Source organism: Coptis chinensis, chromosome 4, assembly GCF_015680905.1.
Source record: "Coptis chinensis isolate HL-2020 chromosome 4, ASM1568090v1, whole genome shotgun sequence".
NCBI classification, from domain to species: Eukaryota; Viridiplantae; Streptophyta; class Magnoliopsida; order Ranunculales; family Ranunculaceae; genus Coptis; species Coptis chinensis.
In genome coordinates this window covers 5,625,471-5,697,559 of record NC_141459.1, presented here as the reverse complement: position 1 = coordinate 5,697,559, position 72,089 = coordinate 5,625,471, and the positions used below count along the sequence as shown (strand labels likewise).

At 36.4% G+C, this 72,089-nt stretch overlaps 4 protein-coding genes, 1 non-coding gene and 1 pseudogene across 7 annotated transcripts; 3 read left to right on the top strand and 3 right to left on the bottom strand.

Annotated features, from left to right (window-relative positions):
• The first annotated feature begins 20,922 nt into the window (after window positions 1–20,922).
• LOC147501435 (protein DA1-related 1-like) lies at window positions 20,923–28,661 on the top strand. 2 transcript variants are annotated; one of them, XM_086606493.1, is made up of 13 exons: window positions 21,229–21,352; window positions 21,648–21,665; window positions 22,635–22,786; window positions 23,105–23,195; window positions 24,062–24,260; window positions 25,264–25,384; window positions 25,520–25,603; window positions 27,015–27,134; window positions 27,256–27,468; window positions 27,562–27,624; window positions 27,734–27,849; window positions 27,963–28,021; window positions 28,122–28,661. In XM_086606493.1, the coding sequence occupies exons 3-13, from the start codon at window positions 22,676–22,678 to the stop codon at window positions 28,439–28,441; spliced, it is 1,497 nt and encodes a 498-aa protein (XP_086462619.1). In that variant the 5' UTR covers window positions 21,229–21,352; window positions 21,648–21,665; window positions 22,635–22,675; the 3' UTR covers window positions 28,442–28,661. The 2 variants fall into 2 exon arrangements, with proteins under 2 accessions (XP_086462618.1, XP_086462619.1); XM_086606492.1 differs by having other exon boundaries at window positions 20,923–21,665.
• Window positions 28,662–28,846: 185 nt separating this feature from the next.
• On the top strand, window positions 28,847–31,042 carry LOC147501434 (Tetratricopeptide repeat (TPR)-like superfamily protein). Its single transcript, XM_086606490.1, has one exon. The coding sequence runs from the start codon at window positions 28,989–28,991 to the stop codon at window positions 30,936–30,938; it is 1,950 nt and encodes a 649-aa protein (XP_086462616.1). The 5' UTR covers window positions 28,847–28,988; the 3' UTR covers window positions 30,939–31,042.
• Window positions 31,043–31,139: 97 nt separating this feature from the next.
• On the bottom strand, window positions 31,140–33,442 carry LOC147501433 (lysM domain receptor-like kinase 4). Its single transcript, XM_086606491.1, has one exon. It carries the CDS (start codon window positions 33,350–33,352, stop codon window positions 31,427–31,429), a length of 1,926 nt encoding a protein of 641 aa, XP_086462617.1. The 5' UTR covers window positions 33,353–33,442; the 3' UTR covers window positions 31,140–31,426.
• A 616-nt stretch (window positions 33,443–34,058) lies between these two features.
• On the bottom strand, window positions 34,059–34,139 carry TRNAL-CAG (transfer RNA leucine (anticodon CAG)). The gene has a single exon. It is a non-coding gene; the product is annotated as a tRNA-Leu (tRNA).
• A 98-nt stretch (window positions 34,140–34,237) lies between these two features.
• Window positions 34,238–61,323, top strand: LOC147501431 (uncharacterized; annotated as a pseudogene). Its single transcript, XR_015221382.1, has 8 exons — window positions 34,238–37,054; window positions 37,820–37,904; window positions 37,983–38,072; window positions 39,432–39,670; window positions 43,668–43,787; window positions 58,512–58,570; window positions 60,956–61,024; window positions 61,151–61,323. The product of XR_015221382.1 is annotated as an uncharacterized LOC147501431 (transcript).
• Window positions 60,701–64,559, bottom strand: LOC147501430 (protein DETOXIFICATION 33-like). Its single transcript, XM_086606489.1, has 8 exons — window positions 64,104–64,559; window positions 62,300–62,841; window positions 62,118–62,204; window positions 61,974–62,030; window positions 61,533–61,771; window positions 61,329–61,447; window positions 61,138–61,224; window positions 60,701–61,016 (listed from the first exon to the last, which is right to left on the bottom strand). Exons 1-8 carry the CDS (start codon window positions 64,338–64,340, stop codon window positions 60,936–60,938), a joined length of 1,449 nt encoding a protein of 482 aa, XP_086462615.1. The 5' UTR covers window positions 64,341–64,559; the 3' UTR covers window positions 60,701–60,935.
• Between the last annotated feature and the right edge of the window lie 7,530 nt (window positions 64,560–72,089).

Here is a 72,089-nt window from a genome sequence, read left to right as displayed (position 1 = left end):
ACGTTCTGAATGACAAAACGTTCTCTGAAGCTTAGAGCTACATAGTTCACAGGCTACTTAGCCTTAACACTTCTCGCCAGATGGAGACCTATACTTCGATGGTCAAACAAGCGAAGAACGCTCTCCAAGGCAAAGCATTCAAACGAACTTAAACACTCTCCGTAGCTGAAATGTTCTCAATGACTAAAATGCTCACCTGAGCTAAGGGCAACATAGCTTATACATCTCTCACTGTGTTCAAAACCTACATTACTAGGATTAACGTAGTAATGAATGCTCTCTGAGAGCAACATGCATGCTTAAGCTAAAACTCTCAAATGAGCTCACACGCTTCATATGTCTGCCTAGACAACGGGATATATATTTCTAGGCTAAATTCCTACGAAAATATGTGCAACAAGCATTCAGCCAAAAGTATGAACATACTTCAAAGTACGCATGCATTTCATAAGTGCAAATTCGAACTGCTTGAACACACTCAGGAAACCAGTTCTTTAACAACTACCGAACTGCCACTCAGGTGGAAGCCAATTCGTCCAGATCTCAAAAATAAAGCAATAGATAAGTTGAACTGCCCAGGTTTCCCCAGGGTATCAGCTCTTAATGTATCTGGGCCAAGCCCCCACCATTTCAAAAAGCAAACTCCCCAGGCAAGCCCAGGAAACCAGTTCTATTGTTTTACAACCATGCATTAAAAATTCTAGAATTAGAGAGAACATAGAAACAAACCTCACCAAAGAAGAAGAAATGCAGTAGCAGTGATCACGCATCAGGAGTAACATGTTTACCGTCATCAGGCATGAGAGTTCGATCAGCATGGACAGTACTGGTAGACGGTGCATTACTAGCATATCCAATTACACCTGCATCTTGAGCCCCACGTTCACGCTCTTCTTTCAGTTCAAAGTACATCTCCTCCAGCAACGCGTAATCTTCGCACACTTGGTCATATGCCTATTGAGCCTGCTGAGCAACCGACTTGCATTGCTTGGCATGCTCAGTTACTGCACCCAATTTTTCATGCAAGTCGATCATCAAATTGATCATCAACGATCTCTCAGTGACAGCGTCGTGATGCTTTTTCCTCAAAGCTTTCAGTTCCTTCCTCTCAGCATCTTGAGCGAGTTGCAAATTTAGCAGGTCCGCCTTTATCTTTCCCACATCATTTTCCACATTTCCTATAACTCAGGCCGCATGCTTCAACTTATGATACCCAGTCAGAAACTACAACAAAAACATACATGTTATTCTCGCCAATAAAAGAAAAAGGGACCAGAGAATAGTAAAAGCTTACCAAACAGCAAACCATGTCCATGGTCTCCATAGTCTTATCTAAATTTTGGTCTTCTAGAATCTCCTTGTTACCATCCAAGACAATACCTTCCAGAAGACAGTTAGTTATGGGTGCTGACCCGAGACTGCAGTCAGATTGTTTAACTGCTCACCTCTTCCCCGTCTTTCCAACATAGACGAATAGTTTTCCTAGGTCGCCGTCCTGCCACCCCCAGTAAATCAGCCCCAGAGCTTTCCCTAGCAACAACTTTTCCTTTCCCAGCCACAGCATGGATGCGAGCGCCCAGGTTGACCCCACGCCTAGAGCTCGGCCCCTGGATCACCACAGCTCCAGGTCGCTTGCACGAACCAGAATCAGAGCGACCCACACTTTTAGAACGCTTCTTGGCCTTCGTGTCAGAAGCAACCGCTTTCCGTTTACCCACATCATGCGAACGCCGTGGCAAGAATTCAATCTCTTCCAAGACGAGCGGAGAAGTCCCCCTCACCCCTCCCATTGGAGGGACCAAATATTCAAAGTCATCATCATTTGCACGGGACATTCTGCAAACACAACGTTCAACAAAAGAGCCATACAAAGCCTACATATCACCAAAGCAGAACAATGAACATAGGGTGGAAACGAACCTGAAGCGTTAAAGAACTTTGGAAAGAACTTCGACAGTACTTTGGCAAGAGCGTTAACAGCACTTGACCAAGACCTTTCGCAAAAAACTTAAGGAAAATGATGAACCAGTAACCCTAAAGACTCACACAAAAGGTATTTAAGGCAAACCGTTCCACTTCCCAAGACATACCATAAATATACTAAAACCCTAATCGATGTGCCGAAAGAACCGCCATTTTTAAAAATTCCATAAAATAGCGAGGTTCCCTTTCTGGCTCCCAAACAGTTCACATCCTCACATGTGCCACACACGTGCTAAGGTCCTCTCTAACCAGAACGCTCCCTCTAGCTCACAGGCTACATAACCTTAGCTCCCCCCACTACTTGATCCTTACAACGATTAGAACTGACTAAGCAAGAACGCTACCTAAGAGCATGACACTCAATTAGGCTCAAATGATTCAGTGCCTTGACGCACCTGACCATTTGGATTCTACAATGCTAGGCAAGTGTAACAACATCAACAAACACATTCAAGACATCAAGAAAAAGCATGCATTTCATAAAGGCAAAGAAACAAACTGCCTGAATAGACTCAGGAAACCAGTTCGTTTGCTAGCCGAATCGCTGGGATGTCCCAGAAAACCAACTCGGCTAGAAAGCATTCATCACACAACGAACTACCCAGAACAATCCGGGAACCAGTTCGTTCAATCTTGTTCAAAACACATCATAGGAGCGAATTGCCCATGTTTCCCCAAGTTATCAGTTCTAATGTATCAGGCCCACAACCAATCAAAGAAATGTAAATTTTTACAAAGAAATGATTAACTCATCAACTTGAAGCGGGTCAAGTGAAGGGCCAGAGGCGACCTGGAGTGAGGTCAAGACAAGAGGGACTTCAGAGGTTGTTCCTACCACAATCTCCCCAAGCAAATCACCAACAGGAACAATAACAGTAGGTACCGTAGCAAGAGCGGCATTAGCATCCACGAGGGGAGCGACCTTCTTCTAGCTCGCAACCACACGAGCATACTCCTCCTTGAGCTGTTCATGCTCTACCCCCAGCTGCTCATGCATTTCCTCTAGCTCCTCTATTTCGGTGAAATTTTGCTTGTATGCCTCCTTAGCCTCCATTGCCACCTTCTTGCACTTATCAGCAAAGTCATTCACTGTAGTTAACTGCCTTTCCAGCCCGGTCGCTCGGTTCTCTGTGACCGTTCTCTCCAAGGAAAGGTTAACGACTTGGGCCTTGAGGTCATTCAACTCGGCATGTTCAGCTTCCTATACCGCTCGAACACCGACGAGCTCGTCCCTCAGCTTCTCCAGTTTGTTTTTCTCCATTTTAGCAAACTGAACAACAGCAGTCTTTATCTTCTAATACCCAGCTATAATCTGCAGCAAAATAAACACGGTAAGAAGCACGAACAAAGCTCATACAAACAAAGCGTCAACTTCAGGTCGCGGTTAAGCACTTACCAAGCAGTGAGCCCAGTCCAATGATTGCAGGTTCTCAGCCAGATCCTTCGAGTCTAGATCCTGCCAATCACCGTCCAGTGTAATCCCTTCCAACAAGCACGACGCTACAGATGTGGACTTATAACTACAGTCCGACCTCGTCACAGTCACCTCCCGGCCAGTGTGCTCGTTTACATAAACAAGGTTATGTCAAGTTCATCACCACTAGTACTAAGATGAACTTTCCCACCCTTCGCAATAGGATCCTTCTCCCTCACCTTCTCAGCAGCAGTACTAGCATCTCCGTGATCCAAAACGCTAAAGTCTATCTTAGACCGGGACGACTGAGCTGTCTTCCCACCACTTTGTTCCCCACTAGCAGCACCAGAATTGCCACCAAGGATGACCTCAGCCACTCTAGCGACCTTCGCAGCCCTAGAAACAAGCTTGTCAGCCTTCCTCTTCAGGGAACTCTTTCGCTCACGAGGAACGAAAGAGATGCCTCAGCATCAACGGGGAAGCTCTCCTGTCCTTTCCCCCTTCCACCAGCAGAAGACCTATCCACCTCAGGTTGCTTACCACTTCCACTAGCACCTCCACCAGGTCGCCCAGACCCACCACCATTCCTCTTCATCTGCTCTCTACTCACTATCCCACTATCTTCACGATTCATACTTTGATCACTGGAAAGCCTCACAACGTCTTCACCCCTGGACCTCTTCTTCTGTTCCCTCCTCTTCGCCATGATCCCATGACCGACTCTTTCAACAAAGTAGTTGGCCACCTCAGGCAGCTTCTCTCGCCTCTCAGCACAAATCAGACAAGCAAACCTCTCTATCACACTACGCCCTTTCTTTCTGGCAATAACGATCTCTGCACATAAGAAAGTCAAAGGTTAGTTCGTTATAACACAAATTCATCAACATACAAAACAAAGGCATGGCTAAACCATACAACCTAGCACGTACCAGTGAAATTACACACCCTAGTCTCCACACTAAACCCAGGGGTGCAAAAATTCCCAACTATCAGAAACGACCTCTTCTCCCAAGGCTCGTTACTAACTCCATCCAGAACGCTAGACTTTCCAGTCAAAGTCTGTAAGCTGAAGTTGTTAGCACTAGATCATTTCAAAACAAAGTGCTCAGTAATATCCACAACACCAATGCTGTATTCTCCACTCTCATTCAAAAGATCGAACACCCTAAGCAAACGCCACGTGTTCCCAACGAACTGACAGGGCGCTTTCTCACAAAAATTTAAAAACTCACATGTCAACCGAGAAAATGTTAACCTCAACCCCGCTCTCAGTTGCCCCTCACAGATAACCACACCATGATCATGAGAGACAAACGCGCTACTAAAAACGTCAGCGTCCTCATCCAGCTTGTGAATCTCCAGATCGTTACAAAGAATACCGTAAACACGCCTCAAATCACCAAAACTTTTCAGAGCTCGCTTATCTACTACCCTATGAGGCAACCGACTAGAGGATGATGCACCAGAACTGCTCGCCACCGCGACCACAGTTTTAGAACCAACATCCTCTATCTCTTCACTCACCTCAACCTCCCTAACCTCCTCAGAACGGGTATCATCAGAATCAGACATTATTCTTCCTCTCTTCAAAATCACAACTAACTACTAAACCAAAACCAAAACCAGGTACTAAACAAAAGTAAAGCAAACAGAAGGAAAGTGCAAGAAACAAAAATGGTGGAAACTAACCTTAGCTCTCGTTCTCAAAGGTAGCAAATGAGGACTCTTCACCTCTCTAAGCGTATATCACAAGCCACCCACCGGTTCATTTTTACAAAAAAAAACACAATCATTTTATTTAAACCTAGCGTGCCACGTGTTTCTGCAAAACGAGGCGTCTCAGCTTCAATCTTTCAAATCATGCGTACGACGTGCCACACACGCGCAAACTCCATACTCTTAACAGATCGGTAACATGCATGAACTTAATGACCTACTAAGATGGGGCTGTGTGAGGGAGTAATATTCACATCCAATGAATATCAAACACGTGTCCAACACAGACGTGAATGCAGATCGACCCTCAATCCTAGTCCTCGCAGCTCGCTTCATAGCGACTCAACTGTGGCAATCGATCTGACTAAACAGTAGTCAGCCGACCTGAAGTTTTCGTCACCGAGCTCGCTCCATAGTGACTCACTACACACGAATGACCTCAATCGAACAACGATCTCCAAGATTCTCGCTCACACCAACGGACAGTAACGTAAGTTTTAAATACCATCATTAAGACCGGAGCTTCAGGCACGCTTCACCATAAATGTCCTTAACTCATCATCATGGCGCGCGAGTGACCTGAAGACTGATCTGACATGATGCGCGAGAGCCGGAGGCGCGAACCCCTTGCCTATATAAAAAGGATGAGGAACTACGTCTGACCTGATTCAAGTCCCCCCCTCCCTCCCCCTTGTAGTGCCCTGATTTTCTAGACAATTGAATATTCAGATAAAAGAGCTCAATCCAAATATTCAACCATCTAATAAACCAAGATGTGAGCGGTTTTGACTCACATGAGTCTAACTAGAACTAAACTATAAAATACCCCTTTAAACATCGCGTTCTAAAAAAAATTCGGCAGAGTTTCCTCTGTAATTCTAACATTTAATAAATTTAAAACTTATACTAACCTAAAAATCAAATAATATACTTCTATTTAATATATTAAAATCTCAGCCGTAAACCCAACTACTAAAATATGTATTGATTCGTGGCACTAGCTACTTAACCATATTGACAAATGCCAGTTAAATCAAGTAGTTGTAGCGCCCCGAAACCGATCTGTTACCCAAGATCACTGAACGCTAATTATCGTCATAACTTCTAATTAATTACTGCATTCTAATATGCCTTCATAATTAGAGACAAATAAAGAAATACCTAAATTATTACAAAACAACTTAACAAAATCGATTGAACCTAATGTGCTTCCTTGTAAGCTTTCTAGATGATCGCCTTAGCCATAATGCTCAGAGTGCGCGTTAGATTTTTCTTTAAAAATCTTGTATACCTGTTGCCTTGTCTTACGAAGCACCTATTCATCCCTGTGAAAAAACTCCAATACTACCCGTTAGATACGTAGTCAATATATAAGAATCAACTTGAAATAAAAATTTAATACCAAAGATAAGGCTTACTTACCTTTCATTTCAGTTGCACCGTGAATCTTACCATTTTCTTGTGAAATACTTGTAAATGTATCAATTATCGGCATTTTATAGAACACGTTAGCCAGCAATGTTAATCAATATTACCAATAGATTTAAATCATGCTCAACACGTACGAATATAATTAAACCAGAATTTATCAATAATAAAATAGGTTAAACACTTGACTTCCTTGTACAAGGGGTAGGGTTTTCTTATGGAAGCGGCTGAGCCGGGTAGCTGCCAACGTACCCTTTTAAGGGATCAAGCCAATCGTAGTTCTCCTATTGGGGTGTAAGGTTCTATGGGAATTGATTAAGCCATTTCGATGAGGAAGGCGGTATAGGTTCCTCACTCTTGTTCTAATCATGTAACGTCCACTAACCAATTCTCAACCTTGAATCAGTATTCTACATGGTATGTCCCTTCACTTTTACTCATTCGAGGTTTTCCCCGAATCTCAAGCAAATGAACAACCACACAAAATACACACACACACACACACACACACACACACACACACACACACACACACATAACTCCACCTAGACAAAAGAAGTGTTTAGCGTATGTAGGTGAAACCTATGATAATTGCATGGCATTAAAATACATATGTCAACACTATCATAACGAACAATTTTAATTACGCGGGAAATAAAACCCTAATTTAATAGAAATATGTAGGAATATATTAAAGCCTATTGTGGAATGGCAGCCTGACAATGGCCAGCAGTGACTTAACATGGTTTGTAGCGACCTTGCCTGTAACAAAATTAAGAACTAACAGACCCTTAGCCATAAAACCGAAGTACATAATAGATGAAATTTCATTCATATATGAGATTAGTGCATTATTTTTTTTTTCTCAAAATTCATACTAACAGTAGAGCCAAAGAATATAATAAGTACCTGAATAAGCATATTAATTAAAAGACCGAATATAAGTAAATGACAAGAAATTAATAAGGGAAGGAAAGTGACGGCCTTATCTTTCCTTTTCACTGTTCATTTATGTCCAAGCTTAGCTAAATCTCAAAACATCAATCACCAAATTTCCTTGCAGCTAGATCGCATAGAATTTTGGCTAAAACAGCAAAAAAGAAAGAAAGCTCGTTCTTTTTCAACCATCTTTGATTCAAGTGATGGCATCCTCTTCAATTTTTTATTCTCACCAATCCCCCGATCTTAGAATGAAAGATGTTGTCTCAAGGAATCACCACTTCGAAGCTTGAATTCCGTATAACTCATTCCACTGAGAAATTGGTTCAATACCAGCATCATCAAACAAATTTTAATGCAAATACAACTTTTTAAGCTGTGTAGGAACATCGATCCGAGTATCAAATGTTGATAATCCATTAGATGTTAAATCCAACTCAATTAAACTGATGGAATCTCAATTCCTTCTAGATCATGTAACTGATAGCTTGCGAATTGATTCTTCCACTTCCATTTTTTCGGTTTTGTTTGCCATTTCTTGAGCTAATTAATTGAAAACCCCAACAATTAATTGAAAATTTGATGGGATTGGAAACCCTAGAGAGAGTTGAGATCAAGAGAAACCCCCAGAGAGAGAATAGTGCTACCCCTTTTTCTTTTCTCTCCCCTTTCTCTAATATCTCCCACCGACCCGAAGCCCAAAAGTAAGCCCAAAACAGTTCTAAGCCCACATAATTTACACTAGTAATATAAATAAAGGCCCAAAATTAAATACAATAGGCCCAACATAAAATTAACCCAATGAAAAACCACCCATATCAATTAATCAAGCCCGCCAACTGATAAATGTTAAACCTCGCCATATAGTACGTAATTACCTAGGGTGGCACTGAACTAATACGTAAAACTACCGGTTTACCCGTAGGAAAATTTTGGGTCATTACACCCCCCTGAGAGAGAACTTGATATGTAGGCAGTTTGTCCACACGAACTCAGTCAATACCATATTTATACATCATCTCCCTCACTTTCTTGAATCTATAAGGTAAAACCAAATACAACATTTACACTACGCGCCTCACTTTAATAAGGCGCGCGCCACGCCTCGCCCTTTGTGCCGAAGGCACAGAGAGAGTGTTGCGCCTTAATGCCTTGACTACACTAGGTAGGACACATGTGGTGGTATGGATAGATGTATGGTTAAGATGAGAAATACATCCTCACAGGTTGTATGTGTGTAGTAGCTCTCGGTGTTTGGTTGTTTGAGCTGGCATAAGACGTAATGATAGTAAAAACACTGTAATAATGGTAAACGACTATAATGATTTGGGTATTATGGCGGGTGGAAGCCTAATGCTAATGATAACAATGATAAGGGAAGTAGATAATGATATCATGAGATGAAGTCGAGTGATGAGGCATTGATGTTGATCTGATCTTGACGAGTGAGTGAGTGGTACGGTCATGCTTTTGGAGTCGAGTCTGTGGAGTCATTGTGTGGGCTGCATGCACATCACGTGCTTGATATATAGGATGTCCCTTACAAAGAGGGTCTCAAAGGTTGAAGCATTATGCAAGTCATCATGCTTAGGTTCATTGCACCACTTAGTCTCCGTCCAGTTTCACCATTTCTTAATTGGTTGTGAAATGAGGGTCCTTTGGCAGTCTGCACCCATCTGAAAAAACAAATTAAATCTTTTCAAGAGTCGTTATAACCTAACAATCAAAATATCTGTGACATATATAGTACGTTAGTGTTGGAGGGATTGTTTTTTTGGTCCACTTTGATATTTTGAATTTTCTGTTATTGCAACCGCACCACCTATCGCGTAAGAAAGTACCAATACAATTTAAAAGTAAAAACAAATATATAAATATAGGGTGGGTTTGATTTCACAAGGGGAGAATTGTCAACATAAAACACAATTTTTTTTATAGAGAACTTACTTTAGAATTTATGAAAGCTCTTGAGGGTGGGAAAGTATATAGGCTGTGTTTGTTTACTGGTAAATGGGGGTGGCAAAACCATATTTTCTCACTAGATGCACCATTTGCCAGTGTTTGGCTGCATTTAAGGGTAGTGGCAAACACTATTTATATTTTGCCGGCAAATAAAATTTTCCCACTAGAAGTGGGAAAATAGAATCCCCTAAACTCTTTTGCCAATGGAAATTTGCCACCCATCTATCTCTTGAGTTCTTCTCTCCTCTCTCTCATTTCAGAAGATGCCTCCCTCTCCCCACTCCCTCGAGCTCACCAGGTACGCCTCTCTACCCCGTCTCCCCCACTTTCTTGAGCTCTTGCTCTCTTCATTCTCCTTTAACTCTCTCTCTCTCTCACACACACACAGTGTCAATTTCATATTTTTTCTCTCTCTCTCGCGCAAATCGCAAATTCATGCTATTTCATTTGATTTAGTATATGAAGTATTAATCATGAAATTAGTTGGTATCATCAATTTTTCTTTTTCTATTAAAAATAAATTGATTTCATGAGTCCATGAGGAAGAGAAACACAATTTTGGGTTGTTAATTTAGCTATTCATGTTGACTGAATTTGAGGTTGTTAATTTAGTTATTCATGTTTACTTAAGATAATGATTTGGTGTTTGATTGATAATGTGATTAGTTGCAAGTAATTATGGATGATGTTTTACTATCAAGTGGTCTTGTTTTTACTTTTGGAATTTTATCGTTAAGTGGTGGTGTCTTGCTGGTAGTGTGGTGGTGGTGTTGTGTGGTAGGAGGTAGTCTTTGGCGGTGGTGTATCTTTGCACGCCATTATGCTGAAAATGAAGTTAGTATGAGGTTCCATGGAGAGAGTGTTGGTAGTGTGGTTTAACTTTTTTTTTTTTTTTAATTTGTTTTATGTGCTGGAAAGAGTGTTGGTAGTGTGGTTCAGCTTTATTTGTAGTTGAACATGTATATGGCATATGAGATGTATACCTTATGACTTGGTAAGTTGTTAAGTTTTAACGCTGCCTGCTGATCACTGGGAAGATACACGGTTAATATTCCCTGGGCAGCTCAATTTGGCTGGGCTTACTTTTTAGATTTGAGTTGTGCTCTTTAAAAGACCTTTTTGTGTTCCATTGTTTATCAGAACTAGTTTTAATTTTTGGATATTGCATGCTATATATATGGTTTGCTTGTGTTTGTTTATATCTGATTTTGTGACATGGTTGTTTGATAAGAAAGATATGACTTCAACCCTTAGTTGTCTTAGTTTTCGTAGTACGTGTTATTGATGTTTTCCAACAATAAATCTATAAAAAGGTTGACATGTTTTTTTTTTTTTTGTTTATGCCAATTATTGTTGGTTAATTAGAATACTATACGGAGATGGAGGTTGATTCTATAATTAGAATGTTGCTTGTTAAGTTGTTTTAATAAACACGTAGTGGATCTTTAGCTCAAATGGTAGAGCACTTGAGAGTTGGAGCGTATCTTCATGTATCTCAAGGTGATGGTGGTTCAAACCCACCAAGATCCTTAATTCTACTTATCATTTGAGATATTTAACTATTTGTCGATGTATTTTAGAAAGGGGGATACAAACTGCTTGTGGACTTTGTGAATGATGGTGGGTGTGTGTGTGTGTGTGGTGTGTTGGCTGGCAGTAGGTGTGTGATGTGTGCTGGCAGGTGGTGGATGATATGTGTGGTGTGTTGTGACGCCCCGAGACCCAACACACATCCCGAGGACGAGGAGTGAATCTCGAGGCTGACACCCATCCCAATTCTACCGAAATTTCGGCAGAGTTTCCTTTGTTTAATCGACATTCGTAAACCCTAAAACCTGTCATAAACCTGGACATTTCATAATACCCTTCCAACAACCATATATATACAAAATCTTCACCCTATACACAACTATGATGCCCATATACATATCCAAAATGTTTAAGATTAACTACACTCCAATACATCGGGTATTACATCCAAAATGAGCTAGCTCTCAATATATACAACAAAAGAATGAACTAGACTATCTCTATACAACCCAAAATATGAACTTGACTCTATCCTCGTCAAGCATAAGGGAATCCTCCCAAATCCCCATAACCATCATCGCTAGGGTTAGGAAAAGCCTCCTCTCAAGAATCGCTCGTCTGAAATGTTAAGTAGGATGAGCAAACAACTATGCCCAGTAGAAACGCACATAACCAATAAATAGTCTACTTATATAAATCATTTAAAACATGCAGGGTTTCCATAAAAGTATTCAAATATCGTGACTATATACATACATCACTAACTAGCAGAAATCATTTCGACATGCTTCGTTAATATTCAAAGTATAGTTTTCACAATCATCATACAACTATTGTGGCCGCTGCATCCTATTAGAATGGTGAGGGTACGAATGGTACTCAGCCCTAGTCACAGGCAAATCTCGGTTCAGTACTTTCCAGTGTGAATCATGCACCGTTGTTTTCCTGATTTTACCGGTAGGGAGCTGAAATGCCGTTGTTGTGTTCATACACACAAAATCCCCAAAGCTTTTAGGGCTCAGGTGGGCCCTGTGACCACGACCCCCATACGGGATGTCACCTAACTTACGGTGGTCAACCGTTCGACGATCAAGACCGCCAGATCCTCGGGATCGACACATCCAGGAGTGGACTAAACTCTCACTCCTCGCGTCTAAACCTCATCGAGGTAGCATGTAACCTCACACAAGCTAATCACCATACAGCGTGACACGTACAACCATGGTTATCTAGAAAAGTAGAAAATGAATTCCCGGACTACATCCTGTGATGCATCCCTTTAAAGGTGGCCCACCACCTCGAAAGGTATACCCTACGGTTGAATCTAGAGCTTAACCGCCGCCTCGAATCGCGACAACAGTTCCTTATTTATAGGAATTCACCAATTCTTTTCCAAATCCCCTTGTGATAAGCATAGTAATATATATATATACTTGTATTACCGGTTATTTCAAAATACTATAATTACATATTTAGTTTTCATTTTAAACTGTTGATTCTGTAGGTGTGAGTTCCTGGATTTCCCACCATCAAATAAAAGCAACCTATGACTCCCAAACGGGCCAGTCATAGTAAATAACAACCGATGATTCCCAAACGGCGAATCATCGTAAATAACAACAACCATTCCAGGAACAATCCAGAATCTCACACCTAGTTACAAACAACCGGGTAATCCTTACCCGCATTATAAAATCCATCTCTCTGTCTCCTTACTGAGACAAGAGACGAGAACCCTTCCCAAAACCAGTTTTGCTCTTTTAACAAGAAAATAAATCCCCGCTACCCCGATTTCACAAAACCCTTTCACACGAAAGCTATCCATGTATATAGTTTATATCGAGGAATACAATGCAAAACATGGATATCACATATACATGCATGGTTTATACGCAAACTATTTTTCTCAATTTAAAACAATCAAATCATGCATGACAATAAACATGCTATATATTGGTATGTAAGTTCCTACCTTAGCAAGCTCCGTTCTCCTCAAGCCCACTTAACCGAATCGAGTCCACTTAACCGAATCCACTCGAATTCACTCCTATAACATCATATGTATACGTCGGTCGTTAGAGTTTATCAAACTAACGAGGAAATTCTTATCTACGAAAGTCGAGAAGGATCTCGACGTTAAGAATTTGGTTTTGTAGATAGCATCAAAACCAAATTTTTTCTCAACGTTAATAATACTAACGTTGAATATTACTAAGTTAATAATAATGCTAACGTTGAATATTGTAGATAGCGTAGTAATTCTTTCTCGACGTTAATAATACTAAGTGGGTGTTCTTTCTCACTCACTCGGTACTCAACGTGATCTTAAACAAGTGTAAATCTAATATAAACTTCTCAAATGGAGCGGATAATTAATGATTCTTACCTAGCCGAAGAATAACTCCGTAGAGCTATCCTGCTCCACCAAATTTCGCTCACTCTAGCTTCTCCAAACTGGTAATCACCGAAATCCAACAACCCCAATTCAATTAATTACAATCAATACCTCCCCAATTCAATTAATTATATCAATACACCCCCCAATTCACTTAGTTTTCATCAATATATCCAAGTCCATAGAAATTTAAATATAATTATCTAATTGAGACGAAATCACACTCACCTTTCTCTGCGATCCGACGAAATTCCAATGATTTTTGCATCTCCACACTTGAATTCACGGTTTCTATGTATTGGGTGCGAGAAATTTGGGTTTGGGTCAATTGAATTTGGGCGAATTGGGTTTCTCTCTCCTAGGGTTTAAGAAATAGCGAAATTGGGAAAGAAGGAGAAATTGGGTGCGATACTTTGGTTTCGCGATTTTGTTTTGTTTGGGCCGATTTATTAAGGCCCAAGCCCAATATGTCCCAATTAGGCTTAAAGTCCTAATTCACTCCTAACCACTAACTTATTTGACGCCGCGTCGTAATTATTTTTCCGGCCCATCCCGCTAAATTTAATATCCTATATTCTATCTCACCGTAGGCTATAACAATAACCCACTCATGCGTGTAAGCTGTTAACTCGTACCCGCTTCGAACGCGGAAAGCCGTTAACCGGCATTTTGTCAAATTTTCGCATATGGTTCGCTTACTTAACGTGACTTATGAGTCGGAGTTAAGTCTCATTAAGTTACGTACGTTTGAAATATAAACCCGACCGACCAATTACATAAATGACCCTAGGTTAAATATGAAATTTACAAAAATACCCTTAGCGAGAATTTGAGTCTTTACATGTGTGTTGGCTGGTAGTGTTAGTGTGTACACTCGTGGTATGTAAGTGTGTGCTGCCTGGTGGTGGTAGTGTGGACTGGTGGTGGTAGTGTGGACTGCTGCTGTTGGTAGTCTGGTATGGTAGTGTGGACTGGTGTTGGCCGTGCTGCAGGTTGTACTGCTACTACTGGTTCTAGTTGTTGCTATTGCTGCTGTTGCTGTGCTGTGTGAGTGTGTATGTGTGCTGCGTAAGTGGTGTGATTGTGTGGTGTGTGCTGATTTAGTGTGTGCATATTGTCTAAATCCATATTATTTGGCCTTCAAACGTAATTGAATTGAGGATCATGGTTTATTTTTATTATTGTTTTTGTCTCGATCCTTCAGGATTTACTACAAATGCACAAGTGCGGGATGCTCTGTGAGGGGAAACACAACCATGAGGTGCCTGCAGCTAGGAGCAGTAGTCACATGAACTCAGTTGGTGGTAGTGTACCTCCACCCAACTCAAATACTCAAGCCTCCCTGACGCTTCAGAGAAGCACCAATATCCGAAAGCCTAAAACACAAATCTAAGATTTGGTACCTCATTTTGAGAGGAAACTTGACTTCAGCAATGAGTTCTTCAGACCTAGTAATCTTGGGGGATTTGGTAGTGATATGAAGTTTGGCTCCTCTGTCTGCTATGGCATGAAGCTTCCACCATGCCTTCTAGTTCTTTTGGATTGAATACCACCCACAATGGAATGTATCAAGCGGCTCCAATTGGTCAGGTTGTTTCAGACTTCCAAATGTCAATTCCAATGAATGCCCTCTTGTTACTAGAAACATTGCATTTAGTGCCTTCGATTGTGGTAATCTTGGAAAGGCTATTGATCTACCCCAATCTTTTATCAGGGTGGTTATCTGTTATAATTACTTGTTTGCATCTCAAGTTGAGTCCAAAGAGATGAGGATGCTTTTGAGTGCCTAATAAGATTAATACATGCCTGCCCATTGCGTTAGATTTTTTGGTTATTCATGTTTGTGATTGTACAAAGCAACTTTATCAACCAAACTCGCATGCAATGCGTTAAAGCGTACGTAATTACTCTTTGTTTTTTGGTTCGGCTAAAATGACTATTGGAAAACTTATATTCATACTAGTATGCAATATTATTTTGTATTTTGTATTTTATTTTTTGCTTTTGTTATACTTTATTGATTTTGAAAAAAAAAATATATATATCTCCAAAAAGTTGAAATATCATTTGCCATTGGAGAAAAACCATGTAAACAAACACTGACAAAACTGGCAAATCTCATATTTTCTCACTAGAAATTTTTGAAAACAAACACTGGCAAATTGAAAATTTCCCACTATAAATTTGCCTGACAAATCTCTAGTGGGAAAACAGTGGCAAATCTCATATTTTTCCACAAGAGGTTTGCCACTAAACAAACACAGCCATAGTTCCCATGCTGGCCTCCTATCACTACAAGAAAAATGACTTTTGGCCACAGGTACAAGTTAGCTTTAGCCATGGTCTATGGCTGTGGCAGAGTATCTACGGTCTTTAGCCGTGGCTAAAGCTTTTAGCAGCTATGGCCAATTACGTATGTGGTTTTGAGTTTAGGTGAGTTTTTGGCCACGGTCCTGTTTCTTTTTTTTTGAATCGTTGATGTAAATCTGTGTTTTTTTATCCGTTGATCTCTTGAAAAATAAAGGAGCACGAAATAAAATGAAATGTATCGTTGCGAAATATTCATCAAAACATCATTAGGGTAAAGCTTCTCGCTCGGTTTTCTTCCCATCTCTCTCTCTCTCTCTCAATCACAGATATGGGCGGCAAGGAGTGGGTATAAGGTCGTCTCTCTTCTGTCTCCCCCATTTCTTCTTCAGGTTGAGCTCTTTATGTTATCGCCCCATTTATTTTCCTGGAAGTCATCTTCTTTCTCTAAATCATCTCGTTTTTCAGCAGCGAAAACGACGTCTTCAATTGAAGGTTTGACCAAGTTCTTGATTTTGCTTGGTTTAGTATTTGTATTGGATCAATTTGTTATATATCTAATTCAATTTTACTATTAGCTCACTTGTATCAGGACCTATCCCAGCCTTTTTGAAGTATCTTCGATGTAGACTTTCAGCTGGAGAAGGTAGTTGACTTTGATATCTCATATTCAACTTTGGGCTATTGATCGGTTCCTTGAAAATTTGAAGCCTCTAGATGTCTGGAATTCCTATTTAGTTAACTGTTGTGATTAATTTGAGTATTTGACAAGGTTTCAATTGTGAGTTCCATGATCGCTTGTTCCTCTTTTAAAATTCTTGCTTTTAGTTTTGTATGAATTGATATAGTTTTTTTTTTTTTTTTTTTTTTTTTTTTTTTTTTTTTTTATGTATGTAGAGTTTGGAGCTACCAAGACTCTCAAAAAAGAAGAGACCATATCCAAAGTGCAACAAGATTGTCTATCTCTACCAAGGTCCGTATGCCGGGTATACATTCTTATATTCCTCATTCTGGTATTGAGTTCTCTAGTGGGTACTGGTGTATTCCTAGCAGTCAGATGGATTTGTGCAAGCAACAAACTGTCAGAATTATCATTATATATTTTCTTAGTGGATGATTTTCAAAAGCACTTGCAACATACTTTATTTTATGAACACAATAGTCAAAAGCTGTGATCACTCAACCAATTCAGAATGTTACTTGGTTTTGTTCTGTGGAGTCATTGAATGTTGTGTTTAATTGCTTAGGCATGTCATTGCATTTGCATGTGCAAATTCATTTTTTTCTTCTTCTATCTGTACTTAATAAATGGCAGGGGATTTTGACCCTTCTCTTGACCCCAGAAAGAGCCCTTTAACAGTACTTAGTTGAGAGCTTAATACACTTGATTGATTAAATAGTTAAATTGTCTAAACAAATATTACTTTTATGATCTTAGGAACTGTCTTTAAGTGGGTTAAGTTTGAGCAATCGGTCCCCACCAAGTATGGGAATCGGATGACATTTTGAAGGTTGATCTTTCTAGAAATTCAATTCAAGAGCTGCCAAAGGAACTTGTCTCCCCGTGCTTCTCTCCGTAACTAAAGGCACCGATTCCAAAGATTAGCAATGTAAATAGGATATAATAGGGTATACATAATCTGTAGTTTTGGAAACTGTCTGATTCATATTTCCTAATAAAATTTATTAGGGAATAGCCAAAAGGGACATCATCTGATCATTTTGAGGATTAACCACAATGTATATTAGTATGATCCTGGTGAGAGTATCATGAAAAATAAAAATATTCTTTCCCCCTCTAACCAAATCCAATTTGGCCACACTGGAAAATACTCCACGCTTGTACTGTAGTTTCTACTATGGTATTTTCCAAAAAAGAAAAATATATTTATCTATTTTTCACTTTTTTGTTGTAGGATATTTATTTTGACAACACCGTACTTTGATTATCTATGTTATAATTTCACCTTCACTGATCCAGTATAAAAGAAAGAAGAAAAGAAAAACTCCATACGTAGTTACCTTAGAGAAAGTTATGGACTGTCAAGAGCAAAGTAGTTCCATTATGAATACCTTCCATATCTTGAAAACAGAGCTACTCCGAAAGGACAAGTAGTAAACACATTTACCTAAGGATTTTACAGATATGATAACATTCCTTATTTCCCCATGTTTTGATGTTTTCAGATATCTTTATCACTATATTTTTTGTAAGGTGGCTTCACCGATCAACAGCTACCCACTTTATCCCATCCCGCTGAAGATCGAGCCATACATGTATCCAAAACAATGCTACTGTGAAGGAAAACCTAGTCAATAGATTCTCTAGAGGATTTCCAGATAGGCTTATTATTAGCTCACACCTAATACTTTGACTACAATTTTATTGCTAATCAATTTGATGTTTATAAATCTCCGAAAATGGTTGGTTGATATGCAAACTGTTTAGAAGTTGCCCATGCATTGGAAATCACTGCATTTAGCAGCCTACTTCTTCTATGGTGTCAAATATGAATGTTATGCCAAGCTAACTTGGCTTGGCGAAGCTCTGTGCCAATGAAGAGTTTTCAAAAATTGATTGAAAAATATGTTTGCAAAATTTATGTCTTTGGTTTCATCTCAGTGTTTGTCAAAACTTGCAGGCTTTGATATTGTCCGGGAATAAGATAAAAGAATGGCCAGGTTCAGTTTTATGTTCACTTCCCAATCTTGTGCTTAAAGCTTAACAATAACTCTCTCAAACAGGTAAAACCAAATCTTATTATTGATTTGTTAGTTGGATGATTTTCTAGTGACTATTTTAGTACTTTCTCTACTTATACTTTTCTTAGATGGAGCAGTTTCTTAGAAGCAATGAAGTTGGAGTCAATGACTAATTACGATGCAACGTTTGGCTGGGATTAATTTGTACAACAATTTACAACACGTAATGGTTAGTGCTTTCTCTTTTAATTGATATTTGCTATATCACACATTTTTCTGTGCGATTGGTCTATCGTTTTAGTTCTAATGGTTGGTTTTATATGGCTGTAGCTAAGTCTTCAAAGCCTACTCTCTAAGGTTGGATACATGATGATGAGGTACAACCAAGCCAACTTATGTATGCAGACTTTGATCCGACATAGTTTAGGCGTTGTTTAGATGGCTAGGAATGCAGTCTTCCGAGTTTAGGCATTATAAATGGTGATGTTTTCATTTTTTTTTTTGGGATTTTTAATAGTTTTTAAATTTCTTAAAGAGTAGTTAGTAGTATATTATCTTCTTTTATGTAAGTTTGGATTCCTAATTGAACCTTTGATGTAAAAATATTTATATTAAGTACTGTTTATGAAATTTTAAATTGTGGAGAATTATGATTCTGTGAGGTTTTTATTGAAATGGTAGATCTTTGTATGATATGCAGGTGTGATATAAAGGTGTTGGAACAATTTTTTTAAAAACAATTGAAAGCATTTGCCACGGCCTTCAACCGTGGCCAAACAATACATCCAGTACACTTAATGCAAACCCCCACGGTTCATATCAGCATTAGCCACGGTTTCTAGCTGTGGCAAAAGAGTCATTTGCCACGGCCCTTGGAACGGTTTAGAACTGTGGGCAAAAAATAAGCTTTGACCACGGCTAAAAATCGTGGCAAAAGATTAGCCACAGGCGCATTGGCCACGGTCGTGCAACAGTTAATGACCGTGGCAAAAGGTCTTTCGCCACTGTTAATAGGCTGTGGCTAATACTCAGTATTCTTGTAGTGTATTTAATTTCATTAGATCTAAAGAGTTGGTTATCCGAGGGAGTTTTTCCCAGTGAAATCCATTTCGTTGAAATTTGGACATTCTTAATGAAAGTCTTGTCAGTGGCCAAATTGCAACAAGAAGCATTAGGACAACATATGAGCAATGCAGATGTAGCAACACTACAGAAACATCAACTATAGAATCTATAGTAGTTTAGTGTTGAAGTTTGCATTGGGGTGGTGCTGGTCTCTGTGAGGGACTAATATACACAACCAACGTATATTATACACGTGTCCAACACAACTCGTCACTATATCAAGACCTGCCAGGTCGCTCATACCATGACCGCAACCATGTCACTTATACCAAGACCACGACTAAGTCTTGTAACGCTCAAAGGTGGAAAGACAGACATTACAACAATTATGTAACAACAACCATGCACTTTATTGCATATACATTAAAGCTCATTCAAGACTACATTAAGTGGATGAACTATAAAATCAAGAGGAGACATGATATTCTTTGGGGGGGGGGGGGAGGGAGGGGAGAATTCTATGCTTCTTTCTACTATCCATCTTTCCCCTAGGCTCTCCAGAAAAGATAACACCAAATTATTCATCCAAAATTGTGAACTATTTCTGACTTGATTCTGGCTCCCCCCGAGAGAGCTAGATACGTAGGCAGTTCGTCCGGAATGAACTCAGTCAAATCCATATCAAACCTCCTTCTTCCCCAATTATATGATAATTGTAAGGTTTGACCAAATTTTACCTTTACAGTCCCTTTTCCCAAGTATACCGAAGTTGCCCCAGATTTACAAATTATTCCTCAGGAATGATATACCTAGAGATGGCAGGGACAAGTATCATGTCATGGATTGATAGCCATTGAATTTCGTAATTTAATCTGTTCAAAACAAGTGTGAGTACGTCGCTAGTGAGTAGTGACCGTACCTTCTCCGTTGAAAATAACCACCTCACCATTGGGGCCTAGTGGTGGTTAAGAGCAATATGGATTCTAGTGAGACCTATGGCTGCCATGCATGGGGCCAACATGTCTACAACCTTTACATGTTATCAACAAAAAAAAAAATGGCTATGCCAAATGGGACCTTTAGAAAACAAGTTAACGGAAATTGATTTATAATGAAAACCAATAATACACTTAATTGACTTATTATGGTTCTGTAAACTTTGAAATCCCATAAAAACAATTTTTCACTACGGTAGGTCTACTCCTTCCAAAGCAACATGCATGTGTAGAAGAGCTTTTCTTATGTCGGCTTTGAGTTGAGAATTGAAACTTGAGTTCCTCTTTTACGCCCTTGCACGCGGCAAGCCAAAAAATTTATTGGATAAATATTTGCAAAATTCTGAGAGGACAAAATGTCTATCCAATAGAAGTATAGATTCCATTGTGGGTCTTTTAAGGTTGAAGGATGTGTTTCTACTTTCTTCTATGGTAATATTCTCTTGTACCAATAAATAACGGAAATTAACTAGATTTTGTTTAACACTAACAAGGAATCAATATCTAGGGGTGCACGAGTATATATAACTCAGTAATTACTAGTATGCTTTCTGGCAATTTGTCAAAACTAACTCTCTTTTCCGACCCTGTAACTGAATACTATTGATTCACCATCAAAATACACACAATTGATTAGTAACTGATTACTATCTACCTCAACATGAATCATTAATAACCAATAATGGACTTACCATATAATTGTTGTCTTCCTAAATAATTTGGACTTAATTTTCTAGTAAGTAGTAAGCCGTTAGGAATCCTACCCAAATAAAAAAAACATAAAATAAAATAAAAGCAAACTTTTCTATTCCAAAAAATCAAAGGAAGTCAGAAGAGTTCGTACATAGAAGAAGATTACTAACAATCAAACTCTCATTTTCTTCTCTTTAATTAATTAACAAACACAGAAACAAGGTTAACTCTCTCTGGGCTTTTATTTATGGTGTAAAAAGGCTTAAAAAAAATTTGATTCCTTTTTCTTTTATAATCCTTTTGGATTACTAAGAAAAAAAAGAAATAATCTTTATCCCTTTTTAAGTATTGTGTATTCTTCCTTTTGACTTGGAAACGTAAAATTCAAGTTGTCTTGTTTAAAACTAGTTATTTTTAGTACCTTTGCATGTTTCTTCACAAATTGGGATCTGGGTGTGTTTAGGATCAAGGAATAATCTCTTTTTTTGATGGTTGGTGTTTCTCTTCATCTTTGCAGATTCTCAACATGGTACAGGTGAGTTTACAGAATATGTTTTACTTTCTTTCTGCTTTTTTATTTAAGTTTAGTCGTGTGTTGAGCTGGAAGAATCTTCCTTTTTGATGATTTAGATATAGCAATATTATGATGTCTATGTTCTTTTGGGATTTTAGTTGGTTTGAACATCTTGGGAAAATTCTCTATGTCTGGTGGGTTTTTCAGTTTCTTCTTCCCCTTTTTTTTTGCTTTATTCATTGATGCTTGTTTGTTTAGTATGGTATATGAAGGTGATGTTAATATCATCATATATGAGACATGCTACATCTATTCCATGTTTTGTGTATTCCTTTCATGTGGTGAGTTTGATGAATTTAATTCCATCGCCTTAGATTTATTATGCGGTGTGTTTCATTGAGCTGGAGTGGAGAAATCCTCTGGCAATTTTCCACTTTGTTGTATTGTAATTGTACTGTTTGAAAAATTACATTCATCTGCATTTACTGTTACATAGTTTTTTCTTATTTTTTCACTGCCTGACTATTGCATATGGATATCAATGTACCTATCTCATAATCTCAATAGAAAACAGGTGCTCTTGAATCATTTCTTTTTTTTTACGATTTGGGTGGAATGGGTTGTTATTATATTTCCATCTTTGCTATAGCTATTCGAAAACACCATCCCCTTATGTTGCCTGCTGTTTCATCCATCATTATATACGTTGTAACTTGTAAAAGATGAGGCTTGAAATGTCAGCTTCCGAGCAATGGTGACTACTCTTTTGCTAGGAGCCATTGTGAATTTTGTGACTTCTAGTTGAGTTCAGTGACCAAAAATCTGGTGAATGGTTAAGAATAATTGTCATAATTGTTTTTAGAACTCTATTATGATCCATGTTTGCTTTTGAGAATAAAGATTGTTGTTCTCTGGAATATCAACTTCCTCGAGTAGGCTTTACTATTCGATTTATTGTAATCGTGCTAACGTGGTTGAGCTTTTGTATAGGTAAATTTTTTCCAGACGATGAGCAGATAACATCTCGATTTATGGGTTGGCTGAACAAAATTTTTAAAGGTTCCAGCCATAAAATTTCTGAAGGACAATATCATGGGAAGCTTGGAGATGAGAGGATTTGGAATGAACCGGAGAGCACAGTGGTAATTTCTGTTACTCAGTCTTGTTTGATTCTTTTCTTGCTTGACACATATAATTGTTAAGTCCCTGTTTTCTCACAATTCGATGGGAAGATGGATATGGTTTACATTATAAAGCTAGTTGACGTAGAAGGGATATTTTCAAGTTCATATATTGAACTTCTATTATTGCATCTTTGTGTTGTGTCTTCTGCATTGTCTCGTGCAGTTCCGCTACAGATCCATTTGAATGGTGAAGTGTGACTTATACTTATTGTAATTTGACATTTCTTGTTCTTGATTTCTAAACTTCTTTTTAAATGGTGGGAAATCTCAATTCAGGATACATGGACTGAGTATGACAATGAAGATATAGATCGTGCCATTGCAGAATCCCTCGCAGAACAGGAGGCAAAAGGGAAAAATGTTATTGGTGAGTATTTTGTAAAGTCTGCTTGTGATTTTGGATGATCTTGGACTCTGTGTTACTGTCTGTATGCTGTCCGTACGTTTACTGGATGCGCTTTAAATAAACTTGTTGTTTCATAAGCTATCACTTGAAATAACTTCTGAAAGTCCGAAACATAACATATTTGGTAACACTGATACTTGTAACACTATGAAAATACAGTGGTTGATAAAATGGATTTTACTAAAAGTTAGCATCTAGGAAAAGTCGACATAGTCGTACTGATTCATGCTTAGGAACAATTATACATTTTTCTATTGTGTTGAAAACAAGTTCCTTAATACACAAAGGTTTAAATTTAAATTTAGGGATATGAAACAATAAACATGTCATTTTTTATGTTTTTTATATCTCCCAAATCCTAAATGAATGGTTTAAATTGTTTTCTATATGTTAAATTGGTTTACTGGTCATTTAATTTTTCATTTTTTACCCAGTTCAGTAGGTATCCTGCACAATTGTGTACATTGAAAACAGAATAGCACTTTAGTTGGCCTTCGTATCTTGTATATTGAAAAGTGAGTAATTTAGTGAAGGTGCTGTTGCATCTTAAAGCCTTAAAGCAATTCTAACCTTTATTGTCATCATGTTTTCCAGACATTTACATGTTTTGCTTCAGGGATTTCCTGTTGATAGAGCCTTTTAGTATTCTATTTAAGAGTTAATTACAGTTAGGATATCTGAGGGTTTTCAGCATTTTGAAAGGTTGTTTTGGCTTAGGATATTATAATGATAAAGTGATAAACCACTTAATATTGATAGACATCTGGTTAGATAGTGGCATACGTGTTTTTATCTGCATGCTTCAAAAGTTATTTCTTTCCCCTTAGATGATGAGCCTCCTTTGGTGGAAGACGATGAACAACTTGCACGAGCTCTGCAAGAGCCTCCTTTGGTGGAAGACGATGAACAACTTGCACGAGCTCTGCAAGAGAGTTTGAACATGGTGCCTGAGTCTCCTCCTCCTCCTCCCCATTATGGAAGTGGCAGTATTTTTCAACCTATCCCATTCTTCTCAACAGGATTCAGGTATGTGTCGCCAATATGTCAACATAATGGAAATCAAATAAGAAAAATGATATGAAAAGATTATGATGATGAGCCAGTTCTTGGTTTTGGTTTTTGGCTTAGAATCATCTTTCTGAGCTCCTACTTATCAAAACCATGTGATGCACTGAATAGGTCTCTCACTCACTTCTTGCTTTTTGTCTAAATATAAAAAGAAGCAAGGAACCATATGACAATCTTAACCTTACAAACATAAGAGAAGTAATCACTAGACTTTCCTATGCCTCTTAGCTGATCAGAGTGTATGGGTGTAGAAGAATACCTCTAGATGATTTTCATTGTAATAATATTAGTTTAAATACAAGAGCAAGCTTGTTCAGTTGGTCCAATAGAAGAGCAAGCTTGTTGTACATTCAGAGTGGCTCCCCATACATGGAAAGATATAATACACAATAGTGACATCTTTACAAGGAAAGGAAACAAAATTTCAAGCGGTATTCATTTATTGGTTTCTGATTATCTATAGTCAAGAATCATGTTCTGCGAGTTTTTGTTGCTTTTGGTAATTGGCAAATTTTAAACAATTTAGATTAGCAAGATTTAGAGCTTCCATCTTTCTGGCAACATGTTCTCTAACCAGATCAAGAAATTCTGATAGACTACTAGAGTTGAATCTATTAACCCACTGTGTTGATCACACACTCTTAGATATTAATTGTGTTTATCCTTAGCAAGGGGTTTGGTCAAATAAACTTGTAAAATCAATATCCCATAATTGATATGGTATCTATGTCATTATGTCTAAAGACCAATCTATTCCAGTGGCATGACGAAGGAGACTTCTCTGAAGTATTCACTGGTGTATGCAAATGAGGGACTCACTCCCTGAAGTATTCGTATGCAAACCGGAAATAGAAAAAGAACTTGTTCTCTGAACTATTCATATATAAAGATAACAAAGAAAATAAGCAATAGTGAGATGTTAGTAATTATGTTGACTTCTTGACTATTCAAATTTTGGTAGGATTTGTGCTGCTTGCAATAGAGAGATTGGTCATGGACGGTATTTGAGTTGTAATGGTTTGTATTACCATCCAGATTGTTTCCGTTGCCATGCTTGCAATTTGCCTATTTCTGATACTGAGGTATGCAAGCTAGTCTGTATGCTTAAATGAATAAGCTTTTTATTTATTTATTTATTTTTGATGTTTCGAGTGAAATTCAAACACCATGTGATTGTTATGTTTTGACTAACTTTTTGTCGTTTCTATCTTCTGTAGTTCTCTATGTCGGGGAATTACCCATACCACAAATCATGCTATAAGGAGCACTATCACCCTAAATGTGACGTTTGCAGGCACTTTGTACGTAATTATGCATCATAGAAACTATTGAATAAATTGGTTCTATTCATTTGTCTTTAGCAATGACTAATATGAGGGTCAGTATCGTATTTACTTACTCTATTATGCTGTCAGTAGTCTCCATCTTATATAACGTCTTCACAGAATTTTGCATATCTGCTTTTCTTTCTACTTCTTTGATCTAATATTTTGTAATTTTGGTAATTGAGTACCTACGCTTGGTTAGGCTCATCCCCTTTTGGCATTGTCAAAGAGGTGGTAGACCTCGAACTAGAGTCTTAGAAAGTTAGAAGTTATTCAAGACAATAAAAAACAGTAAAGTGGATTAAAGTGAGTTTGGAATGATTAGAATGAGATAATATTTTGTGACATACTAAAAGAATTCAGTTTCTTTGCAATCGTCTATATATTTGGCAGGATGCTTGCTGATGGAGTAATTAAGAGTTCCGTGGACGATAAGAGAAATGTTAATTTGTCCTTTTGTACCACGTAGAACCAATATTGCAAAATACACATAAGTCTGTGAGATTATGTTGGTTGTTGTTGGCTCAGGAGTCATTGGTGTTTCTAAGAGGGGCTACGTGCATTCCACTGTGGTTGGACTGGTCTGTTTTGGCTTTGCTCAATACAAGTAAACTCGTCTCAGCTCTGAATTCTTATCCTCAGCTCAGTTTCAATAAGATACACCCTAGCTCGAGTTGCATTTTCTATCAATCTTGGCTTTGGCGTTTTGTTTTTTAAAAAAGCACAAAACTGTACTGATTGGTGTTTTCTCAGTAACCCAGTATGATTGTACCTAATTGACTGTGATCTTTTCTTGGTTCGATGTTCATTCCAAATTGCCCTTTCACCTCAACTTTTAATGGTTTGGTCCTTATCTCAATTCTTTTTGGTCCTTATCTCAGTAACCCAGTATGATTGTACCTAATTGACTGTGATCTTTTCTTGGTTTGATGTTCATTCCAAATTGCCCTTTCACCTCAACTTTTAATGGTTTGGTCCTTATCTCAATTCTTTTTGGTCCATGTTGACTTGGATCTGTTTTTCTTATTTGACTTTATCCAATTCCAGACTTCTCTGTAAATAGACCTAAGTTAATCATGCACAAAGTGTAAGTATACAGTTTCATTACTCTGTTGAGAACAGAAGGAGGATTTCTTTTTGATACACAATTGTATAATAAGATGAGGCAGTGGCTGTAGAACGTTTGATGACATCCACCTATAAGGGTGTCTACGGGAGAAAGAGGGGATATGCTTTATGAAAGAATGTTGACCTGCCAAGAAGCAGCAACTTATGAAATATGTAGCATTTATTCTATTATTTCTATTGGAATATGCACCAACTTATTTGTTTCTTTATATACTTCATACTCATTGTCTAACCTGCTCTAGAATTTTCTTCCATACAGATTCCAACAAATGTTGATGGTCTTATTGAATATAGGGCACATCCTTTCTGGAGCCAGAAGTATTGCCCCTCCCATGAACATGATAGGACTCCTCGGTGTTGTAGCTGTGAACGGATGGAAGTAAGTGTGAAATAGTGAAACTCCCAAAAAGGCCTCTTAATTGTTGTCAATACCAAAGAGGAGCCTTTATATAACTGTAGTCAGTACTAATACTCGCGGAAACTTTTACTGTTATTTGCAGCCAAGAGACACACAATACATATCCCTTGACGATGGTCGAAGGCTCTGCCTGGAATGTCTGGACTCTTCAATCATGGATACCAACGAATGCCAACCACTTTACCTTGATATACAAGAATTTTATGAAGGTCTAAACATGAAAATTGAACAACAAGTTCCATTACTCTTGGTAGAGAGAACAGCACTAAATGAGGCAATGGAGGGAGAAAAAGGCGTAAGTCAGGCCCAATCAGTTCATATAATTTTTTTATATATATCAAGCTGTATCGTAATTTGGTTTTCCACTTATTTTATTCAATCTGGGCAGGGTTATCATCACATGCCTGAAACAAGAGGCCTCTGCCTATCTGAGGAACAGACTGTTAGCACTGTAAGGACTTCTCTGCCCATGTTGATCATTAATGGGGCGTAACATCATTTATTTTAATAATAGCATTACTCTTAGACGCTTAATTGAATGTCCATCATTCTTCATCCAGATTTTGAGAAGGCCACGAATTGGAGCGGGAAAGGTTTTTGGCATGATTACAGAGCCATTACGGCTAACTCGCCGCTGTGAAGTGACAGCCATTCTCATTTTGTATGGCCTCCCCAGGTAGGATTCCTCCTCTTCCTTTTGCTCCATTTTCCAAATTATCAGCTCTGGTTGTTATGATCGCTTGCTAACAGTTTTGAGATATGTAATGACCTATAACTTTCTCCATTCAGATTGTTGACTGGGTCTATCCTGGCTCATGAGATGATGCACGCTTGGTTGCGGCTTAAAGGTGCTACCCTTATGACTGGTGATCTTAAAAAGCATTGTCTTCTATTTTATATTGGTTTTAGTTTGAGTTGTGTGCTTTTTTGTTTTTGGTTGTTTGACAGGTTACAGAACTCTTAGACCAGATGTTGAAGAAGGCATCTGTCAGGTGCTAGCGCACATGTGGTTGGAATCTGAGATTATGGCAGGTTCTGGTAGTAATGTTGCATCCTCTTCATCATCCTCTTCTAATCCAACACCATCAAAAAAGGGTACCAGATCACAATTTGAAAAGAAGCTTGGAGATTTCTTCAAACACCAGATTGAGTTTGATGCTTCACCAACTTATGGAGATGGATTTAGAGATTGTAATAGGGCAGTGAACAAGTACGGGCTTAAGAGTACACTAGAGCACATTCGGTTGACTGGGACTTTTCCATACTAAGGTGGTCCTTGCGGTTGAAGCTTAGTCCTATTGTATTAGATGTAGGACTGAAGCAAATAAAAGTCATATCTCATCACATTAGCCATAGATCAATACCATGCCGAATCCTATACGTGTTCGCTGTAATTACTTCATGCTATCCTATTATTGGATATCTAACTTTAAAATATTTAATACATTCTTATACAAGTATAGTATAGTATACTATTACTGTTCTGCATTTCTCTCTTTACTAATACATTATTTTTTTAGATATAATAATAAACGACTGTGGAACTAAGTAAAAATAGAAGATGAACAAATGGAAAGGTTATATGTTAATATGTTTAAATCCTAATCTGCTGCATCTTGGCATCTAATATACCAATTGGCTATGTCACCATCTTCTTCGCCCTTTAGTTTTGGGCAACGGTGCAACCCTAGGTTTATTAGTTTATGCAACCGATGTCCACTTGATCAAATGATTTTGACTTGACTCTTTTCATAATCAGTATTAGCCTATAATTTAGTTTGTGACTCAAAAGAAGCACCCACACCTCCATCAAAAATGCATTTCAATCTCCAACACCTTCGCCACATAACAACTTCTTCTTCTACCAACTCAGTTTCTCTATACCTCCAACGATCCAAACTCATCGATTCAATCCGCCTGTCACTCCGTTCCAACTCACCACAAACCCACCTCCCCAAACTCCTAACTCACCCATCTCTCGACTCATTCGTCATAACCAACTCACTCCGGTCCGCCCCATCACCCGACTCAGCACTCTCTCTCTTCCAAACCATAACCCAAACCCATCCTAATTTCACCCACACTCAACCCACTCTCCACACCCTCGCCAAACTTCTCGCTAAATCTCGCAAAATATCAGAACTCCACATCTTAATTACCGAAATAAATGCCGGTAAATACACAAACATTCCACGTGTCACTTTCATGGAACTTCTTCACTTTTACTCCATTGCTGGGGATTTTGATTCTGCTATTAAAGTTTGGAATGAGTATAGAAATGTTGTGATGAACAATGGTAAGACCAAAAAACATCCATGTACTGAATCTTATAACATTCTACTTAACATTTATGTAAAAAATAGTCAACATTTATATGCTGTTGACTTGTTTTGTCAAATGATTCATGACGGGGCATATCCTAATTATCGAACTTATACTATTGTTATGCACCATCTTGTTAGTTTAGGGAAATTAAATGAGGCCCATGAAATTTTTGAGACATTACCATCGATGAGAATTAAGCGAACTGTTAACCAGTATTTAATTTTAGCTCAAGGGTTTAGCGGGGTGGAGCGTTTTGAGGTGGTTAAAAAGTTGTTTCAGGAAATGGAAAGAGATGGTATTGTGCCTACTCAAAATATGGTTTCGTCGTTGAAATGTTTACAGGACGCTGGGGTTTTAGAGGGGCTTGAGGGGTTGTGGAGGGAGTTGATGCCGGATAAGAGGATTGCAAGTATTGGGGTTGATGTGGATAGTAGTGACGATGAGGGGGATGAAAATGTGGGTAAGGGTGATAGTTGTCGGGTTGATGGAGATGATGTTCGGTTGAAGCCTTGGTTGGATCCGGGTGCTTTGGCCAACGCGTTGAGTGATTGGGATCCTACTGATGTTCTGGCATTGGAGAATGCAAACTTTGTGTGGACGACTAGGTTGGTTTGTAAGATGCTTAGAAGGTTTAAGAAAGCGGAAACAGCTTGGAAGTTTTTTTGTTGGGTTGCTTATCAGCCTGGGGAATTTACTCATGATGGATTTACTATATCTCGGATGATCACCATGTTAGCACGATATGGGCATGTTGAATTAGTCGATCAGCTGATTATGAAGGTTAAAAGAGAGAGAATACGGTTGTCATTCAGCACTGTCAGATTGGTTATTGATTTTTATGGACTTTCAAAGCAACCTGATGCTGCTCTGAGAGTTTTCTATGATATTGAGACAGTTTCTGGTGCAATCTCAAAGCACCATCAATCGCTGTTGTATTCTTCGCTCTTGAGAACATTGGTTAAGTGCAAGAGAGGTTCTGATGTTATGGATGTACTTGAAGAGATGATCTTATCTGGTATCATCCCAGATATTCAGACATTTAGTGGATTGATGCAGTATTTTGCATTGGAAGGAGATTTGAAGACGGTACAAAAGCTTTTTGGAATTGTTAGGCAGAGTGGTATAGAGCCAGATGCTTATATGTTTCAAGTTCTTATCCGTGCTTACTGTAAACGTGAAAGAGCGGCTCTTGCAGTGAGGATTTATGAAGATATGAGGAACTCAAATTTGATTCCAGATTCAGCAACGAAAGCACTGCTTGTGAAAAGCCTGTGGAAGGAAGGGAAATTGAGAGAAGCTGCCTATGTGGAAGAGATAAGTGAGGACATAAATGATATGCTTCCACCTGCATTACCTGGTCATTTATGGACAGTGAGCGCTGCTGATCTCAAAAGAGTTTACGATATTTATTCCAATAGTTTTGCAAGTAATGTCGGTTAACATTATTAGTGTAAAGTACATATATGTAAGCTGATATTGGCATCATGTTGATGTTTTGCATACTATTGCATGATTTTGGTAATTATATGCGCTTCTTAAAATTTCGATTATGCTGCAACTCAACTCTCAGTATATTTAGGTCATCTGGCATTCTGGCGTTTGTGATAAGTGTTAGCATTCATCCCAATCATAACATAACTATTACAAACAATTCTCAATAAGCTTCCACATTGAAGACAAGAAACAAATAGTACTGACCAGAATACATAGTTCTGCTCACAGGCCTAAAGGATCCGATCAAGAGTCGAAGTCAGAACCCTAAAGTGTCAGAAATGTATTAAACAGATATAGTACAAACATAGCTTGATTATTGTTTTTCCTTTCCTATAAAGAGAGCTTGATAATAACCACAAGAACGAATTGTGTTAGTACTCCTATATAATTCTATATTTCAGTTCCAATCCCGCCAGGAGCCGTTTACAACGTTCTCATGTAGAGACACGTTTCTTTTGTACTTCCCAATCCGAGGAAGTAGATGAGATGTTTGACAGAATCTGCACAACATCATCCATAGCCGGTCTACTTGCAGGGTCCCTCCTTAAGCAGCTCTCAATTAATCTGGCTAAAACTAGAGCTAGGTCTAAAGGATAATCCCCTCGAAGAGAAGGATCTATTAAGTCCTGAAGCTTCTCTTTAGGATTCTCATCTCCCAGAATAGCTGCTAGAGCCTCTGGTAAAGTTTTCCCTGCTCCCGTTGCAACAGCAGTCTCTTCCCCTGTAACAATCTCTAGCATCAGAATGCCAAATGAATAAACATCAAGCTTCGGCGAGACATAACCATTCTCCAAATACTCAGGTGCCATGTAACCTTTTGTTCCGACAATGTGTCTTGTCAATGCAAACTCACTTCCTTGTCCTTCAGCTGACTTTGCTAGACTGAAGTTCGCAATTTTAGCCCTGAAATCATTATCTAGAAGAACATTACTGGTTTTTATATCTTTGTGAACATAGGGAGGATTGGTAAAACTGTGGATATAGTTAAGCCCCATAGCCACATCTAAAGCAATTTGTATCCTCTCAGACCAACTCAATATCTTTGTGGTACTTCTGCTGTAGTAGATCCAGTCTGTCAGTGATCCATTCACTGCATACTCAAAGACAAGATACCAGTAACCCTCCTTGAAACAAACACCTGAAAGCTTGATTAGGTTGAAATGGCTAATCTTGTTGAGTAAATTTATTTCCTTAGCCACATCCTTATTCGTCTTCTTAATGGCAGCTAAGCTCCCATTGATTGAACCACGATAAACAGATCCCTTGATCCAAAACTTGGGGCTGAAGTCATCAGTCGCAGACTGCAGTTCTTCGAATGCATATACTTTAAGGGATTTGGCAATATCAGCTAAGCTCTCAAGAAACTCTTCCGATTCTTCCACTGATAACCCAGTTGTTTTCTCATAGCTTTCAAAGCTCTCTGAATCAACAATTGGCTCAGCTATGCTCTTACTTTGATCAGATTTGCTCTTAGTTTTACGGAAGAATACACAGAATATAACAATGGAAACAATTGACACCAAAGTACCTGCGGAAACAGCTCCTATAACAGCATAAAGCCAACTTTTGTGTTTTCCACTTGGTGGAGGACTAGATGGTGGTGATGGTGATGGTGGCGGTGGCGGTGGGTTTCTGGTCTGAGAATTTGTTGGTGGATTCTGCAGAGGAACAAGAAGGGTTGTATAGGGATAAATGGTGGCGTCTTCCATAGATAGCCCATTGGCATTTAGAGTGCTCCCTGTATCCACTCCAAACCTCGTGCTTATAGTTGATACGAAATCACCCGTAACAATTAGATAGCTTAATAAGTAATTGACACCTCCATCAAATTGATTTTTTGTAGGACAAGCACACCTAAGAGGAACTATTATCCTAGAACCTGCGAACAGGTTTCCGGTTGAAACACTGTTTTGATTCTGAATAGCTTGACAAGTGGAGAGACCTTGAAAAGTGTTATTAGCAATAACAAATGGACCATCTCCATTCTGAACGACATAAGATGAATTTTCTTGATAATACTCACCTGAACAAGAACAGTTGACAGGCACAATAACTTCCGTATTTGTTGGAAAGCTCGCGTCAGCCGGAACTGAGTTACTTTGAGAGAGCTGTGATGGGTTGGAAGCCAAGAGCCCAGAGATGGAAGAAACAGTGTTGTAGGGAGGTTTGGATCTGAATATAAGGTAAGCTTGACAAGTTGAGTTTACGCCATTACAAGTGTATCCAAGTGCAGAAGTTGTGTTATCTGTATTACCACAATCTGTGGTGATCTTCCTTGCATAAGGTTGCTGGGCTTGAATCAGATAAAATGAAGAAATGAGAGAGAGAATCAAGAGAAGGAAAAGAGAGTGATGAGTCATTTGAAAATGGTGAAAAAAATAATACTAGTTCATTTCATTCTTTTGAGATTATGACTTGAGTGCTTTAAAACACTGTTTTCTATTCAAACCGTGTTGAATGAATGCTGATGGATGGAGTTCTCATATGGATGAATGCTTATTTAGTTGACTATTGAAATGGCTGAATGTTTGAAAAGTCAATGAAAGAACACACATGGTATGCTTGTTTCAATTATCAAGTTTCAACTTCACGCTCGTTTATTTTATTAGATTTCGAAATCAAACGACAGATATAAGACAGTTCTTAACTACTTTTTAAAGTTTAATGTGCCTAAATTTGTGGAAGAGCTGCTGGAGACTCTGGCTTTTTTGGTGGGAAATTTTGGTGTTTTGGTTAACTACTTTGTTTAATGGGACTATCTTTATCAATGAGTCAATAGTCATCGAGAGGGAATCAGTCAGTAGTATGTATTGGTTGAAAGCATAGCTAAAAAATTAGATACAGATATTATTCATAAAAATTTGAAATTGGATAATGATTCGTTTAAAAATTCAGTAAAAATAACACAACAAACATACAATTCTTTTTTTATACGGGTATAATATGAAAAATATGGTTATATTTTTTTTTTTACATTTTAAATATAGAATGTAATATTTTTTCAGAATTGCTCGTAGACTAGACATGCATAACGAATTATATATATGAAAAAATATGTTCATATAGTGTCAAGAATGGGATTCGAACCCATGCCCTTTCGGACCAGTACCTGAAACTGGCGCCTTAGACCAACTCGGCCATCTTGACGTGGGTGTTAAAGTTCAAACGTTATTGATTTTAATTTCGTGATTAGCATAGAAGGCTAATTTGAGCCTTGAGCTGCTAAAGTAAACTTGTGAAAAATATGTAGAATACTAGTTCTTGAACGATACCATGCATTACTTGGATTATTCAGATGATATAATTGAAGGGGCTCTTCAAGAACTTAAATTTAATCCTATAGCTTGTCTGGCCATTTTCAAATTAGCTTTAAAGCAACAGAACTATAGACCCAATGTGTTAGCTTATTGTAAGATGGTACATATATTAATGAAAGCGAGAATGTTTGACGAAGCAAAATGGTATTTGAATGAGTTGGTTATGTTTCATAAGAGTAGTGAGAGGATTGAGAGTTTTGTTTTTGAGGAGTTGTGTAGGGTGTTTAGGGAGTTTAAGTTTGCCCCGGTTGTTTTCGATATGCTTTTGAAGGTTTATGTAGTGAAAGGGCGGTTTTTGTGTTTGATAATATGGGGAAGTTTGGGTGTAGTCCTAGTTTGAGATCTTGTAATAGTCTTTTGAGTAAGTTGGTTAAAGTTGGGGAGAGTTATACTGCTATACTTGTTTATGATCAGATGGTTAGGAATGGAATTGCGCCCGATGTTTTTATGTATACCATAATAGTGAATGCTTATTGTAAGGAGGGGAGAGTGGAGAGAGGTTTGGATTTGGTAAAAGAAATGGAAAGGTTGGGGTTTGAACCAAATGTCGTGACGTATCATTCTTTGATCAATGGGTATGTTAAATTAGGAGAGATGGAATCTGCATTTCGGGTGTTTAAGTTGATGCCTGAAAAGGGGGTTCAACATAATGTGGTTACTTATACATTGTTGATTAAGGGTTATTGCAAACAAGGTAATATGGTTAAGGCAGAAGAGCTGTTTCGGGACATGAAGAAAGAAATGTTGTTGGTTGCTGATGAACTTGTATTTGGTGTATTGGTGGATGGTTATGTCAAGTTGGTAAATTGGATGATGCTGTCAGGCTTCAAGATGAAATGTTGAGCTCAGGATTGAAGATGAATTTATTTATCTCCAACTCTCTCATCAATGGTTATTGCAAGATTGGACAAATGCATGAAGCAGAGCGTGTGGCAATGGACATGAATGTCTGGAATCTGAAGTTAGATTCCTATAGCTATTGCACTCTTGTGGATGGGTATTGCAGGGAAGGTCATATGAAGAAGGCATTTGAGCTTTCTAACAAAATGGCTCAGATTGGCATTGAGCCTAGTGTGGTCACTTATAATACACTTCTCAAAGGTTTATGTCGTATGGGTGCCTTTGATGATGCTTTGCACCTTTGGCATTTAATGCTGAAACGAGGTGTGTATGCTAACGAGGTCAGCTTTAGCACTTTGCTTGATGGAATATTCAAGATGGGGAACATTGAAGGGGCTTTGAATTTGTGGAATGATGTTTTTCCTAGGGGATTTATTAAGAGCACCATTACCTTTAATACAATGATCAATGGCTTATGTAAGTCAGGTAAAATGGTTGAAGCGGAAGGGTTATTCTGCAAGATGAAAGATCTAGGATGTGTCCCTGATGCTATCACATATAGAACTCTGAGTGATGGTTACTGTAAAGTTGGGAATGTTGAAAAAGCTATTCTGTTGAAAAATAAGATGGAAATGGAAGGAATGTCTCCGTCGGTAGAAATGTATAATTCTCTTATTAGTGGATTCTTTAAATCTGGAAAGTTCAGTGGAGTGAATGATCTTCTGGTTGATATGTGTGCGAGTGGATTAACGTCAAATATTGTTACTTTTGGATCTCTTATTGATGGTTGGTGCAAAGAAGGGAATTTGGATAAAGCCTTCAGTGCATTATTTGAAATGACTGAAAAGGGTTTAGTTCCAAACACGGTTATTTGTAGCACACTTGTCAGTAGCCTATATAGAATTAGCAGGTTTGATGAAGCAAATTTGTTGATGCAGAAGATGGTGGATATGAATCTCTTTCCATGTGAAGAACATAATGACAAGATTGCCAGCCCTTCCGAATGGCATCATGACACCCTAAAATTTGTGGAATTACTTGACAAAACTGCAAAAAGAAATCTTCTGCCCAACAAGATTGTATACAATATAGCTATTTCTGGGCTTTGCAAGTCCAATAGGGTGGGGGATGCTAGTAGATTATTCTCCGCTTTGCTGCATCAGGGCTTTGTCCCAGATAATTTTACATACTGTGCTCTCATCCATGGTTATTCTGCAGCTGGTAATGTAAAAGAAGCGTTTGACATGCGAGATGAGATGTTGGAAAAGGGTGTTCTTCCAAATATTGTCACATACAATGCCTTATAAATGGCTTGTGTAAGTCAGGAAACCTAGACCGGGCGGTTAGGCTGTTTCGGAAATTAAACTTGAAAGGTTTGGCACATAATGCTGTGACATATAATACGCTAATTGATGGATACTGCCAGGTTGGTAATATTGGTGAAGCCCTTAGGCTAAAAGAAAAAAATGGTAGAAGAGTGCATTGGTCCTTCTTTTATCACCTATTCTACTTTGGTAAATGGTATATGTAAGCATGGTGATATGGAGATGTCCTTGAAGTTTTTGGATCAAATGATTGAGGCCGGTGTACACCCTAACATGGTGACATACTGTACAACACTTCAAGATTACATCAAGCGTGGGGATGCGCAACAAATCTCCCAGCTTTTCAATAAGGTACTTTTGAAAGGTCTTCCTTTTGGCGTTTTTCCTCGTCAAAAGATGGGTGTTGGCGATGGAGGCATGCTAGATGCGTGTAATATGTCTGCAGCTGTGGGCTGATACATACACGGGGCTGACTTTGGTGCAAAGTTTCTATTGGACATTTGCTCATTCTACTTATAGAGTCTATGCTGCCAACCTTTCCGTAGCAGTGTTCTCATACTCGCCCCTTTGCAGCTCCAAGGTAAGTGGGCTTTCTTCTGGGAACAACCCTTTTATATGCAGAAAATGTTACTTTAGTTTTCATCACGCTATCCATAAGGGGTAGCCATACAAGTGGCTCTTGAAGTAGCATATATTGGATGTTAAAAGTATGAAGAAATTATTAACTACCTCAACCTATTAGTTTCATTACCAAACAGTCGATTTTGTACACGCACACCTGGGCAGGGAAAAGGCTTAAAACCGGTTTTTGGTCCACAATTGAAAAATTACTTTTTGGTTATTTCATAAAGCATTATGTTAGCTAGCCACACTTTTAACCAATCAAAACCTTATCACTTTTCTAAGTGAAAGATTGATGATGACTACTCCCTCTTATCATGTACTCATGTGTAAAAATGTGGTTATGGACTATGGTATTATATGATCTTTATGAGACGATCTCTATGTGCAAGTGTGCAACTGGTTTGGAAAGCTCAGGTCATTAATGTCCATCGGTCAGGCTACGTTGACACCCTAAGTTGACACCCATACCAAAAGTGTACTTCCACAATGAATTAAGAGCTGGTTTTTTGTGGATATAATCTTCCCACCATGAAAAATAAGCTCAATTCGATATCTCTAGCCTGGTCAAATGTGTTTTACAAAATCGAATAAATGTAGACCGTTAAAAATTTGTATATATATATATTACTTTGAGTTACCAAACTTCTCAAAATCCTCAAAATTAGGGTTTTGATTGATTTTTGCTATGATCTTGTGTTTGTTGATTTGTTCTTCGGTGCAGATGAATTCTCTGCTTGTTGAACTAAACACCAATATGGGAAATGAAGAGAGCTTCAACACCGATGGTATACCATTCCTTCTTAATGGTATTGTTTAATTTGATTTTAGTTAGATTGATTTCTCTGTTTGTTTGTTGTTTCTGAGTTTTAATGGTTGATTTGTAGTTAATTTGCAGTTCTGCAACAAATATTAGGCATCTGAATGAGAATAGCAAATCTCCACATTTGGATCCTTCCGTCTCCGTGCACGCTAAGGTCCTTGCTTGTCTTTAAATATTTCAATGTCTACTATGTACTGTTTTCGTGTGTCTAATTTTGTTCATAGTCAGTAACATTGTTTTGTTGTTTGTTTTAAATGATTGTGCTTAGCCTATAAGGAGAAATCTAAAGCATGTTTAAGTACTCAATCTGATTTAGTATAATCTTAGGGTTTTTTAGTATAAACATGTGCTTTAGTATGAACAGGTTGGAAGTCTGGAACTCTTAGGGTTTTTTGATATTCGCAATACGTTTGCATCTCTCATTATGGTTGCTTATTATACATGGCTCCCTAATTTTAAAAATCCAATATTTAGCTCAAGTGGATTTGCTAAAAGGTTAGATTTGGTGCAGATGGATGCCACCTTAATGCGCAACTGAGTAATAATCACCTCTTGCAGATATAAGATGCTACTTTCCTTCCTCAAGCCATTGAGTAGATCGATCAGATCCCATTCCATGTTTGAACTAACGCCCAAAATATCGATCAATATATCGGTGTATCCAAAAACTGATATATATCAGATATATCGGATATATCCATTTTTTTTAGTGACCATTCCAAACTATTTAAAATATCAGAAATATCGGACATATAATATCGGAAATATATTAGAAATATCGGATTTATATTAAAAAATGGTCAAAAAGTCAACCGATATATATCGTAAATATAAGATATATTGATTATATCGGCGATATAAAGTTTTATATCGGAAATTTCAATATATATCGGAAAAAAAATAGTTCTATATTCGGTAGATATATATCGAAAATATCGATATCAGTGTACCAAAATACCGATATATATATCGGCGATATATCAGCGATATTTTGGTCCATGGTTTGAACTTATATTAAGTCCTTAGTAACCAGATGTGACATGGAAGGTTGAAAGTGGTTGGCAAGGCTTTCGTATTAGTGGGCGTGTTTCTCTTTGACTTTTGTATATTGTAGAAGTTTTCGTATTTTGTATAGGGTGTGTTTGGCAACTCAGGATTTTAGGGTGGAATTCAAAATATATTTCCGAAAATTAAGAATCACTATGTTTGGCAACCTTTTCTGTACTAGAATGGAAACCCCAAATCCCCAAAATCAAGGAATTATAAGTTTCTATAAGGGGCAGAAATTTGAGATTTCCATATATTCAGGAATTTTAATTATTTGCAATTGTAAAAGTCTTGGAATTATATTTTCAATTCCAATTCCATAAGAAAACTTCCAAACATACCTTCTTAACTTCTTTGAATAAATTCTTGAGATTTTTGTGTTGATGTTGGATTCTTGAATCTTTTGTTCAGTGCCTTCTTTTTTCATGGTATACTTTTAGATTTTTAAATAGCTCGTTTCCAATAGTTCAATTGCATTAGGTGCAATATGAACATTTGTTTGCAGCTGTGGGCTGAAGGCATTTGTGTTGGCGACGAAGGCATGCTAGATGCGTATAACATGTCTGCAGCTGTGGGCTGATGATACATATCGATGGTGACTTTGGTGCAAAGTTTCTATTGGACATTGGCTCATTCTACTTATAGAGCCTATGCTGCCAACCTTTCCGTAGCTGTGTTCTCATATCGTCCCTTTGCAGCTCCAAGGTAAGTGAGCTTTCTTCTGTTAACAATCCTTTTATATGCAAAAAATGTTACTTCAGTTTTCACCACTTTATCCACAGTCCTGAAGTCGATATAATGTGAAACCCCTTTGTAGCCATACAAGTGGCTCTTGAAGTAGCTTTTATTGGATGTTAAAAGTATGAGACAATTACTGACTACCTCATCTTATTAGATTCATGACCAAACAGTCAATTTCATACACACACACACCTTGGTACGGAAAAGGCTTAAAGCCGGTTTTGGTCAACAGTTGAAAAATTACTCTTTGGTTATTTGACTTATTTCATGAAGCATTGTGTTAGCTATCCCCAGTTTTAACTAACCAAAACCTTATAATGTCTCTAAGTGAAAATTCAAGGTGACTCCTCCCTCTCGACATGTACTCATGTGTAATGATGTGATTATGGACTATGGTCTTATATGATCCTTATGAGACGAACTCTTTGTCCAACTGTTTTGGAAAGCTCAGATCATTAATGTATATGACATCTTACATGTGTTGAATATTTCATAACAAACCATCTGAGATTGTTATTAGCCTATTACTATTAGGATGTCTTCTTTTAACTTTTTTGCTGAGCACAGAGTTGCATTCCATAACTGAAAACTGAAAAGTAATTTGAGAGTTGTGGATTTGTCATGACTCATGAATAACATAACAAGCAGTGAATAGCTGCTTTAAACTTTAACATAACAAGCAGTGACGATAAATTTCTAATATTAAAAAAACTATTGCAATGTACCCATAATTGTATTAGGAATTTATCGTTAGTAGTCACATTCTGTGGTGCCTTACCTGGATGAATTTCCTGGCTCCGCCACTGCATGCCACCACAGGCCCACCATAAAAAAAAACGTTTTGTTAGGAAGTTCTTCTAGAAAGAAACCAGACAAATGGTGTGTAGCTGTCCCACATCTCACGCCCAAAACCCCAAATTTGCCCGAACATTTAGAGTTCTTTAAAAAGAGCGAATTTGTAGACAGACTTGTCCACAAACAACAACTTCTCATTGGTCCAACCACTTTGTGGGCCAAATAAACAGTGTTTTTGGGCAGGTAAATAGTTTTCCTGGGCAGCCTCTCCATCAATCAGGACATGAGGTATTGTGGGCAGCAAATAATGGTATGCCCACAAACTTATTTTGTTCTTTAAAAGCGTTTTGTGAATTGTGATTTGCCCCAATTTATGAATAGTTTTTTTTTTTTTTAATAATTTTCTTTAATTAAAACATAAAGCTATGTATAACCAAAAAAAATAATAATAACAATATACAATTTTAAAATGGTCATAGTTCTAATAGTTGATCATTTTTAATATATGTTTAAAAGTCACGTCAAAAAATAATATTAAGTAAATGGAAAATAAAAGCAAAAAGGTGTTCCAAAACGTAAACAAATAATAACAGTTAAATACATTCTTTAAGACCATTATATTGAATTTGGGTTTGTTTCCTCGACATAAGTTAAGTAATCAAAAATTAAAATTAGATGCAAGTGCAAACTAGCAAAGCTGGTAAAACATTTGGGTAATGATATCGGAGGTGTGGGGCTTAAACCTCCGCCAATATCATTGAGTTACAAATCTCATTTAAAACAGGTTTGCCAATAAAAAATAAATAAATAAATATACAGGATATGTGTTGATAACAATGTTTCGCCACGAAGAGTCGCCTTTTTTTTAAAAAAAATAAAATAAAAATATATATACCTTGCCACATTTGTTTCATTTTATGTCTCACAACAAATATTGCCAAAATTCACCCATTATAAGTGATACTACATGAAAGAAAAAAACAATAGCTAAGTCCCAAAATATTTAGGTATGTGGCTAGTCTCAAACTTTGAGTCTCAACTTGTCACACCCCGAATTTTGACAAAATTGGAAAACAATATTTGTTCCCGACTCTTCGATTTTCAAAGTGTGAAACACTCCTAACTTTCAAAACCTATCATTGTTTAATTATTCCAATAATGTGAAACTAATAAATTTGTTAAAATAAACCAAAGTCATTTTCATTACAAAAATTTACAAATATATATGATTAAACAATTCATCAAATATAATTACAACAAAAACAATTTTTATCTTGACCCTATTACACCTTGAAGTGAAAACCAATCAACAATCTTTCTTGAAATGTTAATGCAAGCCACATGCATCAATAAACCTTCTTCAACACTAGTCTTGTCAAGACTTAACGACTATGCTCATTTTAAGAACACACCTGATATAATATATTTTTCTAAACTTTTAGGGGCGAGGAGGTTGGTGTTGTAGTTTAAAAGTTACCTAATATTCTCAAAATATTGATCAAACTTACTTCTTTTTTCTAAAAAAAATGACAGAGTTTCATTTGTATTCTGGCATTTTGTACATTGTTTCAAACCTGTGACGAATTTGGATTCAGATTACTAACCATATTGGTTTCGGGTTTGGATATGTAGCTAAAATTAAGCATGCATATCCAAATATATATATATATATATATTACTAGTCTTTCTAGCACGCGCAATACAATACGCTTGTTTCTTTCGCACTTTTTTTGGTGCTCATTGTATTTTGTATTGAGATTCAAAACCTAAGTATTGCTTAGACAAAAATCATATATATATATATATATATATATATATATATATATATATATATATATATATATATATATATATATATATATATATATATATTTTTTGTCTAAGCAATATTTAGGTTTTGAATCTCAATACAAAATACAATGAGCACCAAAAAAAGTGCGAAAGAAACAAGCGTATTGTATTGCGCGTGCTAGAAAGACTAGTAAAGTTAGTATATAGTGCATCCAAGTTCACAGATAGTAAATTGCATCCATAAAATTAAATAACAATGATAAATTAAATCCTATTAATTGTTATTTATTGTTATAGAACTAATTGAATTGGTAGTACTTCCCTAATTTATATGTTCTTAGAGCATCTCTAGGTGAAAGTATCACCTGCACATTTGCCTCCACAATTCGGAATTTCGCGAAAAACCATCTCTAGGTGGAGGTAAATGTGAAGTTATCACATGTCTAGCCGCATCCAAGGATGCAAATTTATGATTTCGGATGGGGATGCGGTGCGACAGTGGTAATGTTGTGCACCACTCCTATTCTCGCATGAGTTCTTTTTTTGACTTTTTTTTTTTTTTTTTTTTTTTTTTTTTTTTTTAACCTAGAATGTAATGTCAAGAACAAGATCAATGTCGCAGGCAAGGTCCTCTATTCTAAATTTGCGATTGTTATTTGCCTCAAATTTCGGCCTCAAACATGCAGGTGATACTACCACTACCTAGAAATGCTCTTAATAATGAAACAATTGCTCAATCCTTAAAAATTCTGGCATGCACAATAAAATTTGGATCATATCACAATCTAACTGCAAGTGTTTTAGGATTGACAAAACACTAAACACAAGCAAATCCTAAATAACATTAAAATCTTAAATTTGGCCGCCTCAACCTATGTATTAATCAACTAAATATGCAAGGCACACGTCAAACTTATTTTGGTCCAGTAAACAATATCAAGGAGCTGCACAAATTCACTAACCAATACTCGAATTTAAATCATTTTAATGACCAAGCTCACAATAAGACCGATTCCACTAGCATCACTTAAAATCGGTACGTTATATTTACCAAAATATCACTGTGTATGGCGGCCAAGGAGAGGTGGGTGTTGTAGTTTAAAAGTTACTGAATTTTCTCGAAATATTAACCAGACGTACTTCTTTTTTTTTTTTTATATAAAAAAAAAAAAAATTATAGAGTTGTTTCGCTTGTATTTTCAGAATTTTGTACATTATTTTGAACTTGTGACAAATTTGAATCTTTTACATACATCCATCATATGTAAATTCAACCAAATACACAAATATAAGACAATGAACATTCATATCTGAATTCTATTGATTTTACCATTTAATACACACTTATATTGACATGTGGTTTTTTACTGGCCAGAAGCAAACTAAGCATTAGCAAAATTGCAGCAAAAATGGATTAATACCCATCCTAGTAGAGGCTGTTTCAAATACACCAGTGATTACAGCAAGAACGCCAAGTGAGTGAAGAAGACAGCATGTGAGAAGTTAAATATTGTCCTTGATAAATTGATGCACTTAGCCGTAGTGGAACTTTATATTTCTGCCAGGTGGAACTAATATTTCAGTGGATACATACTTGTATTTCCGAGTGAATACATAATTGCCACAATTTTTGTCTTTGATTTTGAAATTGCTTATGTACCTTACCTGGCTTTTACTAGCGGGAAGCATTAATTCAACCTAGGCCCATGGGTTGAAAAAGCTTCCAAATTTAAGCTCTCATGCAATTTGAGGGCTAGCCAGCCTGGCCTTCACGTTTTGAGGGGAGGGTAAGTGCCTAGATGTGAAAACATGAGGGCAGCCCTCAGCCCAACCCTCAAAGGCCCGCATTAAAGCTTTCACAATTTTTCTATGTAATTTTATTTATATTTTGTTAAAAAATATGTAATTGTATAAATAGCAAAATGAAAAATATGTTTTACATAAGTTAGTGTTTTGTGTAGGCTCTTCTAATGTTATATGAAAAATCTAGTTCAAAATAACAAATTGTTCTATTGTCAAGATATGAACCCGAGTCACTTCTCCCCATGTATAAGTAAGAATAAAATATAAATCAGAGTGATGTGATATGATCCTTGGTATATGATAACGAAGTTTTTAATCAATTTCAACTAATTAAACACAAGTTATTCTACAACCTACAACAGCACATTATATTTTTGGTCTCATATACATTTTTTATTGATTTATAGAATACATCGTCACATAAAACCTAAGATTTTATTATCTTACAAATTTTAGCCAAATTATTAATTAAGTACATTAACCAAAGTCAAGATTGAGAAAATCTATTATTTAAACATGATAATTAATTTATCGTGTATCAATTTAGCAAGATTTTTTTTGGTAACTAATTTAGCAAGATTATGCTGTAAATAAAAAGTTAATCAAATCTGTCCTTCTAGCCCGACCCTCATTTCTCTAAAGAGAGGGCTGAAGTACGGGTCAGGGCTTCACAATTTTAGCATTGGCCCTCATAGGCCCGCCCCTCACTACATGAGAGGGCTCGACCCTCAAGTTATATGGGCTTCATGGTTTAAGGGCCAGGCCGGGACGTCCTGGCCTGACCCGTTTTACACCCCTAATGCAACCTACTAGAATACCAATTTCTAGTTTCATATATGAAGTATAAATATTAAATTTTATATGTGGGCACTTATTTTATATGGGCTTGTGGGACAAATAGGATGATGACATTTGTCAAAACTAGTTGCTCATCTACTATCTATATACTAAAGCAGAGACTTCTAATGAAAGATTTTCTCTCTCCTATGTGACACTCTAATATGAGAGTTAGTTTTTTCTATTTCTTATGTGGCACTCTAATATGAAAAATAGTCTTTTCTAATAATCTACAATCTTATATACATGGAACCTCTTTAGAGAGTTTGAGTGTATTTATAATTCTTATATTTGGAGAGCTTGAGTGTATTTCCAATTCTTATATATTTTATCAAATAAAAAAATGGCTAAAAAATAGGTGATTTGTAAAAGGTAATTTTCTCCTACGAATCAAACACTTTTAGTGTTCCAATTCTTATATATTTGATCAAATAAAAAAAAAATTGCTAAAAAATACGTGATTTGTAGAAACTAATTCTCTATTACAAATCATACAATTTTAGTGTCTATGAGAAAACACCAACTTATTTTGAATATATCCTTAACACGACCTCACAAAATATATAATAGAAAATGGAAAAAAAAATAAAAAATAATGGCAAAGCAATAATGACAAATATTTTAAAAAATATATAATACTGAATGAAACTAACGTCAAAAAACAATTAATGGTGAACCAAAAACTGGATGCAAATGCATCGAATTAACGTCAAATAATATTTAACAAGAAATCAGAAACTGGATGCAAATGCAAGCATTAAACTAATCTTAAAAATTAATTAATAGAAAATTGGAATATGGATACAACTGCATTAAACTAACATCAAAGAATAATTAACGGAAAATCAAAATTTGGATACAAATACATCAAACTAACATAAAAAAATAATTGTCGGAAAATCAGAAACTGGATGGAAATGCATTGAGCTAACACTCAAAGATTAAATTAACGGGAAATCTAAAACTAGATGCAACTGCATTGAACTAACTTCAAAGAAAAATTAATTATAAATTGGAAACATGATGCAAATGCGTGGAACTAATTTTAAAAAATAATTAACGGGAAATCGAAAATCGGATGCAATTGCACTGAACTAATCTCAAAAAATAAACTGGATGCAAATATATTAAACTAACCTCAAGAAATTATTAACGGTAAATCGAAAACTAGATGCAAATTCATTGAACTAACCTCAAACAATAATTAACGAGAAATCGGAGACTAGATGCAAATGCAACTTTGTCAAATAATAAATGAGAAATCGAAAAATGGATGCAAATGCATTAAACTAATCTCACAGAATAATTAACGGGAAATAAGAAATTAGATGCAAATGCATTGAACTTACCTCAAAGAACAATTAACAGGAAATTGGAAATTAGATGCAAATGTATTGAACTACCCGAAAAGAATAATCAACGAGAAGTCATAAACTAACTGGATGCAACTGCATAGAACTGATATCAAAAAATAAATAATGGGAATTGGAAATTGGATGCAACTGCATTAAACTAACCTCAAAATATAAACAACGAAAAATTAGAAACTAGAAGCAAATGCATTGAACTAACCGGCTTCAAAACATAGTTGGGTTATATGTTGTGGGAATATCTCGATAAGTATACTTTTGTATTTAAAATGATGTTTATCTTATCTCTTTCCGTATAATTGGGAACTCCTTGCTATTCAAGTAGCTTCAATATATATGAACTTCACCTTATTAAGCAATCTTACAAAACTTCAATCAAACTTCTATTATTAAACACAAAAATAAAGTTGAAGGGTTTTATCAAAGGTGAGTTATTTTTTTTTAATCGAGAGTGAGGTTTTCACGTTATAAGAAATTTGGTTGAGTGATCAATATAATATTAATATATAATAGTTCTGCATATTTGCAAATATTTTTAAGAATAATTAATATAACAACACCCGTTCGTTGATAATCTTTGAAGATTCCACATAGTGAGTCATGCATAATTTAAAGAATAATTAATGGGAAATCAGGAACTGGATAATCTTCGATGATCCCACATAGTAAATCAAACATAATTTATTTTTTATGTCATGTTTGCAATGACACTACAGATGGATCAGTAGAAGTTGGTATTACACACCACATTGGATAATTAAAAGAAAATCAAAAACTGGATTCAAATACATAACTGAGCTCAAAAAGTAATTAACGAGAAATCGGAAATTTTATGCAAATGCAATAAACTAAACTCAAAAAGTAATTAACTAGAAATCGGAAACTAGATGCAATTGCATTAAACTAACGTCAGATAATAACTAACAGAAAATTATAAATTGGATGCAAATCCTTGAAAAATATTTAACGTGAAATCGGAAACGGTATGCAAATACATCAAACAAACTTCAGATAATTAATTAATGGGAAACCAAAAACTGGATGCAAATGCATTAAACTAAACTCAAAAAATAATTAACAGAAAATCAAAAACCGAATGCAACTGCATTGAACTAACCTCATAGAATAATTGGTGGGAAATCAGAAACTAAATGCAAATGTATTGAAATAATCTCAAAGGATAATTAACGGGAAATAAAAAATCGGAGACTTTTAATGGAGAATTTTTTCTCTCCTATGTGACACTCTAATATGAGAGTTAGTTTTTTTTTCTCTCCTATGTGGCACTCTAATATGAGAGTTAATTTTTCTCTCTCTCCTATGTGGCACTCTAATATGAAAGATAGTTTTTTCTAATATCCTACAATCCCATGTACATTGTACATCCTCGGAGAGTTTGAGTGTATTTATAATTCATATATTTGGAGAGTTTGAGTATATTTCTAATTCTTATATATTTGATCAAATAAAAAAAAATTGCTAAAAAATAGGTGATTTGTAAAAGGTAATTTCCTACTACAAATCAAACACTTTTAGTGTTCAAATTCTTATATATTTGATCAAGTAAAAAAAATTGCTAAAAAATAGGTGATTTGTAGAAACTAATTCCCTATTACAAATCATACAACTTTAGTATCTATAATAAAACACCGACTTATTTTGAATATATCCTTAACACGGCCTCAAAACATAGTTAAAAACAATTATACAAAAAAAAAAAAACATTGCAAAAATATATAATAGAAAATAAAAAAAAAATAACGGCAAAATAATAATGACAAATATTTATATATATATATATAATACTGAATGAAACTAACATAAAAAAATAACTAATAGAGAACCGAAAACTGGATGCAAAAGCATCGAATTAACCTCAAATAATATTTAACAAGAAATCAGAAACTGGATGCAAATGTAAATATTAAACTAATCTTAAAAAGTAATTAATAGAAAATTTGAATATGGATACAACTGCATTAAACTAACCTCAAAAAATAATTAACGAAAAATCAAAACTTGGATGCCAATACATCAAACTAACATAAAAAAAATAATTATCGGAAAATCAGAAACTTGATGCAAATGCATTGAGCTAACCCTCAAATATTAAATTATTGGGAAATCGGAAACTGGATGCAATTGCATTGAACTAACCTCAAAGAAAAATTAATTATAAATTGGAAACATGATGCAAATGCGTGGAACTAATCTTAAAAATTAATTAACGGGAAATCGAAAACCGGATGCAACTGCATTGAACTAATATAAAAAAATAAATTGGATGCAAATGCATTGAACTAACCTCAAGAAATTATTAATAGAAAATCGGAAACTGGATGCAAATTCATTGAACTAACCTCACACAATAATTAATGGGAAATCAGAAACTAGATGCAAATGCAACTTTATCAAATAATAAACGAGAAATCGGAAACTGGATGCAAATGCATTAAACTAATCTCACAGAATAATTAGCGGGAAATTAGAAACTGGATGCAAATGCATTGAACTGACCTCAAAGAACAATTAACATGAAATTAGAAATTGGATGCAAATGTATTGAACTAACTGGAAAGAATAATTAACGACAAATCAGAAACTGGATGCAACTGCATTGAACTGCTCTTAAAAATTAAATAACGGGAATTGAAAATTGGATGCAACTGCATTGAACTAACCTCAAAATATAAATATCGAGAAATCAGAAACTGGATACAAATGCATTAAACTAATCTCAAAATATAGTTGGGTTATATGTTGTGGGAATGTCTCGATAAGTATAGTTTTGCATTTAAAATTGTGTTTATCTTGTCTCTTTCCGTATGATTAGGAACTCCTTGCTATTCAAGTAGCTTCAATATATATGAACTTCACCTTATTAGGCAACCTCACAAAATTTCAATCAAACTTCTTTTATTAAACAACAAAATAAAGTTGAAGGGTTTTATCAAAGGTGATCGAGTTCTTTTTTTTTAATAGAGAGTGAGGTTTTCACGTTATAAGAAATTTGGTTGAGTGATAAATATAATATTAATATATAATAGTTCTACATATTTGAAAATATTTTTAAGAATAATTAATATAATAATATCCGTTCGTAGATAATCTTTGAAGATTTCACATAGTGAGTCATGCATAATTTAAAGAATAATTAATAGAAAATCGGAAACTGGATAATCTTTGATGATCCCACATAGTAAATCAAGCATAATTTACATTTTATGTCATGTTTGCAAGGACACTGCAGATGGATTAGTAGAAGTTGGTATTACACACTACATTGGATAATTAAAATAAAATCAGAAACTGGATTCAAATACATAACTGAGCTCAAAGTTAAGAGTATGTAATTAACGGGAAATCGGAAACTTCATGCAAATGTAATAAATTAAACTCAAAAAGTAATTAACTAGAAATCGGAAACTGGATGCAAAAAGTAATTAACTAAAAATTGCATTAAACTAACGTCAGATAATAAATAACGGAAAATTAGAAATTGGATGCAAATTCTTGAAAAATATTTAATGGGAAATCAGAAACGGTATGCAAATACATCAAACAAATCTCAGATAATAATTAATGGAAAACCGGAAACTGGATGCAAATGCATTAAACTAAACTCAATAAATAATTAACAGAAAATCGAAAACCGAATGCAACTGCATTGAACTAACCTCATAGAATAATTGGTGGGAAATCGGAAACTAAATGGAAATGCATTGATCTAAAAGAATAATTTACGGAAAATCAGAAACTGGATATAATTGCATCGAACTAACCTCAAAGCATAAATAATCATAAACTAGATGTAGATGTATTAAACTAACCTTAAAGAGTTATTAACGGGAAATCGGAAACTAGATCCAAATGCAATGAACTAATCTCAAAGACTAATTAACGAAACATTAAAAAATGGATGAAACTGCCCTGAACTAACCTAAATGAATAATTAACGGAAAATTATAAATTTAATGTAATTGCATTGAACTAACCTCAAAAAATAATTAACGAGAAATCGAAAACTTGATGCAAATGCATTGAACTATCCTTAAAGAACAATTAACATAAAATCGGAAATTGGATGCAACTGCATTGAACTAACATCAAAGAATAATTAATGAAAAACCAAAAACTGGATGCAACTGCATTAAACTAAAATCAGATATTAACTAACGGAAAATCAGAAATTGGATGTAAATGTATTGAAATAACCTCAAAAAATAGTTAACTGGAAATCAAAAGTCGGATGTAACTGCATCGCACTGACCTCAAAGCATAAATGTCTATTTTTTTTAGCCTTCTCACATTAGTAATTACGAGTAATTAGGAACCCAAAACGAAAGTGAGTTTATAAAAACAGACTCTTACATATATGCAAACTGTATAGAAATTGTAAACTATTGAACTAACCTAGAAAAACAATTAACGGGAAATCAGAAACTGGATGCAAATGTATTGAACTAACCTCAAAGAGTAATTAACAGGAGATTGGAACCTAGATGCAAATGCAATGAACTAATCTCAAATACTAATTAATGAAACATCGAAAACTGGATGTAACTGTACTGAATTAACCTTAATGAATAACTAACGGGAAATCATAAAGTGGATGCAATTGCGGTGAACTAACCTCAAATAATAATTAACGGGAAATCGGAAACTTGATGCAACTGCATTGAACTAACCTCAAATAATAATTAATGAGAAATTGGAAATTGGTTGCAACATACTACATTAAACTAATCTCAAAAAATAATTAATGAAAAATCAGAAATTTGATGCAAATGCATTGAACTAATAACCCTAAAACATATTTGTATTATATGTAGGGGGAATAAATGTCTCGACAAATATAGTTTTTCATTTTAAGTAGTGTTTATCATAATTCTTTTATTGTGATTGGAAATGTCTTGCTATTCAAGTAGCTTCATTATTATTTTCGCCACATTAGGCATTCTCACAAAACTTCAATTAAACTTCTATTGTTAAACCTAACAATAAAAAGAAGTCGATGAGTTTTATCAAGGTTTGATGCTTCTTTTTTATAGAGAGTGGTGCAAGAAATTTAAATAAGTAATTAATTTAATTTTTATATCTCATAGCTATGCATAGTTGCTAATATTTTTTAGAATAATTTAATATAACGACACCCATTCATAGGACACGTTCATGTGATAAATTTTTTCAAGTGGGAGCAGTGTATTCTTTGAGGATATGAAAACAATCAATCTGTGTTAGTGATTTGTACACATTAGTACGTAAGCCGAGCGGTGATAATTTACTGCTAAATCACCATAAATCTAATAAAACTATTATATAAGCTAGATCGAGTTTAAGATAATTTCATTTGAAAATTACGGATTAATATACTAAACCACAAAGTGAAGAGGCTATTTCAATTTGATCCCTTAGTTTCCAAGTACTTATGCACCATAATCGCTGCTCATTAACGTATTTCGGTTTATTTTCAATAAAAATATATTCTGGTTCGAAAATTTTCTGCTAAATCACCATAAATCTCAGAAATCTATTATACAAGTTAGATCGAGTTTAAGATAATTCTATTTAAAAATTACGGATTAATATCCTAAACCACAAAGTGAAGAGGCTATCTCAATTTGATCCCTTAGTTTCCAAGTATTTATACACCATAATCGCTGCTCATTAACGTATTTCGGTTTATTTTTCATAAAAATATATTCTGATTCCAAAATTTGACGCTAAATCACCATAAATCTAAGAAAATTATTATACAAGCTAGATCAAGTTTAAGATAATTCTATTTTAAAATTACGGATTAATATCCTAAACCACAAAGTGAGGAGACTATCTCAATTTGATCATTTAGTTTCCAAGTACTTATGCACCATAATCCCTACTCATTAACGTATTTTGGTTTATTTTCAATAAAAATATATTCTGATTCAAAAATTTGCCGCTAAATCACCATAAATCTAAGAAAACTATTATACAAGCTAGATCGAGTTTAAGATAATTATATTTTAAAATTACAGATTAATATCCTAAACCACAAAGTGAGGAGGCTATCTCAATTTGATCCCTTAGTTTCCAAGTACTTATGCACCATAATCGCTGCTTATTAACGTATTTCGGTTTATTTTCAATAAAAATATATCCTGATTTGAAAATTTGCCGCTAAATCACCATAAATCTAAGAAAACTATTATATAAGCTAGATCAAGTTTAAGATAATTCTATGGATTAATATCCTAAACCACAAAGTGAAGAGGCTATCTCAATTTGATCCTTTAGTTCCCAAGTACTTATGCACCATAATCGCTGCTCATTAACGTATTTCGGTTTATTTTCAATAAAAATATATTCTGATTCGAAAATTTGTGTGAGACATTTTGTAAAGCCTTTTCAGCACACAAAATATTTAATAGATCCCGGGCGTATGCCCGGGTCCAAAATCTAGTTTTTAACTATGGTTAGGCAAGTTAACCGGTTTTAATTAGTAATTATTATTTTAGAATTATTAAACTGAACTTGCTAAATTTAAGGGGAAAAAATGGAAAGCGGATTGAAAAGTGATCGAGTCCCTCAACAAGTTGCGCGCCTTCTCTTCTATTCTCTCCTATGTTTTCTTCCTAAAAAATAAAATAATATTAAATAAATAAAATAATACGAAGAAAAAACTACAATAATACTAAACTTGAGTTTAACGGATGTGATATTGGTAGAAGTGTACACGGATCGGTTCAGGTTGGATTTTGCATAAAACCGACGATCGAACCGACGTTCTTGGTTCTACAATATGGCAAACCAAACCAATCCAATCAAAGTGAGCAACCGATCCGAAACCGATTCGAAATTTCGGGTTGTGTATCGGTTTTCAGATCTAAAAACAGTTGGAAAAAAGAGCCTTAATTTCAAACAAAAAAAAACACTAAATTAAAGAAAAATTGGTTTTTTAGATCAAGTCTTCGAATAAAAAGGGTAGATCCATCCATTTTAGACCTTAATCGATACATAAACCACTCAAATTTCCTTTCATACCAACAATTCCTCCATTAAAATGTTCAAAGAAAACAAATAAGAGTGAGGGAGAGACAAAAAAAAACCAATTCTTATTTTATGAGATAGAGAGAACGAGAAGTAGACTCAATAGTGAGTTAAAATGAGAGGATTGTTGGAGAGAAATAGAGGACGACTAGTGAAATTGAGAGAGGAGAGAGAGAAAATGTTTAGGGTTAGTTATGTTTTATACTTTGAGATCCAACCGTTGGATCTTGATATGATCTATGGCTACAAATACAAATTTTTTATTAAAACATACTAAGTCAGTTAAATTTTAACTCATTGGAAAGTTTAAAATTGGTTTAAAATTTTGAAAATCGGAATGGAAACTATAATTTGAAATGGTATGTTTTGGGCTTTTAATAATCCGTTTACAAAAGCTATGGAAAGGAATAATTGTATTGTTGGGTCATGGGTGTATTAACCTATCTATTTCCTTTCCTTTCATTTCCACAAAATTTTCGAGGGGTTAGCTAAGGACACAAAACCTTTTCCATTTCTATGATTTTGTTTCCATATGGAAAAACCCATTTCCTTTCCATGGGTAAACAAACGCCTTAAAAACTATAGAAAAGGTGGACCACTCTTATTTTCCTTTCCTTTCCATAGTGTTTCCATAAGAACAAACACACTTTAAGTCAGGCCGGGTTGGTTTTTAACGGTTTAAAATTTTGAAAATCGAGGACTGAACTATACTAGTCGGTTTTGGGCTTTTACAAACCGAATTGAACCGGTTTTGATTTTACTCACACTGTTTTGCACACCCCTAGATATTGGGGTAGAAACAATTGAAAAACTTATTTGTTTTTGTTCACAGTCGAAATGCTGTGTTGCATGGGTACGCCAATATCAGTGGCGTGTTCCGTGTTGTGTCGACACCCGACACGATACAGATTCGTCGAGAGGCGTGGTTGTTTTATAAGAGAGAGAGATTCACCTTATGAAGAAATGAAAACGAGGAGAGGCATTGTTGTTGTGAAAGAGGAGAGAGAGAGATCTAGGATTTCTACTTTCTAATATGGGGGCTTGCTAAGTTTGAGAAGAAGACCTAAAGTTAAGGAAGACAATTACAAAATGGATGGTTTTAAATGAGCGGGACTTGGGCCTTTCTAGAATAGGTATTATATTCAATATCTAAACTTTTATACCTTGGTTTCTAAAGGGCTAATGGGCCAATGTGCCTTATATTCAAGTAATAATTGTTTTAAATGGCTAATGGGCCTTATATTCAAGTGATAATTGTTTAAAATAGCTAATAGGCAATATCTGTTATGAAATTCGTAGGCCTATATGGATGCCCACTATTGAGCCCATATGGGACACCTCCTCATATGTGTTTATCCTGGTAATCTTTTATCCTGGTAATCTTTGTATCTTGGTGTTTATCCTAATAATCCTTTATTTTGAAAAGGAGGTTACTTAGTTATATATAAAGATAACCTCCTCCCATTCAGTGACACCTCAATTAATAAAATTTCTCCCTATCTCATTCTCTCCATGATTCAATCTATTTAGACTAGTGTGGTGTTCTCTCTAAGTTGGTTTAATTCTAACACGTTATCAGTCACGATAGTCTCTAGCTTTGGATTAAAGGTATGTGATTTACTTACGATTAATGGTATGTGATTAACTGAGTAGATATTTTGTATACGTGTAAATTTCAACGTGACGAGTGATGAAACATGATATTTATAGCCTGTCATGAATATATATGCTATGTTGTTGTGTTTGCCAAATATAATTAGTATACTTATGATTTATTATCATCACAAATAAATACAGACAACTTTAGAGAAATAGTTTTAGACCTCGTTAAAGTCATGGAGTTAATATATTGTTATTTTCTTACAATTCTTCTTAATGGATTTGCATGTACCTCATTTGATTTTTACTGCCATCAAGCTACGTAGATACATAATTGAGATTCGGGTTAAATATTGGTTGTTGAACTGTCGGGTTTATTATTTATGTTTGTTTTGGGTTTTGTTTAAATTGGATATGGTGGTTGGGGCTGTTGATTTGGTTGAATCCAATAGGTGGCGGTGTATTGTGTTGAGTGGGTACTGTCGAGTGGGGCTGTTGAAGCTTGAATGGGTTGTTAATGGAGGTCGAGATCTATGGTTTGGGAGTGATTTTGAAATTTATGAATTAGAGTTTTTGCATTAATTTAAAGTGGTTGGGTTTTCCCCTTAGTGATTTTGGTTAGTTTTGGAGTGTCGGTGGGTGGAACTCATTGTGGCTGGTGGTGGAAACAGATTCACTGGTGAGGGAGACAATCAAGAGCACGATCTGGTGCTCCTAGTTTTATTTTAGATTCACTAGATCTGTTTAGATTCTTGGGCTCAGGCTGGATTAAAAGTCTTTTGTTTCTTTGGGCCGGTTTTATATTTTTGTTTGGGGTTGGGTCCCTATAATTCAAAGTGGGTCAGGTCTAACCCCTACAGACCGACCAAAATTAGTTAACCAGAACCGGTCTACAAACCCCACATATATTTTGTTTAGTCATACATTATTCGTTTTAAGTCCACATAAATAGTTGTTACGATAAGTGATATTTGGTAGTTGTTATATATGTGACTTAAAATACTGGCCCAAAATCTCGATCCAACGTGAAAATTTGATGCCTTAATCTTGTTTATTCTGTTACAGTTACTTGAAAGATGTCAAACCTTACTAAACTATATTTTCAAGCTTTTCAATTAGAGGTGACAATTATTTATCATGGCAGTTGGATGCTAAGATTCATTTACAATCTAAAAAATTTGGCAATGCTATTAAAGAAGGAAATAAAATGAGTCCTGAAGAAAAAGCCACAGCTCAATATTCCTATGTCATCATATTCGTGACAATTTAAAGAATGAGTACCTAATAGAGGAAGACCCAACAGGTCTTTGGAAATCCCTGAAGGATAGGTATGATCACCATAAGATGGTTATACTACCAAATGCTCAAAATGAATGGCTCAACCTGAGGTTCTAAGACTATAAGACGGTTTCTGAATACAACTTTACTTTGTTTAATATAGTTTCTCGGTTGAAATTGTATGGTGAAAATGTAACTGATGAGCAGATGTTAGAGAAAACGATTTCTACCTTTCATGCCTCGAATGTGCTCCTGCAACAACAGTATCGAGAGAGACTATTTTCCAAATATTCTGATCTTATAACATGTCTCCTTGTTGCGGAGAAAAATAGTAACCTTTTAATCAAGAACCACAACTACAGACCAACTAGGTCAATGGTAATTCCCGAAGCAAATGCCAGCTTTTGAGCTAGTGGTTGTCGTGGTAGAGGGCGTGGAAAAGGACATGGGAGAGGGCGTGGAAGAGACAGAAATACTGGGAGAGGTGGTTGAGGTTATCATCCTTATGGAGATGGCAATGGTAATAGAAAAAAGAATCATTGGAATACTAATGACCAACAAAAGGGTAATTGGAACAAGTGGACAGCTCCACTGCATAAAGGGGATTCAAATCCTCATAACAAACAAAATGAGAGCAATGATATTTGCTACAGATGTGGTGGTAATGATGGACATTGGGCAAAATACTGCCTAGCTCCTATAGAAGAGGTTGAAAAGTATAAAGCCTCTAGGAAAATGGAAACAAATGTGATAGAGAATTGGAAGAGTGACCACTTTAATGATGGTACTCATTTGGATTGTTATGATTTCCTTGAGGTTTAGTAAGAGGATCCAAATAGCAATGGGCAAGTTTTATGAGCAAACTTTCATCTTTCGAATGATTTATTTAGTTAATTATATTTTTATTACCAGTTCATGGAACGTTTACAGTTAATATTATGTTCTCTTCATGGAAAGTCTAGGCTTTGATTGTCGTTAATATTTTGAATTTCCTTATTATGAATCTCAAGTTTTATTTTTCTTAGTATACTTATACTAGTATCAATCTTTACAAATTTATTTTGCTTTATGTTAAAATGTATGGATATATAAATGGAGAAAAGTATTATGGATATATGTCTGGTAGATTATACCCATAAATGAGAAAGACATTGTGTATCATATCTAACGTTGGGAGGAAGAAACTCACTTAGACAATCTGTATTACATAATTGTCAATTTAATGAGACAGTCTTCCCGTCGTTAGGGAGAGAAAAGCAATGGTTGCTCTAAGAAACGACGTGAAGCAACTTGGATCACGTCCTCTGTCTCATTAAGGATCCAAACAATGAATGTGACTATATGAGATAAGGAGAATGATATACTTGCAAGCAGTTGAAGAGAAAAATGTCTAAGCATTTAATGATATGGTAAAAGTAACCATGAATGTGCTAGCCATAATTGATGTTCCATTTGGACGGGGTCCAAATATAGCGGCAAATGAATCTACTATACGCTAAAAGTGTGGTAGACCTATAGGATCCAAAGAGCGTGCTCTTAGGAGAGGAGAAATGAGGAACCATCTTGTCCAAATAATAGTCAGGTAATGGCTGGAGCTCTATAAACAAATAATGAAAATGTGCAAATATCTAAAATTCACTGAAATGCCTATGGTTGCCCATGGAGAGGCACAAGTACTTGAAAATAAAGAGATCGATCTCAATATTCCATGCATGTTCAGGTGAATTGTGGGATAGGAAATCACTTTTCATGGATGACATATTTAGCTATGGTATAACTATTGGAACATCAAAGGACAATGATGAAAAATAAATGAACCACGTGTTTTGTAGACAAAGGAAAGATTGGCCAATATGGAATTTGCTATTCAAGCATAATTAAACTCTTTGAAAATGTAGTGTGGACTTATAGTAAAATTCGAGGTTGGATTCAATATAGTAGCAGCAAGTTTGGTTGGTATAAACTTGATTGGGACTCCTAAAGAAATTGTAGAAAACTGCTGACTATAGATTTTTGAAATGAAATGGACAAAGCACATGGTTGTGTGGAACAATGGCTGATATGGATGTACTAGTACCCAAGGTATGTTAGTTTATGTCTTTCTTTGGGAAATATTGTACTTTTCAGTAGACCAAAAATGGCCTTTTTTTTTATATATATTTAAAAAATAATAATTTTATGCTAGTCTGTTGATTGACCAAAACATTATATGGATGTTATGATTGAGTTGAACATCTAGAGCTGTTTTATAATTGAGATTGTTTATTCCATTAGTATTTAAGTGATTTGCTTTTACATTTCAGGTTGGGGAATTGATAGGAGGAAGCCAAAGGGAAGAGCGTTACGAGGTCATTGAGAAAAGGTATTGACATTTTGGTTTTGTTTCCTTTTCGTATATCTCGAGGGAAATGTGCACTATATTCCTATTCTTTATAATTAGCGTTATTGGTGGTGATTATTTTACAAAATGTCATTGATTGAGTTTGTAGCTTGTGACCTATTAATGGGCTAAGACTTACTGATTTTGTATTAATCAAAATAAATAAAGACTCTCCAAGGAAATCAGTAGATTGTCACTTTATTTTAATTTTTCCTGAAGGGTAAACGAGGTATTTCATTAATATCTAAAAAAGAAAACCCATTACAAATTTACAATAAGAGTAATGTCATCTTAGCAAGATACTAACTCTAGGTTTCCCCTTCCCCTCGCAACTCAAAACAAAAAAAAAAATTTACAACCCAATTCTTGAAGATCCTAAACTAAAAATCAAGAATCTGTAAGTTTGAATAAAGTAGAGTTGCAAATGTTGACATACAAAAAAGAATGATTTTTACAGAAAACTAATGGATCCAGTAAAAAAAGATGTTTGTTTGTCAAAGAAAATGGTATAACATGGTCTAAGTCCTCATTTGAAGTGATTCTGAGCTCTGGGTGATATAAGCGAGGGTTGGGGAAGGAGATTCTGAGTAGTGTGTTCCTTGTAGAAATGTCATTTAGGGCAATTTTGAGGAAATCGGGAAGGTGGGACCCAAAAGAAAGAATTTGATAGTGGAGATCTTATAGAGGGTAATAAAGTCACTGGGGGATTGGAATTCCTATTTCTATTTCCTCCTAGAGGAAAAATACGATTAAAACCCAGCAAAATCGACGTTATGAAATGCCTCCTCGAATGCCTGCTTCTGAGTATATGCTTCATGTATTAAAATTTCCTTGAGCGATCCTGAGTCACCTAGCCTTATGTTTAACAATAGCGTATTCAAAAAATGAAATAGAAAAATCATATATATGTACGGAAAGATGGAAAGATGAGATTATGATGGTACCTGTAAGGGGGATTTTCCATCAATAACTAAATAACACGTGGACGGGAAATGACCTGGAACTATAGATATCCAAAATGAGATGAAACCATAAATAAATAAGTAATCTCGGTTTATCGGAAAGTGTTTTAAAACATGACTAGTCAATGTGACTATAGATATCCAAAACTAATATAGATGAGAACCATCGGATTAGTTATGATAATAAGGAATCAAAATGACATATCTCTAAGAGTTTTAAAACATGTTATTATGACCTAAAAGGAAACTTATCTCTGATAAGATATGGTCCAGATTCAGACGTGGAAATGATTCCTTATATGAAAGCAGAGTTCAAAGAGGGAAGGAAACTCACAAGCGGTGAGGTTAACCCTAACCCTAGGACTCCTCCTATATAAATAATAAGAATTCGCTCTTAGGAACTACGTGCAATAGAGTTTGATTCTTCTAAACAGATAGGAAGATACGTAGGCAGCCTCAACTCCTCAAGGCGGTTCAACCCTGATCATTCAATCATCTCGTTCCTTTTCCATCATTAATCCCAAAGTTCTTCATCACACAGCACAAAGGAGGATCGTAGGATACTTAGAAAATCCCCTACATCTTTTGGCGTCGTCTGTGGAATCCCAAAAAATTTGAACCTGAAGTTTTGACCTTTTTATGGCTTGATCGTATTTTATTCTGAAGTTTACAACAAAGGATTTATGTAATCAAGAGTAGATTAGAGTCCGGTTTTGCTGTCCTAAAATATTGTGTCCTAGCTGTCCAGACTTAGTGTGTACCGTCGGGTTGCATTGAAATACACACGGACATTTGTGTATAAATCTCGAGGTATTATATAAGCGGTTGTGATTTATTTTGGATAGTTGGACAACAAACTTTGGGATAGCATAACTCAAGAGGACACCTTGTAGCACTAAAGTTGGCAAACCAGTTATATTATGTTTTTTTTTTAAAAAAAATGGAGCTGGGGTTAAGGAAGACCCCCACCTGTTATATTGCAAATAGTTAAATCTTACAAAACCTCACTAAAAGTAAATCATTAAAAGGAGGAATACAAAGACAACAATAACAATAGACTTCAAGCTTAACATACTTAAGATAACACATTGACCATGCTACATTCAAACCTAAGAAAATAGATATAGTAATCTTACTTTCTATTCATGATGGCCTTAACAATCTTAGGATGATCCTTCTTAAGATGAGTCTGCACTTTCTCATAGTTACAAAAGAATCCTTCACAAGCACAACACAAATAAGTGAGTGTTGTGTTTTTTTAATTGTACAAAACTATAAAGAATAGAGAACATTTGGAGAATTTGGAACAATTAGTACATAAGTAGTCTAGGTGGACTAACAGATTAACATAAAAGAAGCTTTCATCAGTTTCAATAAAATGTGCACTATGGAAGGATTTTTGCAGGTTCAGGTTCAGGCTCAGACGGACCACCCCAAGTCCTGACGCGCTCCTCAGCTTGTAAAGCCTACACAGGTAAATCCGCGACACGGGACTATAATATCATTAACTAGCTATAAAATTAAATGGAGCTATGGAAGCATTTTTAATTCTCAACTTTTAAGGTTAGAATGATGATTGTGACTCACCTCTTTTTGCCAGTTAGTTCGGATAGTGATGAACAACAACAGAACTGTTTGCAACAAGCAACCTCCTAATATCCCTGACCAAATACCCTGTATGGAGAACACTGCAGAATTAGTAATGTGTAACGACCATTGTGATCTTATATATGGTTTGTTTTGAAGATATTGAATATATGTGAGGTTTGATCTTTTACTTGAACACCAAACTTGAATTTGTAACCGAGTAAAATACTAATTGGTAGCCCAAAGAGGTAGTAGCACCCTATGTTCACAAAAGCAACCAACGATTGCCAACCTGCACCAACCGCTACACCTGCCAATCGGTAATTAGTGTTGAGGTTAAAAACTTTAGCTTTTCGTTTTACCATCAAAGTAAAATCAGTGCTACTGATACCTACCATTAAGGACGGGTTGGATACTGTTGAGGAGAATTGTGGCCGCCAGTAAATACCCGAGCTTGGATGTCTCCTTTATGACAAGAGTCCTATCTGTGAACATTTTGGGGAAATCGCTTCTTGAGGCAAGAATTATGGCCATGAAAAGGATTCCAACCAGGACAGATGCCGAAACAGTCACTAGTATTGAGAACTTTGCAGCTTTTGGTCTTGCTGCTCCAAGTTCATTGGAGACTCGAACGCTGTATATATAGAAAGGATGATAACCGTGAGTAAGTGATAGATAGCACACCAACTAACAAAGCACTTTGATCCAGAGATGGGCGATACAAGTGTTGAAGAGCCATTGATCCACTTAGTAGAAAACCGAAATAACTAGTGTTATAGTAGTCATCTAAATAAACTAATGATCGACTTGAATGAGCACAGAAGAGAAAAAGTGACCTCACAGCTGCACTGAAGCCCATAGAAATTGTTAATGCCCATACTTGCAAATTAAGGCTGCCATATAGGAAATGAAAATAGGATTAGAGTAAGGGCAATGAAGCAGGTCGAATTTGGCATGTTCTTGAAGGTGGAGAAACTAACCATATAGAAACAGCATCTACAGAAATTTCAGGATGTTTTAAGTAGCCCACTAGAAGGATTAGTGCTGTGGTATACCAGAAGTCCAAGCTGTCATTTTTGCACCAGCTTGTGTCAGCCATATGAATGAAGTAAAAGCTTAAAATGCATATCTCGATGTCCAAGCTAGATGGAATAGTACTAACCATAGCATTGTGGCGGAGGCAAGAGATAGTTTTACGAACCCAATCAGTGATTTGAATGCCAACATGGAGAATCCAGTCCATGCATCAGGAAAGCACCCAGAAACCACATAGATAATTTGAGCCACAACCACAAATGCCCACGAGACGTTCCCCGCTATTGCAGCCCCAACTAGACCATGGCCAAACTTTATCACCAGAACCCAGTTCAATAATATATGAAACAACAAGGCCACTCCGGAAATTATGGTCGTGACCCAGACTTTGCTTTGAGATTGCAAAAACTTTTGTATGGGGAAGTTCAGAGCATAAGCAAACAATTGAGGAATGATCCATATTGAATATGTTCCAGCAAGGTCTGATACATTGGCGCTCTGCTGCAAAAGCTTGAGTACTGGGGTTGCAAACACGTAGGTTGGAGTCAGAATTAATGCAGTGACTCCAGTTATGATGCACGACCTTTGCATATAGATTCCTAGCATGTTTAATTGTCCAGCGCCAACTGCTTGCCCACACAGTGTCTCCAAAGCACTTCCCATCCCTAGCTATTACAGAAATATACAGGGTATTTTACACTAAAAACACGACTGATTTTTTTTCTACATAAGTAAATTGCAACTTTTTTCCTCTAGCATAAACTAAGAGCTTTTATGAATTTTGGAAATCCGTAGGTCAACATGCTATGACAGGCTACATTAAGTGTTACAGTCTTACAGATTGACTTGGATATATCACAATGTTATACCCCCAAGAATGCTATAGAATTTTTGCACTGCAGCTGTTTAGATGTATTGGGGATTCTCTAAACAGAGTTCTTCTTCAAACTATATGTTCAAACTTCAAAGTTTAATTAAGAACGTACTTGATGGAGGATAGATATTGTGAAAAGTAGAGCTTAAGTAAAATCAAAATAAAACTAGATTCTTGTATTTCGATGCAACTAGGTTGAATCTACTGTTCTCATATGAAACAATTTCAAGGTATTAATCTTTCAATGCACTTTTAATACTCTTCACAGAAGCACATATACAGGAACGAACGACAAGATCTTGACCTCAATTATACATGTACCCATACTGACAACGTATTGCTTATGCAATGAAAGTGGCCTTGCTTAAGGACAACTTTATACTATTAAGAATGCTGATTAATTAAGACCAACAGTTTGCCAGAGGTTATGACTAATTGGCAAAGAATCAGTATTTTATATTTTACTGATTATACAAATTAAAAAAACTTCGCTTGATGGTGAGGCATACAGGATGCATCTCCCACTTGAGAGAAATTAGATTTTCTGGTCTGTGCTTTTGTATTGTCTCTGATGATGATCGAGACAACTAGATTCCCCTCCCAGCTATGCCCACACCAAGTTGTGAGTGCAGGTCTTGCGTGTGCACCTCTTCACATTGCTTTTGCATGACCGTCAGACATACTTCACCATATCACAGTCCTGAAGTATATGTAATTTGATGATTTCTAGTGGTCAGGATGTGGATGTTCATCTTAAGCCTTTTGGAGAGGTGAATTTTGGAAGTAATATGAATCATTCTAAACTTGAAAAGGGACATTGAGCCCTAGAAGGGTGGTGGTGCTGGAAAACTGAGAAGTAAATTAAGTGCATATGTAATTCCAATTCAAACAAGTTCCATCAGTACAAATGTACAATAAGAGGAGAAAGAAAGATAGCAATTGGCAACGCAACTACATCGTAGACACTACGTACTCTGCATCTTGTATTATAAAAGCGAACAGGTAAGATAACTAACAAAACTTAGATGCATCCACAGCATTGATGGCATGTACTTACCATGACACCATAAGAGAACCCTTCAATGACATTCTGAACTACCGATAGCGCAGCAAGCTCGACTACTCCTACACGCCCTACAAATGCAGTCGTTACAAAGCCAATGGAGAATTGCGCAAGTCCAGTTAGTATTGCAGGTCCAGCTATATGCCACATCTTCTTTGTTTCATCACGGCCTTTAGCAGCGAACTTCTTACTACAGGTATAAGTCTGCTGCTCCTTTTCTAATTCCGCCATAGAAGCTCTCTTCTAAATTCGTTGTGTGGGTGTGATACTGTGATTCAAGAACTTCTTATAGAAAAATGTAAGTTAACGGAATATAAACTAAGACTAATATACAGTATATATAAATATACATCCCACAATACTTATATTAGGGAGTATCTAACATTGTGTCCTGCATTCTCCAAGTGAAATAACTGGCATTTGTTAATGAGTTTTGTCTCCAATAGTCGAGGAAATATCGATGACATTTGGTGTAGTGCTATTTGCCTTTGATTGCTTGCTCACAGCTTCAAACAACGTTAATTTTTCCCCTTGTCTCATTTGCACATTAATCGGCTACATATGAACCCGGGATTTAATTCGTTAAAGAAAAGAAACTTCACAATCAGCGTGTGATTTGACCGTGGTCCAAATTCCAAATTCTAGGGAGGATCTCAAACTATATCACGAGTTCATTAGTACTCATGAAGATCTAAGATCAAACATTTGCAAGATCATAAACACACAAGATTTAAGATAACACGTCATAAAGTCAAGAAAAAAGTACAGTACATTTTTATTTTTTGATAGGAAAAAAGTACAGTACATCGACTCACGTTGATATGAGCTCTTGAGACTAGTCCCATTGAGTTAATATGGCACCCAATTTCACATTTTTGCTACAAGCCAATCTCTACTACTTTGCTTTATAAATGGCGTGCGCGAGCTAGCCATTTGCACCAGTACCGGTTCTAACACCAAATTCTTTATCTTTTTTTTTACTCTTTTTTCATCCATTCCAATAATAGGATGGCACGTTCTGCCATCACCTTATAATTCATTCAAGTTGAAAAACTTAACTATATACGTGGAGCTTTAAGGGGAAATGGATCATAGCTCACATGAGCTATAATATTTCTCTTTTTTTTTTTTTCTGGTTTCAAGCGGAGAATCTTTGTGCTACTACTATTTCGTTGTTTGAAAAAAAATAAGATATCGTTTCTCATTACCATGTATCTTATTTATACCCTTATTGAATTGAAAATTAAGGTTTTTGAATTAACAAAAGCTTTTTATTGAAGTGGTTTCATGTTGTTTTTATTTTTAATGTCGTCAAGCAATTAGATACCATAAATAAATCGCCCAATTAACTATCCTTATGAAGGGTAATATAATATTTGCCAACAGCCATAGCACTCCCAAGTTAGTATGCAACTGTTCTTAGCAGTGATAACAAAATACATGCGTTTAACTACTTAAAATAGACCTATTAATCACATGTGGTGCTTCAAATTGTCACCTTAAGGTTCTTTGATATGCAAGCTATTGAATAGATGAATTGTGAATCAAAGCCTCTGTTCAATATCATTCCAGACACAGTCTAGTGAGTTGCACTCTTTGTTAACAATGTAAATATTTTAAGCCTCTAATTTGTATCTTTTTGTTTGTTTAGGACTCCTTTGCCGAACATCGAGTATTAATCATGTCCTCTTTGATTAATACTCAATCAAATAACTTTTCAAACTTTACAAGAATAACTTCTGATTCCGTTTTGCTAATTATACAACTACTAAAGTTCGACCTCAAGGTAATTTTCAAGCATGGAGAAAATTCCAGCTTTATGAGAACACCAATTTTACTACTAATTAAACAGATTCCTCTCGCTTATTAAAACGAACTGTTAAAGGGCAGATCGGGAATCCTTTCTACTTTCCCATAAAAAAAAAAAGGAATCCTTTCTACGTAAAAAAAAGTAGAAAACGATTATTTTGGTTTTCCAGCGAAACAAAGAACACATCGTTGTTACAACACGATATTCATTTAATTGTTCTACATTTTTTGTTTTCTTGATTGTTATTTGTTCATTGAGCTTTTTTGGTTTGTTTTTCTTCGCGAAAACAACAACACATACACATTTAGTTCGTTTATTTGCTTATCACATTGTTAATCTGTTGATTGCGAGAGAACTACCTACAAACATGTCGATTGACGATATGCAGAAAAAAAATTTACCCATATACTTAAACAGGTGACTAAGCTATCGCCATTTGTCGTGTACTTTCAGTTTTTAATTCCTATTATATATTCAAGGTTTTTGCAGGGTGGGGTGTTATGTCTTAAAGTTGATGTTCCAACTTCCAAGCTAGCGGTATGATGAGAACAAACCTCTTCCAGCATGAGCTTTTAGGAGTGGCATTAAAGTGTCAAAGATTTTTTGTCTCTCGATTTTGGTAAGGGGATTTTTTGTACTAACCTCCAATTGTATAACAATAAAGTCGTTGGCAATAAAGGGATGTGAATGAAATCTTAACGACTATTTAATTTGGAGGTAAGAGCATCTCTAGGTGGACGTATCCATGGTCGCATTCTTCAAATTTGAAGAAATGCGTCGGAATTTCTCGGAATTCCAACTCTAGGTGGTCGCATTCGTGGTCGCATCACCTGCTTGTTCGCATTCTTGTTCGCAAATTTGGCAATTTGGATGCGGATGCGGAGCGACAATAGTAATGTCGCGCGCCATTACTAATGTCGCGCAACTCTTTATTGACTTTGACCACAACCAAGACGCGCCATTACCACTGTCGCGCGCCACTACTACTGGCGCGCGCCACTCCTAATGTCGCGCGCCACTCCTAATGTCGCGTGTGCTCCAACGGGCAAAAAACGGGCAAAAAACGGCCTGATTTCTACCTTCTATATCTACACTCATCTCCTTCTTCATTTTACACACACTCAACTCAAACATTTGTATCAAACAACTCAACCATTTCACATCAATCCTTAACAAACAACACACACATTGCGAAAAAATGGATCATGAAGTATATGAGATATTTCCGCTTAAGTCTTCATCTTCATCTTCATCTTCATCTTCATCTTCATCGTCGTCTTCTTCTTCATCTCCTCCAGCGGAAGACTCGGTAGATAGTCTTGATGAAGAATTTGTTAATGCCATGCCTCTTATGAAACACACTTTGGCTGTACTTGCACAAGCACAAGTACATGCTCCGAAGGCACCACATGGTGGTTCAAAGAAGGGTCGAAAAATTAAACATAGAAAATATGCTCTGACTTTGGAAATCTTGAAGAACAACTACTTCGCCGTCGATCGTCTGTCTTTCGAAGAGGATTTCAAACGGCTTTCAGTATGAAAAATCTTTATTTGTTCACATCTTCAACGATATTCAAACTCATTTTAAGTTTTTCAGCCTAAAGTTAACAATCTTTGGTAAACCGGTATAGATCCTCCGGTCAAGGTGGCTGCAGCGACTTTCGCGTATTCTTGGTTATGGCGATTAATGCGATCAACTTGACGATCAATTATACATTTCGAGCAAAGTGGAAACCAAAGGTTGAGGCATTTTACGTGATGCAATTATCAAATTATGCGGTTCGGTCTACTTGCGAAGGCCAAATATTGCGGATCTGAGCGGCTTGCTTGCACATTCTCGCCACACGTGGATGGCGGGTATGTTAGGAAGCATTGATTGTATGCATTGGGAATGACATAATTGTCCAACGGATGGCAAGGTGCTTACGGTTGGTGGATTCGGAAAACCATCACGTTATTCTTCGGCTGTTTGCAACCGAAGACTGTGGATATGGCATTCTTTCTTTGGGATGCGGGATCACACAATGACATCAACGTGTTGGACAACTTCGCCCGGTATTTGAGCACGTGATCAATGGTACTTCTCCACCTATTTCTTTTGATGTAAATCGGCATAACTATAATATGGGTTATTATTTAGGCGATGGTATCTATCCCGACTATCGCGGCATTTATACAAACAATTTCAAACCCTAATGCTCTTAAAGGCGAAGTGGTTACGCGAACGATGCAAGAAGCTGCAAGAAAAGATATTGAAAGAGCTTTTGGGGTTTTGCAAGCTAAATTTAGTATTTTGGCAAAAGCTTGCAAATTATGGCATGTGGAGACAATGGATGCTGTTATGAGAGCATGTATCATATTGCACAATATGGTAATCGGACTAAGAATAAAAATTATGAAATGAGGAGGTACATTCCCGATCCGAATGGGCAACCACAGATTCCACCTACTGGGAACACTACATTGAAGGGACTCTACTGAGTTCAATCAAAGACTATGCATGATAGACTTAAAAGCGACCTTGTCGAGCATCTATGGAGCATTAGGGGGTGACCGACATTGATTGTTATAATCTTTTATTTATTTATTATATAATTAGAGTAACTCTAGTAGTATGTAATAAGGGTGATATGTAATAGTTATCTTTTATTTATTTATTTTTATTTTATGTGTTTGCAATCATGTATTAGTTGTCGTTCTATTAATAAAAATTGTAATTCATTTGCTAAATCAAATGAAGTAAATTCTAAATCACACAACATAATAATAACCACACAACATATCACACAACATAATAATAATGACACAACATATCAAAATGATCAAATGAACAATTCTAAATCACACAACATAATAATAATCGTTATACAACAACCTCCTAGACTATCCTACATACGCCTCCTCTGCCGTGAACTCCTCCTCGACTGTCCTTGTGCTGAACTCTCCGTCTGTCCATGCTGTGATGAACTCACCCTTGTGCGATCAATCTGAGCCTGTAACTCATCAATCTGGCGTTGCAAATCGTCATAATCCACATGAGCCTGGGAAAGAAGTCTCTCTCTCTCAACACTGTAGGCGAATACCGAGGAGCGCAAGCCATCATTTACACGAATGCTTGTCTCATATCTCATGCGTAGGTCATCCTGAAATAATTATTCATTAATAATTTTTGACATTTTCATAATAAACCAAAATAATAAAACAAAACCAATAAAAATAATTACGAGATAGATGTCCAAGGTCGGGGCTCTAAGCATGCGGCCTTGAGTGGCATCAATAGAAGAAATGGGGTCGGTAAATCGTCGGCCACTTTCGGATCGCTCAAACTGAAAACCCAAGGCCACTCGATGAGGGGATCTGTCTTTGGAACAAATGTGTGCCTGTGTCCATCTTTGAAGCGTCGGCTGGACGGTACCGGCAATCTGGAATTCACGCGTCGACACCCAAATTGCTAACCGTATGAATGTTGCCTGCGACCTTTACTCCATGGGAGCAAATGACCAATAGACACCCTGAACCGATGCGGTAGTATCGCCATAAGTCTGCAATGTAACTAGGTCGAAGCTGTAGCCAAGTCCAATGCCGCGTTACTCCGATGACTTGCTCTAAGGTCATGTCCTTAGCCTCGATACATGGGTAGCGGATCGGGAGGGGATACCAAAGTATGGTGTGAGTGGTCTGCGTAACATCTATCCCCTAAATACCACTCCATATCACTCCCACAAGTGAATACCATCCTCCTATGAGAAATGAACAATGCATATCTACGATCATTCGGCGATGTGTGCCTGGATGTCCTCCAAGGCCTCCAAACAATAGAAGCCCGTGTGCTAAGCTCAATCTGGTTCGACCGAAGTTATGTTATGACTGATCTCACTTTGAATTGTCGACGCTCGACAAGGTCCGTGCCAAAATACCACGAGCCTAGGCCTCTCATCGGTATACTCGTGAGGATAGGATTTGCGATCGAAAATACTCATAAAACCATACCTCTAAGAGAATGACAAACCACTCCCATCCGGGGACTCTCGACAACACCGGTATGTCGAGGCATACTATCTAAACAACGCAACAAATGGCGATATGGCTCCACCAAAATCAATACCGCAACTCATGCAAGTGCTCAAAGTTAGCTAGATATCCCAAATTAATCGTGGAATGACCGGAAGGAAAAAAGAAGACACCCATCAAATACATATATACGAAAAAGCTCTTACATACTCATCAACATGTGTTTGACCATCATCGAATCAAGTGACAAATAATCTATCAAAACTGCAATCAATCATCGGTAGTCAACGGTGTAATGTATGCAGCCTTGATACCGAAAATCCCAACACTAGCACCGTAATACGACTCCTCGGTCGGACAAAGGAAGAAAGTCATCATTTGGGCACAACTCGAATTGATTGCTACATCTCAACGGATTACCTAATCCTATACTCAAACCAGATATCATGCAAAAATCTAATGGAGTGAAACCCAACTCTCCTCGAGGGAAGTGAAAAGTATGTGTACTATCCCACCATCTCTCAACTAAACCATTAATAACTCCCCTGAATGTCGATCTTTATTATAAGGGATGTCAACTAGATGAGCAAAGGGAGTTAAGCTAAAATTGCATCTCTAACATGGTCAAGTGCACCGACTTTCTTAATATCATCCCACCACGTCCCTAAGCGCGTGGAGTGCAATCAACCCGATACATAACACATCTCCGATGTAATGCGCCAAAATGAAACTAAAATTAAAAAATAAAAATAAAAATATATACGTTATTGAACTACTAAAATTAACTAAAACTACTACTAATTTATGAAATTAAAATACATACCTGTTGTTCAAGAACAACTCTTGAGACATGCCTATCATGAAATCTCTTAGACACCGGCCTAAGATGGCTGAAATCAATAGCCTCCGCAGGAAATTCAAAATCGACTTGCTGATATTGAAGCAACAATGGATCGTCAGCCTCAGCTCCTTGATTTCCAGCTCCGGAAGTGGTTGGTTCATCATCTAGATCACCACTGGGATTATCCCAAACGTATGCACTGTTTTCTTCTTCCTCATCTCCGGACTCCATCGTGTTTGGTTATTATAGACGGTTAAATCGTTGAACTCATTTTTTTCCTACTAACTAGAGTGACCGAGTTGAAAAAATTTGTAAAATGACAAAAGTCCATTTCGTCATGACATTAAATAAAAACATGGCACGACATTAGTATTAGCGTGGCGCCGATACTGTTGTCATTGACGACAGCTGATATCGGCCACCAAGACTAATGTCGCTAGTGGGGTCCCCAATGAATTTTGCGACCACGAATTTGCGACCACCTAGAGTTGGTCGAAATTTGATAGCAAATTCTGTGGTAGCATTCTTCAAATTTGAAGAGTATGCTACCACCACCTAGAGATGCTCTAAATTTGGTATTTTGAAAAAAGTATGTTAATAGTTTTGAGACGGAATGTGGGGTACGTCTTTTGTGATGATTGTTATTTGGGGGGATTCACAAATGCGATCATACAATAAATGGTTAGTACTAGGGGTGGGAATTTGGCCCTAACAACCCTAATCCGGCCCTGACCGACCCGACCCTAAGCCCTATAAAGCCCTCACAGAGTTTAGGGCAGGCCCGGCCCGGCCCTAATGCCTTCTAGGGCAGGGCTAGGGCTAAGATTCTAAAACATAGGCCCGACCCTAATTCAGCCCTCATTAGCCCGACTCCTAACCAAGCCCCTAACCGCCCCCGTTTCACACTTTCACTATAAATACACATACCATAATTGTCCAACTCTTTGTTAAATATTTTCAATTAAAATAACATTGTCCTTTGTAATTTATCACTTACACCCAAGGGTACTTCCAATAACTTGTCTTATATAACAAAAACTTGTCAACTTAATGTACCATGAAGAACAATGAGCACTAGCCTAATAAAAAAATAAGACTTTATTCATTTGATCATCAAGTCAAAGTCCATAACTTATTATTCTCAATTTCTTTTCTCACGTATTTCTTATAAATTATATTTTTATTCACATCTAAGCCAAGTCTAAAACTAAAGATTTCCTTCCACACCATTAAAACAAAATCTGAGCGGATTTTGTAACATAGAAACCAAAAAACAACCTTTGTCAGAAAAATGACATTTGTAATCTCAAACCTTTCT

Coding starts and splice junctions, on each gene's coding strand:
- LOC147501435 (XM_086606492.1), top strand. CDS start 22,676: ATGGGTTGGCTGAACAAAATTTTTAAAGGTTCCAGCCATAAAATTTCT. Junction 24,261..25,263: donor TTCTTCTCAACAGGATTCAG/GTATGTGTCGCC, acceptor AAATTTTGGTAG/GATTTGTGCTGCTTGCAATA. Junction 27,850..27,962: donor ATTTTGTATGGCCTCCCCAG/GTAGGATTCCTC, acceptor TTCTCCATTCAG/ATTGTTGACTGGGTCTATCC.
- LOC147501434 (XM_086606490.1), top strand. CDS start 28,989: ATGCATTTCAATCTCCAACACCTTCGCCACATAACAACTTCTTCTTCT.
- LOC147501433 (XM_086606491.1), bottom strand. CDS start 33,352: ATGACTCATCACTCTCTTTTCCTTCTCTTGATTCTCTCTCTCATTTCT.
- LOC147501430 (XM_086606489.1), bottom strand. CDS start 64,340: ATGGCGGAATTAGAAAAGGAGCAGCAGACTTATACCTGTAGTAAGAAG. Junction 61,225..61,328: donor AATTCAAGTTTGGTGTTCAA/GTAAAAGATCAA, acceptor TTCTCCATACAG/GGTATTTGGTCAGGGATATT. Junction 61,017..61,137: donor GAACTAACTGGCAAAAAGAG/GTGAGTCACAAT, acceptor TTACCTGTGTAG/GCTTTACAAGCTGAGGAGCG.